Genomic DNA, 72,089 nt, shown 5'->3' with positions numbered 1-72,089 from the left:
TGAATTTGATTTAAACCATCTCAGAAAAATAGGTTTTATATATTATTCTTAAATGCGTTTTTCTTTCTCAAAATCTTCAAGAAATGCCTTGCAATTTTAATAATCTTTCCAATATCTAATCCCTAAATCCTCTTTCTGAATGTTAGAACTATTTATTTTAAGGGATATCAAGCATAGTCTACAGATGGCTATAGGATATCTCTTTTGTATACCAATAATGAACAATACAGCACAGAGTCCATGTTTTCCAGGATATCTTATCAAGCTAAAGAAGTTTCAGGGATGAAAGTTTGAGGTCACGTGCAGGAGATAATGTCTCAGAGGTCTATTAATCTTGACTTGTCAAAAAGTGACAGTAAAAGGAAGCTTGATTCTTACATCTAAGATCTACTTTTATTTACAGTAAAAGGAAACTATGATACCTGGTACAAGGTTTATATACTGGAAAGCTTAGATAATGTGCTACTGAGAAGTAAATCACCAATAAGGAAAAACAAAATGGAAAAAAAGAAAATAAAGAAAAATAGATTTAAATAAATAATCCAAACTCATTGCCCTGTAGCTTAATACGTTTACAATTTTGTTGCATGTTTAAAATGGTAGAAACTTTGATTCTTGGCTGATCGTTGATCTGTTAAGATTTATAAACATTTAGAGGGCATTTAGTCTCACATGTTAAAAATCTTGTGATCTTGGGAATCTCTTTGCTTCCCTTTCCTTGATATTGCCATTGCACTACTACTGAGGATAGAATCAGGCAGTGTAGCAGAGCTGAGAATGCTGGGTAAGAACTATAGATAATGCTTCTATCAAGTGGTATTAGTGTGACTCCATATGGGGTGGGGGGGATGATAGTCATATAAATGTGACTATTTTAACATTAACATCACCTTTCTCTCATTCTCTTCAGCACTGCTTAATTAAGCCGTATGTTACTTCATTTAATGACATAATTCAATAGAATCCTACACTGTCATAATACTTTCAATATTATTCCACTCTCATCCTTTTAAATCAATTTGAATCATCCTAGAACTGTATCACCACTGATTCTGTCCACTCTTGATGGATTCTTGACTTAACACCATCTACATGGATCCAAAACTCCTGCCACCAATTCTCCTCCTTTGAATGCATTTGGAGTTGATGTCCCCAATACAGTCTCAATCATCAGAATTTTTCACAAATTTTAATTTGCTTGCAACTTCGATTCATCAATTCCCTTATTTCTTTCAGCAGGAATCTCATATTCCACCTCCAATTCTATAAAACTGAGTCTCAAATCTCTCATTTGAATTAGCTCAATATTCCAGTCAGTCTACCTCCAAGAGAGGGGAACTGACATATCTTCCCTGCAATCTCCCAGTACACTATTGCTAAGTGTACTCTTTTTAAAAGTCCCACTTTTCACACACCATCTTCCTGCTACAAAATTAAAGTGTCTTCCATTATTAAAAATATAAAGTACAATTTGTGAAGGCATTTTGGGTTCTTATCAGAGAAACAAAACCAGAAAGATATGATAGATAGATAGATAGATAGATAGATAGATAGATAGATAGATAGATAGATAACAAGATGTATTATAGGGAATTGGTTTATGTGATTGTTGGGGCTGGCTAGGCATGTACAAGTTTATGGGATATACAGACAGGAAGGGCAGGCTGAAGGTCTCAGGCACAAACTAAAGCTGCAGTACACAAGTCAGAATTTCTTCAAAAAAAAGTCTCAATACAGCTCTTAAGACCTTTCAACAGATAGAATCATACTCATCTAGATTACCTAAAATAATCTTTCTTCTTTAAACTGATTATAGACTTTAATCCCCCCAACAAAATACTTTCAAAGCCACTCTAGATTAGTATTTGATTAAATAGCTGTGGACTATAGTCCAGTTGAAACATAAAACTGACCATCATGCATTCCAAATTCGATGAATGAATTAATGAACTAGGACTCGTTCATTTGCTAGCTAAACTACCTTTATAGTTAGAGATGATTAACCATATGATCTAGAGGAAGGGATTTGGGGAAGCCGAAAATGACCAACTTAGCCCAACACTAAGAACTCAAGTGTCTTCTCCAGAGGAAGCCCTTTGCTCCATCAAAATGATTAACTCATCATTTCCTTGACTCTATATAGATATTATATCTCCAGATCTTTACTCATTGTTATGTCTCCATTGGAATGCCCTCTTCTGCCCTGCAGTCTATATAACAGCCTTTCTAAGGCTCAACTTAAGGACTACTTTTAGAGTAAAGCTTGCTTAGATGACAATTTGCTCTGAACTTTAGTAGCAGGTAAGGTTTATAGCACTAATTTGGCAATTGCATCCACATCTTAGATTGTTATTCATCTTTATAACTATCTCCCCAGATAGTCTATACGCCTAATGAGGGCATGTACCAATTTTGTAGTCCCTAGGTATATAATAGGTCAATTATGTACTTAGATGCATAGGTCAAAAATGATGATAACACTGGTCTTGTCAAACTAAAACAATGATTTCTTATACTGCTCTCCTTTTATGTCTACTATCCTGCTGGCAGAGTAAGCAGAAATAGGTGGACTGATCAGTACATTCTCTGCTGCCCAGCGGAAAAAATGCATCTTGGGGAAGCCGAGTCTGCTTTTGCTGTATCTGCCTTTCTTTCATCTCTTCTTTTGGTTGCTTTTTACTCTTCCTCCACTTCCCAGTGCACATGGCCACTCCTCCAAGGAGCCATACTAATACCCCTTGACAGATGCGCTGTCTGCAGTTCTTACCCAGCATCCTCAGCTTTGCAGCACTCCCCGACGCTATGCTTCAGCAAGACTCCTAACAGCACCTCACAGCTATGGTCCTGTCACATCAGATTGCCTAAGTACTTCTCCAGAGACATGCTTAATTCTTGCTGATGTTGCTAAGAGTTATTTACAAGCAGAGGACTGGGGAATCATTCCCTAGAGGCATTAAAATGACACTTGCCTTTTTTCTGTTTGGGGTGTGATTTTAATCAGTGCAGCTCACAATTTTAAGTATCATGGATTCTAGGATGCTAACAGCAGAGACAAGCTGCTTACATTGTTCTCACTATCTCTGCCCTAACATAATGAACACTGTGGTCTATTTCTTATAATAGCCAAGTCCCAAAATACAAATATCTTCCCACCAGGGAAGGCACTGGATAGCTATGGAGAGCTTTTTGTGGTTGTAAATGTAATCCCATGGATATTTATGTAAAGTATGGCCACAATAATATTTGCTGACTGAATGAATAACTGAATAAATGAGCAGATACCTTTTCCCTTATGTATCAAGACAGAAAAGTTAATTATTGCCTTGATTGGTATCAAGCAGCTAGAACTGCAGAATATTGGTTCACATTCCCTCATTGATCACTTTTGCTAAAATTAAATATAAAAAATAAAAATTCTAACCTCTCCTTGACATCGTGTGGATAAGCTCATTCAGAAATCAGGCAATTAAGATCAAGTGTCAGTATGAAGGGACCTGCCGATATTTCAATGGTTTGTTCAAATGAGGACTGGCATTATAAAGATTCTACCAAAAGAGTTGACCTTGTTTGTGCTTCCAAAGATCTCAAATCTCTTCCTGTTCCCTTTCAGAAGACCTGAGCAAAAAATGCAGAGCACTTAAAAATATACCCTCAGCTGAAGAGAGAAGACAGAAAAAACAAGAGAAAGCTTCCTTGCCTGCCATAGGGGAGGGAAATGCTTACTATTACCTTTAAAGCCCTGAGACTAATTACATTAAAGGCATATTCAGTAAAGTCATTTAATAATTTTTTTTCAGGATGCTTATGAATAAATTTATTATATACCTTTTAACCTATACCTCATGTTCCATTATACATTATTATTCTGCTCTCTTATTATACTCTTTGAATTATAATGATTAATCATAAACATTGTGTAATTAAATTGTGAAAAATGATCACTCATCACTGTATTATTGTTTAATTATATTACATATTTCATTTTAACTAGAAATTGCAAAGTGCTTTAACTCATGGGCCAACCACATTGTTATATGGATAATTAGCCTGGATTTTACTACAAATAAGGAAATTAAAGTTCAAGTTAAGAGACTTATCCAAGGTGAAACAATATTCCCTACACCAAGAAGTTTATAAGGCAGAACTTACAGCCATTTTCACAAAACCAAACTAAGCAAAAACAAAATCAAAATGGTTTTCTCTCTAATGAGTAATGTGATTGCTCTTAAAGAGTATGTGTTCTTCTCTGGAATTATAAAGTTTGTATAATTATATAGGTTTTAGAGAATATGGCCACAGAGTATGCAGGCTAACACCATCCTGATTAAATGCAGCTAGCACAATCCCAGCCTCCCAACCTATTCAGTTCCACAACATCCTACATATCAGCTAGATGTCTCATTTCATAAATGATCTTCAGGCAAATATTAACTCCAGATGGCAGGGTCAGAGACTTGTGATCCAGGACATGAGCAGGATATCTTTTCTCTTGCATTTCAATAGCCATCCATAATACCAAAATGGAGGGGGGACGAAATGAAGAACTCATGGGAATTATTTTAAACTACAAGGAAGGCTTTATTACTCCCTAAATGAAGAGTTAAAATCCTCTCCTGAGTAGACTGTATCTGGGTTAGTTAAGTCCATTGATGAGTCTTTTGATTATTATAAATATTAACCCTTAAGTCTTAAACTGAGAAAAGTGAAACAGGAGACACATGAATGAATATACCAACAGCACCAATAGAAATAGGAAAAAGGGCTTCTGTTTTCATCTCTTTTAAAAGGTAACGTTCATAATTTCTGAGGGAAAAAGTCTTATTGCTCAAGATTAGATCCTGTTATTTTCTACTCCAAGTTTAATTTGGGTCAAGGTCAGGCAGATGATGTAAGATATTTGGCTAACGGAGCTTGCTGGGACCACTCTGGTTTTTGTGGTTGTGGGCAGATCATTTATATTAATCTGACAACCAAAACTTCCCCAAACGGATGAAAACATATTCTGAATGTAGAGTGGAATGTTGTTGGAAGGGGAAACAGATGCTGAGCAGCAAAAATAAAATAAAATTAAATTAATTTATTTAAATTTTTAAAAAATGTCTACCACAGGTCGAATCTCCCTTCCAGGGACTTTTTTTTCCCAAAAAATTAATACTTCAAAAATTGTACACTTATATTTCTGTCTACGTGTATGTGTGTGTGTGTATCTCAAGATTTACAACTGGCAAGATATAGCTCAGTTATTCCTCAAAGTACCTCTTAATAGACATGGGGGAAATCTGGTTAATATATTTTCTTTGAAGAGAAACTAAAGAACCACAATCATATATAGGATATGCTAACTTGCTTGTAACTTTTTCTGGCAAGATCTTCAAATAATAAATCCTCTAAAAGGAATACATTTTAAAAATAAGATGAAAATCTTTATTATACATACTCTCCTTTTAGTTCTTGACTGTTTGTATACAACAGATCCAAAGAATACTCCTTCTGTTTGACGTTTCTGGATCTAGTGCCTAACTACAGATACCATGGTTACAATGCCAAGTGTTAGCCATTAAATTGCAGGCTTTAAAATGCAGCAAAATTGATATATTGGATTCTTAGGACGCTCAGCCACATGTGCACCAGATCACATATTTGTTTATGAAGAAACTGTAAGATAAGATGATGTAGACCATTTATTATAGATGGAAGCCAGGAGATAAGAAAAAAGATGATTATTTATATAACCCAGTTTCTTACCAGAATACTATATAATGCAAAAGCTAATAAAACTGTTCTAATAACTTTGAACTCAAGAGATAATTTACATTTTATTAGGTGGAAGAGATTTGAAATTGTTTGTTGCAGAAGATTAAAAAGAGGGGAAATAAAGAGAGCGAGAGAAACTGAAGCTTGAATCAGAAATGAGATTCATGATTTTTCTTTTGATCCACAGAATAGCAACTGTCTGAACTGCATTATAACTTCATATGATTTCCCATCAGGTTGTCTGAAAATTGACTCTTTAAATGTGATGATGCTGAAAAATGGTGTCTAAGAAAAGAAAGCTTTCTTTCTTTTTCTTTTTTAACTTTAGCTGTTTCCTACAGCATTTTACTAATGAGATAGACAATAAAATTATATCACTCATGCATTATTTAGCATCATACCCTCCAGATTTCCATCTCTTGATTTTAGATGACTCACATGCCTGAAACCAGAACAGCTCCAGGCGTTTTAGGTTTTGAATATAAATCACCTACATAGTTTAAGAATGTTATTTTATATAAATACCCAGTTCTCTGGCCTTAATTATGTGTGAAAGAGCATATGAATTTATGCATAATTATAACTTCATTTACACTTTGCAATATTTCATTTGTTCATTGCACAGATTTTTACTGAGCATCCACTGGTATAAGGTACCATGATAAGGATGTGTGAGATGGCTTAATTTTATTAAGAAATCATTTCTTCGTGTATATTCCACACCTCCCATACAGGCATTTGACAGAAACACTGATAACTTGCTGGCCTGAGTTAAAATATTTACCAGAGATACAATATACATTCCACATTCAGACTGACCCAGGACTTTAATATTTGCATTGCAGAGAGAAATGCACTTTTATATATCCAAACTATGTAATTTAATAGGCAGATTTATTCAGTGATGTGCTGGAGCTAGCTTGTGCTGTTAGCAGTGCTGTTAGCATCTCTTTTCAAATCTCTGTTCAGTGATGTCAAGTTGGTATCTTAAAATTGACTGAGATGGGAGTATTTGCATCATAGAAATGGGTAAATGCAGCAAATGTGTGGGGTTTTTTGTTTGTTTGTTTTGTTGTTTTCAGGGGCCATTTGATAAACATTTACCAGCATACTGCTAGATTTATACAGTATGGTTTACAAAAGATTTTTACTATCATAGTAATATGTGTATTAAAATAATATTCACAAATTATATGATATCTGATATTTTCTTTCATCCAGTCCTTCCCCCAAAATTAGTTGTTGGGAGAGTAGAGAAGAGATAAAATAGAATTGATAAAAAATTAATATTTTTAAAGCTGGGTGACTGGTATGTAGATTTATTTTGCATTTTTATATTTTCGAGTCTTTCCATAAAAAGTTTAAAAATAATTAGCATGTATATACTATATTATATGCACTTTTTATATGCATATATATTTAATTTTGCCCATTAACTATATATATTTATGGATAAGTATCATATTCTTAAAAGTAAGGAAAATCTTTACACACAGAACTTTTGCTGTATAGCCATTCTATTCATTTTCTACTATGTCTCCATCAGAAAGTTATGGTTTGTAGTTCCATTATGAAGAGAAAACATTTTATGGGTTGCAAATATTTCTTCAACTGTGATTCAAACTTCATCTGGTTCATGACAAAGAGTAAGAGACCAAATTCTCTCCTTAAGTAAATTTAAGACAAATAAAATTGCCAAAGATTATAGCTTGATAAACTTTTAGTGGAAGTGTTTAGGGTTTGTGCAATTCAAAATAGTGTAAGTTTGAAGATGTCCCAAGTTAACAGTTGAGTCCCAGCATTTTATTTGTAATTGAACAGCACTGAAGATCAAAGATGACAAAGACTTCTCCAAAATTAGTTAATCAAGTTCTTGCTACTCAAAATGTGAACCAGCATTAAAATCACCTAGTAACTTGTAGGAAATTCTGGATCACAGACCCTACTCTACTGAAACAGAATTCATCTTTGAACAAAATCCCCAGATGGTGTACATGAACAATAAAAAATTGAGAAGCACAAAACGAGGCACTAACAAATTTAAATTAAAAATCAGGCCTCTTGACACTTTATCTGGATTCTTCTCGCCTCATCACATCACACTGCCCAGCAAGCATACGAACATCCTTTTGATAATCCTAACAGGAAGATAGCCTTTTCTCACTGCATTTGCATTTACCTAGTCTGCGTTGTTTGTGCATACATCTGCAAATATTGCAGTGGCATCAAAAGACTTCTGCCAGATTTTGCCTCCGTCTCTCATTCTTGGATTGGTGGTTTTAAAAGGCCATGTTGATCTTCTAAAATTCTGTAAAAGTTGTCAGCCATAAGAAAAACCAGAAATATCTACAGGCAGTGATCTGTGATGATGATGATGGTAATAAAGAGAGTTGCATTCTATATTACAGAAAGGAAGTCACATTAATTGATGAAGATGAATATAGTAATGTGTTTGAAAAGAACTGAAGATGCTGTGCTAATGGTCATATACTGCCCTTAAATGAGTGTATAACCTTTTCTCTGACCTCAATAGCACTTTATTTGAAGGAAAAGTGCACGTGGAATGCATATGGTATAAAGGACAGCAGAGCTTCTTGGGCAGAAAACCTCTGTGGTAATGCAGATGGGAGTAAGCTGCTAGGGGTTAAACCAATTACCCTACACTAAACTTAATTGAGGAATAATTTATAGAAGGCAAGAAATGTTAATTGAACAATGAATCACTTAGACTGAAGGATAAAATAGATGTGGATTGATCACTAGAAAGCAAACAAAAGATTGAAAGAGCTTAGGAGATTTGGGTACCTTGAAAACTTAAAACTACTAAATAAGGAACTTCATGACAGTAGGGCCATCAAACACAGGAGCAAGAAACTGCAAGAGGTTGTCAAATCCCAGTGCATGTCATAAATAGCAACAGGATATGACCGTTGGTGTTTATGACCCGTTCTTGCAGGGAAGCAGGGCTTTGGAGTAGGAGGATGCTAACATTTTTTTTAATGTTCTTTATATACTGTTATTTCCCTTAGGCATGCTGCCCAAAGACTTAAAGCAGATGTCATCTCAATATTTAGAACATACTGGTGTGGTAGGCATTTGTTCATTTCCTGCAAGGCACAAGAAGCCATTGAGGCTACATTTGAGGGGATGGTTGATGAGAGATGGGAGTCATGCTGGTCATCAAACCCACAGAATTTGGACCAGTGCGGAGTTAAACCCAAATCTTAGTGCAATGCCAGAAGGGAGTTCAGGTCAAATAGCATTAGTGCAAGTGCAGCAAAGTAGAGTGACACCATAAGAAGGAGACTGAGTAACAAAACACTCAGTTGAGTTAGGCTCTGCCATTGCCATGATACCTGTATATCAATGGAATTTTGATTTAATTTATCAAAGAGATTTTTACTAGTTTTAAAGCAGAGGACTACTTTGATGTTTTGTTCATTTCTGAGATGACGTGGTATGGTATGACTCAACCATTATTTTCTGCAAGTTCTATGGTTTCTAATCTGAGAGTCTTATTTCAGTCCTTAGTTGACATTAGAATAGAAGATTTCTGGAACCTTTTTTTATTTCCCCTGGGAGACAGCATAGAGTGGTAGAAAGAGTCGGGCAGTCAGACAAAATTCTGGCTCTGCCACTTCTTAGCACTAATGACAAATAATAACTACCTCTAATCTTCAGTTTCCTCATGCTCTCTGCCTTTTTGATGATTTGTCATCAGTTTGCTCTCTGCCTCTTTGATTATTTGTCATCAGCTTGCTGTGGAAATCAGGAGAGGTAATAAAAACAGACCGTTTTGCACAGTGCCTGGCACATGAAAGGAGAAAAACACTGAGAGTTCTCTTCCCCCTTCTGTCCATCTGTGATAAAAGGTTTCTCCAAACATGAATCACCCAGGACTGGCTAAGCTAGGTAACTTATGAAAAACAAAAACAATAACTTGAATTCCTCATTTTGAAATAATTGACTATGAAATTTTGAGTTTTTGTCAGTCTTGCCACCTAACTATTCCAAAAGGGGGGCCGGCGGGACAGGCAGGGAGTGGGAATAGGGAACAAAATGATGTACGCCAGTAAAAAAAATAGGTATATATTAATAATGTCAGAAAGGGAAGGAAATCCAGGTAAAACAATATTTTTAAAAAGCAAAAGCCAAAATCATAGTAAAGGTTGTTTTTAACTATGTGATTTTCTCAAATGTTCAGAGTATGGTCCCCCCCGCCACCGCCACCGCCACACACAAGCACACTGTATTTGTCAGTAAAGTTGGCTTCAGTTTAGAGACTGCTCTTATTTTGAAATGTGATGACCTTATTTTTCATGGAAAATTGCTTTGAATTTTCTTAAGGTAATAGCCATTCTAGCGTAAGCATACACTGTAATTTGTTTTGGGGCTTTATTTTGCTAGGAGAGGTGGTGCATGCTTTCAGAAACGCATCTTCCCATTCCACTGCTTGTTTTCCTAAGAGATCAGGCTGGCAGTCATTTTATGGATTACTTTATGCTTTGTGATTTTTCTGTGATTGACTTCTTGCACTTAAGCTAAAAGGATTTGCTGATGTTAACTGAGGTTGTTTCGGCCCTATGAAAGCTAAGGCTTTAGCAAGGCAAACCTCAGAGTGATAGAGGTGCTTCATACTCTTCATCGGGATCTTCACAGGATTTTATAGCAAGGGGTTTGGAAATAGGTTGGAAAAAGTTAATTATAATAAATATACATTTTTAATATCTGTCCTCAGTTCATTGCCCATGTCCAGAGTTTGTTGAACCCTAAGCATTAGAATGAATTCACTTTTGTTCTTTTTGCCACAGTTTCCTCACTTATAACATGAAAGATTTGAAATAGTTGAGAAAGTGACTTAATTTGTGTGAAAACTTTTGGAAAGTATAAAGTGTTTATAAATACACGTGAGCAAGCCTCTGAGAAGGCCCCACTTTTCCCACCTTGTGGTGTTCCCAGCCTGTATGCGTCCCTCCATAATGAACAGGGCTGACCTGTTCAACCTATAAGGCATGTGTAAGTGAAAGCGTGAGACTTCAGGGCTAGATCATGACAGACATTTCAGCTTCTATCTTGATCTCTTTGGCAGCATTTGCTCTAGGGGAAACTAGCTTCCATGACATAAGCACACTCAAGAGGTTCTAAGGAGAGATCAGACATCTTGACATAACGTCAAAGTCTGTAAGCCAGAGCCCTCAGCCAAGCCAATTCCAAATTCATGACCCACAGAATTTGGGGTAATTTGTTTTGTGGAAATAGATAAATAGAACGTGATGGTTCGTTCATTCATTCATTTACCAAATGTTTGTGGAGTGTCTTGTAGCAGGCACTGTGCTAAAAAGTTGGATACAAAGATAAAGAAACTCAATTCACTGAGAAAGAATAAATGTAAAAATAAAACTGAAAGATGTTTTTCTTGGTGTACTGTATGATAATGACTTTGAATGAGAAAGCCCTCTTGCTGTAATTCTTTAATCTATGATTAAGTAGCGTTTATGAAATCCTTGGGCAAATACAAAGTAGAAGGAAAGAAATTTCCCTCAGCAATCTAGATAAATGTAGTGTGATTACTATAACCTTCATTTCCTTTGAAGATGTGTCAAGGCTAACTAACTAATTAATTTAATCAAAAACATATCTTATGAGCCAGAGTCAATTGTCCACTTCTTGACCAGAGGGTTTTCTATTCCACAGCCAGAACAAAAGCTCCTTACCTCAGCTTCCCTGTTCACCAGAGAGACCAGCCCATAGAAGATTTCACAATTAGTTAGCAGGAAGAGGAAAGCTAAATGCAAACCAAACAAAACGCAAAGAGTAAACAATCTTTTTTCATGTGTAGGATGCACAAACTTACTAAATGTTGAAACCATCCACAGCAAGTTAAAATAGTTATATAAGCATATCTGAGTTTCAAGAATTATAGAGGGTTGTGTTCAAAGAATCATGTAGACCATTGGTCTAAAGGAAACATTTTATAGATAAAGAAAACAAAAGTCACAGGCTTACCCTCACTCACACAATGAGTTAATTCAAGAAGCATGCATATAACACAGAATTTCAAGCAGATTATTTTCTAAATTGCCTAAGTGGCATCTTTGGCAGTTTTAATAATTCCAACTAACAGAAATGTGATTGAACTCACTGTTCTGTAAATTCTAATTTGTGTTGAAACTATAGACCTCCTGTTGTCACATTCGTAGGAATACCAAAATGTCTGTTTGGCACATAAGATAACAAAAAGTAAATTAATTTTCTCTTTAACCCAGAGGAAGAGAGAATTCTGTGTATTTCATAATATCAATTCATAAAGTTGTATAATATTCCTTCAAAACTACACTTCAGAGAACAGGATCTTGCCACCAGCAATAAAACCCTGAACCACAACTTTTCCAAGAACAATAGTCCTCATATTTAGAGTCACAAAACAAGATCTGTAACGTTCCTAAAAATGAGGTGCTGGCATGAATATGCTTTGATATTCAAAAAACTTTTTCACAGGAAGAAACTGACAGAGCCTGACGACAGCATCTATCACTGTTTTTCACTATTTGATATTGCTGGGAAGGTAGAAACTAAAGGCCTAGAACAGCCAAGCTTCAAAAACTTGTTTCATAATAAAACTTTAGGCCAAACACAGTATCAAAATGAAATTCATGTTATTCATTGTGGTTTTGTTCTTAAAGAATACTATTTATAGTTTCTTAGATTTAAAATTAATATTCAGCATGTTAAAGTTAAAAAACTGGAAACATTTTCCTTTCAATTTCAATATATGTAAATGGTTATTCGATTTATTAACTAATAAAAAAGACAAGGATCTTCATTTTTTTTCTTTAGTGTTTGATTAACTCAAAATAGACTAAGCTTTCTTAAGAAAACAGTTTTATTACCACCCAATTGTGTTATTATGCTACTTTCTATTTATGCCTTTCAAATGCATGACTCAAAGCAAAACCTTCCCAAGGACTCAAAAACAACTTTTAAAAATCTAGTAAATTAAACTTATGGATACAATTACTCAAATTATTTTTCTTATCACAATATAGTTCATATTTTGGCCAAATTTCTTTACATTTTTCATCTTGAAATCACAAGTCCAAAATCAATTACGCATTTTAAAAGTGTAAATTTAAATCTACAAAATTATCCCAGATATTCTAATTTGTCAGATTATCTTAAATATTACAAACACATAAAATGCCAATTACAGGAAGTAGATGTAGCTCAGTGGTTGAGTGCCTGCTTCACATGTAAGAGGTCCCAGGTTCAACCCCCCGAACCTCCTGAAAAAAGAAAAAAAAACAATTATATATATTATTCCTAAGCCTAACAGCCAAGTGTGAATATTTTAGGTTTAATTCATTCTTCATCTCTATTTTACATTCTAACCCGTTCAAATATTGGAAGGATACTTACCCAATAAGGGAACAATTTGATCATCTCAGATATGTTGATTGGCATTTCAAGAAGCTGGGGTTAATTATCAACCAAAGAGAAGTAGTCAGGATGAGGAAAGGAAAAGGATTGGTCTGCATATATCTACAGTGAGGAATAGTCTGAACACTTCTTATACTCACTTTGCCAACCAGTGAGGAATAGTCTGAACACTTCTTATATTCACTTTGCCAAACAATGATTCAAAGTACTTACTCTTCAGATTGGATGGATTCCCCCCAATCGGAGTTCACTTTCACAATTTTCTATCTGATTTCACTCAATGAATATCTGTATACCCCTAAACTTACACAACAGTCTTCACTGCCTTTCTGAATTTCTCATTTTCTTCTATTTCTTCATTTTTTTATATTCACAATTCTTTAATGCTTTCTTAATAACATTCAATTGTATTTCCCATGTGTATCACAACTTTGGTGCTGCACAATCTCATCAAATGAAATGTGGAAGAGAATAATCAGGATAGAAGGCAGAGAACAATTATGTAATACAATGGTACAACTTGAAATAGATTAAATACTACCATTTGACCTAACCTCATAGAATGATTGGGATGAATTGACTATCCACAGTTGCTTTTAAGACATTTTGCCATATTAGATCATCCAGAATAATGACATGTTGCTTGATGCATTTTTCAAAAAGATATAGGATAGAATATATTTTCTTATTTAAAATTCTTATGTAATTATTAAAAACCAAGGTATTACTAAAGTTTGTGAATTTAACCTTAAGCTTTTTTTTTTAGGAAGTACTGGGATTGAACCCAGGACCTCATACATGGGAAGCAGGCACTCAACCATCCAGCTACATCTGCTCCCCAATAAGAGATGGTTTTTTTGTTTGTTAGTTTTGTTTTGTGTGGGAAACAAAGGCATGTTGTTTCCATGGAAGCAAGTTACTTTCTGACCACTGGGTCATGCTGTCCCTAGAGATATATGTGCAGGTGGCTAATCTCTCTGGGAAATTTAACATTCAAGCAGAACCCAGACTTGATATCTCAAGTAACCTGGGCAACAAGATTAATGAGTATATTTGTTTCAATAATATAATAGAGCATTATGAGCTTTAGTAACTATCTTTTCCACTGTGCACTGTGTTATTTAGAATGAGGTAATGGGAATAGTTAGCTAGAATAGTGGCTGGTTCTCACAATTGCTTGGGGTATATAAAGAAACCCCTGAGACTAATAAACTTGTCTGATGATCTTGAGGCTTCAATGCTCGCAGATCCCCTGAACCCAATCTTTCTTTGTCTTTTATTCCCGATACCCTCGGGTTCGTCGACTCCGACAGTTTTGTTTTGTTTTTAGGAGGTACTGAGGATCAGCCCTGGAACCTCATACATGGGAAGCAGGCACACAACCACTTGAGCTACATCCACTCCCCAAATATTATCTTAATGGAGTCAAATACTGCCTAAGTGGTCAGAAGAGGGAAATCCAAATTAAATGATGTACAATGGAAAGGTTATATTTCCTCTTCCATTTCAGTGGACAAGGGACAATTTTTTAAAAAGTGCTGGTCCTGGAGAGTGTGTTGTCCTGGAAAATAAGCTATATTAACTGCCAACAGAGTACTCAGCAGAGCTACGTGTTTCTCTCTCTAGAGCTGAGTAAGAGCAGAAGGACCTCGGAGCTTTTTGAGACTTAATGGAAGCCAGTGACAAGTCATCACTACTTTGGGAGTGGAATGGCTTGAGACCTAAGGGTCTTTCCTGGAGGTCAAAGTCCTAATGTGGGATTATTGCAGATGCAATAACAAGTCACTAACTTGGACATGAGGGAATATTTAAGAAAGCAGTTATCCAAAATATTTTTTATTTTCCAAAAACAAAGAAAAGATTTTCAGGAACTTTAAGATTCTAGAAAGAGTTTGAGATAGGAAATTTTGCTGAAGATAACCTTGTTACCTCCAGTTCTCATCTCAGTTCCAAAACAGCATATCAGCCTTGAGAGAAAGAAGTTTGTCTACCCTTTTTCTTATGTATTTCAGAAGGTGGTAATGTGGTCACACCAAAAAAAAAAAAAAAAACAAAAAAAAACTATAATTACTTACCACTTGATGTAATAGAATCATATTATCAAATAATAGAAATTAAACTAAAATTCTTTAGATTTCCAGAGGAGAATATGGCTTCATAATTATAAGCATCATACTTTGGCAGAAGATGAGTTCTGTCTTTATGTTTTTCTCTTATTTTTATTCTTTGATCCATTTTGTCCCTCTAAATCAAGAAAACTGAGACATAATGCATTTGATCTAACAGTCTAGCAACCAATTCCACCTTGAATTAACTAGCAGAGTTTCCTGTTCTACCCATTGTCTTTCAAACACATTTCCTGCTTTATTATCATTCCTTAAATCAAAATCTTTAACTCATTGCATTGCAATACTGTTTCTCTATCATGTCTACAAGAGATAATTTATTTCGTTACTCATGAGAGAAACAGAGTAACATAAAAATAGCTGCACAATAGACCTCCTTCCCAGAAGTAAAATCCCCAGTATCCATTGTATTAGGAGAACAGTCTTAAAAACTAACCTGGGGATTTATGCTTCCCCTCAAGGTGTCTCAGCTTCTCACCTAATTATTCTGGCAATGCCTTAGTAAGTGCGATATCCACTCTAACGCAGTCATCTATACAAAGCAGGTGGTATGAGAGACTCTAACACGTGTCCAAGCAGTCACAGTGGAGCTCTATTAGGAAGCAGGTAGTCTTCTCAATAACTGAATAGTCCTGACAGTAGTCAAGACAATTCAGAAAATAGTCTTCTCAATAATTGAAAACCTAATCACAGCCATCTCAATTTCATTTCAGCCTCTTGTTAACTATTGTGATGCAACTGGGTGTGGCTTAGCTGATACTTGCTTTTATTTTGGTTGGTTTTCCAGTCTTTGGTTTGGATAGCTACGTTCTCAAACCTCAGCTAATATTTTAGTTGTGTAAGCATATTTATTACAGCTTTAGCTCTTTTGCCTCTTCCCAACCAGTCTGGATCTCTGGGAAAGGTCAAGGGCTTGTTCCACTGGTGCTGTAAATCCTTCAGACGATGGCTCCCACAATTCTGGATTTGGGACTGGTGCTCTGCTGCCCCCTACTGTTCTAGGCCATACTCCACACTGAAGAATAATCTTGGCAAAAGCCAAGCCCTTCTTAAAAAATTGTTCTTTAAGGAATCCAATCAAATATTTATAAAGTTGACTAATAAAAAGAAAAGATCTAAAATGTATTGAGGAATTAATTTTCCAGGCACTATGTTCAATTTTTTGTACATATTCATGATTCAATCTTCCTAACTTCTTTGTGAGACAATTGTTATTAATGACATCCAATATGATTTATTTTAAGGGAGAGTTGGAGAGATTAAATAATGCATCTAAGAAATTAAGCATTTGTCATGCCTTGATTTTTGCTGTTTTGTAACTATTTGTACATGCTTTGCTCTGATTCAGAGGACAGTTTCACTAATTCCCTTGTTTCAGACTACATTCTCAAATTACCCAAAGTATGGTTTTGCCATTTTCAGTAATATGGATTAAATTCAGAACCTATGGTCTGTGCTACAGATCAAATTATGTATTCAATACTCATCTGGATACAGAGAATTGCTACAATAAGAAAATATACATTTGATTCAAATTTTTTAAAAAAACACCAAAAAAAAACGCCTGGGTATGAATCTCAGGGCCACTCCAACACTATGTTACCTTGGGCACTTAGCCATCCAGAGTCACACTTTTCTCAAATGAAAAAGGAAAACGCTGCTCACTTCAGTAACACGTTATGCATGACAGTGTAGATGACACATGTGAAAGCACTGTGAATTTAGGGTATGCTCTACAGAAGTACCTTGACCTCTTGAATATCTCATTCCTCAGTGAACAAAATACAGTGACTTTAATAGGATCACAGATTATACAAGGGAGAAAGAGTACCAGTATTCTGCACTAAATAATAATATCTTTATATTACAAAAATTCAAACAATACCGATATTAGATTGATCAGTATTCAAGGGCAGATATAAACAGTAGAAAGGAAAAATTTCCCTATGCAAGAAATTACGCAAATGAACAGGTATGAACCTGTAATCTCCTTAATTTTAATATTTCAATTCAAAACATTCCTACCAAACAATTTGTAATATTACAACGACTGTGAATATTGCCACTTTTACTGCTACTGTTTTTATTAAAAGGTGAAAGGGGATTATTCTATTGTTCATTTTACCTCTATTTATGTCACCATCACATAAGATGTTTGCAAACCTCCTACAAAAATAGATAGCCATTGTCATAATGGTTATGTAATAAGTGGTCAGCTTTCTTCCTGAGAATCAGAAATTACCAGCCAGTGGTGTCAACTTTCTTCTCTCATTTATGCTATTCCCATTAGAATTAGTTCCCCTGTGGTTAGTTTTATTTCTTCTCAATCAAGTGTTAAAATAGAAAATAAGTAAGAAAAATAAGTAATATTGTATCAAAAAGAAGGTTAATAGTAATATTGTATTATTTTTGCAGTAATGGCAAAAAAGATACATCAATTCTAAAGGACAACAATAGGGAAGTATAAGGACATATGGGATTTTTCCTTTTGGAGAAAAGAAAATGTTCTAAAATTGAGGTGATGACAGCACAGCTCTGTGATGAAAATGAGAGCCACTGAGTATACACTTTGAATGGACTGTACAAACCATGGGACAGTAAAACATAGTGAGTCCTGCGGTGGAATATGGGCTGTGGCTACAGAACAAATATGAGAATGTTCTCTCATGAACCATAACAAATATATAATACTAATACAAGGTGTTAATAATTGGATGGGTTGGGGGGAAATACACCTAATGTAAGATATGCGTTATGGTTGGTAGTAATATTTCGACAATGCTCTTTCATAGTTTGTAACAAATGTTTCACAACAATGCAAGTATTGGTGGTGGGATGATGTACAGGAGCCCTGTATGATGATTTGCATATTTGTTTTGTATGATCATAACTTTTACTATACACTTATTTTTTATGTATTTTCATGTATGAATGACACACTTCAGTAAATTTTTTATGAAGAAAAGAATAGATGGTCCTGCAAATTAATCTTTATGACAAGAGCTTCATCTATATTATTATCTAGTGCTATTTTCCATAATTTCTTAACTTGTTTTCTGCTTCCCATCTTTACATGCTATCTGTGTCTCCCAGAGAGACCTATGCAAAACTAAATCTGACGCAATCCCTCCCTCTCTTAAGTACTTTTAATTTGTATCGATCACTTACAAAATCAAGTCAAATCTCATTGGAAGGGCATGCAAATGTCTTCTTGTTAAAGTTCCTGCTTATGTCTCTACTCCTCCTTCTTCCATTCCCCACCTTATACTTTACAATTCAGGCAGATAAAACTGCTGACCTTTCCAGATTACCGCAGCACTTCCATTCATCTTTGCCAATTTCTGGCCCTTCTCTATTCCAGGACTTCGCTACAGTCCTCTACTTTCTTTGGATTGTTTTTCAGCTTTCTAGAGCAAGAATTATCTCTGCAAAAGAGCTTTACAGGAAGTCATCCCTAACCCTCTTCAACAATCATGGCTTCACCAGTCACAACGATGAGTTATTTTGGTTAACAATATAATTCTAGCTCTGGGCTAAGCATGCTAGATGCATTAATTATGTAATTCAGACAACAACCTTATGAAGTAGCTATTATTATTATCCTTTTATGCATAATGAAATAGAAATACAGAAAGGTTAATTGACTTGCCAAAGGCCACACAGCTCATCAGTTGCCAACCTGCAAATTCAAATTCAGTTAGTCTGGCTCCAGAGACCATTAGGTTTAACATCTCTTCAGATGCTACTTCTCAATATGCTACCGTATTGAAATAATCTCTTTCTACATTTGACTCCTCACTAAGATTTACCAAAGAGAAAAATTAGGTCATTCATATTTCCATTACAACGTATTAGATGTCTTTAGTGCATGTGTTCAATGCATGTTTGTTAAACCGAATCATGCTATTTTTCAAATTATGTTCTTTTTAAATTAAGTACGTTTTTTCAAGGAAAAAGTGTATGCCTATGGTAGTAAAGAATATATAATATGAATTGCCCTTCTGAGAATAATATGTAGTAAGTCACCCCAATGCTCAGAGAGGGTGGAACATATACCTCAGGGATTGCAAAAAGCCTGGCTGCCATCCCATACTCGGGAGGGTGGAACCCTAACCTGGAAGGGTGGGGCCCTAACCCCAGTATTTGGGGAGAGCATAGCCCCTTTGCAAGTCCTTGGGAGGGAGGGGCTGTCGCTTCCTCAAGTCTTATTTTCTTCCTTTTTTTTTTTTTGCAAATTGCCTTTTTATTTCATTATTTCACAGGATGAATAAACAAGCAGATTTTGACAGAGTGGCTGGGATTTCTTCTTCATTCTGGCACTTTTTACCCTACACGGCTTTAGCGATAAAAGCCGCGTGCCGTGACACCCCCCCCCCCCCCCCCACCGTCCTGCACCGCTGGCCTGAGTGCGCCGTCTCCGCTGAGCCGAGCCGCCTGTGCTGCTTGGCCAGCCTCCTGCAGCAGGCGCTGTAGGCCTCCTCCACCATGGCTTTCCAGGGGAAGGAACTTCAGCCTGGAGCACCTGAGGAAAGAGCCCCCCACCTTCCGGTGCAGGGGTGGTCTCCTCGGGCAGAGGGGGAGGCGGTGCTTCAGCATGACGGGGACCAGGCGGATCTTCTCAGTGGTGCTTTGGGGTTCCATAGATGACTCTCAGACCTTGAAATCTAATGGAGTATGCTGGGTTTCAAAATTGTTTGTGATCCATGACCCCTGTTCTTCTTCCAATTTCTCCCTTCTGGAATGGAAATGTTTACCCTACGCCTGTCCCTCCACTGTATATCCAAATCAGATTACTTGTTCTCTAGGTTTCAGAGGTCCACAGATGAGGGGAATTATGCCCCAGTTCAGACCCCACCCACAACTGATTTTAATGAGAATTTGTACTAAGCATTGTTTCTGAAATGCCTTAAAGCTTTTGAGATATTGTGATGGAATGAATGGATTTTGCAGTTAGGAAGAACATGTCTTCTTGGGGTCCGGAGGACGGAGTGTGATGGCCTAAAGCTGTACATACCCCAGAAAACGGTTCTAAACCTAAGCCACTCATGTGGGTGTGAACCATTGTAAGGAAGACCTTTTGATGAGGTTATTTCACTTAAGGTGTGGCCCACCTTGGTCACGATGGGTCTTAATCCTAATATTGGAGTTGCTTATAAGCAAAGTTCAGAGAGAAGCCACAGGAAGCAAGAAGCTTAACTGGAACCCAGAAGGAAAGGAAGAACAGGAGATGCCCCATGTGCCTTGCCAAGTGACGGCAGAGCCAAGGATCACTGGCAGTCAGCCCCAGATCGCCAGGCTCCAGGAAGAAAGCTTCACCTTGATTTGGGCATTTTCCTGGCCTTAAAACCATGGGCAAACCAATTTGCATTATTTAACCCAGCCCATTTCATGGTATTTGACTTCAGCAGCCTAGGAAATGAAAACACCCTGCTATATTTTAATGAATATAAAAATGCTGTGCACAGAGGCTCTGATGTACCTTCATAGGGGAGGCTTGTTTTTCCTTGACATTTTAGAATCGATGATGCAGAACAAGCCAATATATCAACCTCTAAAATTAATGATTGAACTTTAAATCTAACTCTGAACTTTCAGCAACAAAAACAAAAGTAGGAAATATGATATGCATGAGTTTCCTTCTAATTAGACTTTAATTAAAATCTTAACATTTTAATAACTGATATTTATATTGATTTAAAAGTATATACTAATATATTTCCAAATTATTTGGAAAGGGAATGGTAATATTTCCATATATATATAATATGTATATATTCTTCTCCAAGTAATATGACATAAGAGATTATATAATATTTAAGATTGTATGTAATATATAATTTTATAGATAAGTAGCTAGTTATCTTCTAATTATATATAAATAAATAATACATAATATATTTTCCAACCTATCTGTATACTATGTTACAGATTTATATCATGTATTTTCTTGCTTTGTATGCTTGAGGGAGATATGTCAAGAGAGCCTAATATTAAACTGTGAATATCAGATTAACAAGGACCTTGGATCTAGTCCTTATGTTGGCTGTTTTAGCATGTATCCAAATTATTTAGAGATGCCAAACAGAATGTTGATGTCTAACAAATAATTTGCATAGAAATAGTTTATAAGTAACCTCTACCATTAATGATATATTTTTCCACATTGTTTACATATTGAGTTACAGAAATCTATCAAGATTTTGATTGTTTTTAAATATACAAACCAGCCATGTCCATACACTACATTCTTAATATGCAATCCTGAACACCAGAAAAAAATAAAATTTTCTTGAATATAATTCTTTTATTGGAATTGGACATTCACCTTTCCTCTCTAGATTGGGCTACAGAGAAGGAATAGTTTACTGTGGCTTGCACGTATCTGCTACTATAAGACAAAGAAAAGAGGTCACTATGGAGACAGGTAACCTGGACCCTAGATTGAGTTTTTTATAAATTGGCCATATAAGTGAGAGACCATATAGTTAGAAGAGTGCATTATTTTTAAATTATTCTATGTTGTGGTTTTGATAAGATTAAAATTTTGTTATTAAAATTTCAGGCTTTAAGAATTTTATCATTTGGTCTTTTAGATGATAGGAATACGTTTATGGGGACATTTTTTACCTCTTTTTTTCATTCAAACTGACTATAATTCTATTTTCTATTTTTATCCACAGGTCTTAAGTATAGTCATCATTTCCCTGGAATTTAATATGTTCATCATTATGTATAGATGAGAACAGGAGTTTACATTTCTCCTTTTCTCACACTACTCAACCGAATTAAAAATAGCAAAGGAACTTAAATTGCATACAAATTAATTTATAAAAGGACAGTTTGGCTATCCTTTTATGAAAAAGAAAGAGATTTAAATATATCCCTGAAGGTAAAGTAGAGAATGACTGTTTGAGTTAAATAAAAGTCACTGCATGCCCATGTGTGCACACATTGTTAGAGGGGAGAACAGTTGGAAATCCTTGGAACCTAGTCATGTTGAAAACGAGGTAACAGTCAACAAGGAGAAGATTATCCAGCAAAGAAGTCTGATAGAAAACATGTCATTGTTAACTGTGGTACTGTGAGCAAGATCACTGAAGAATCAAGACTGTAGTTAATAAAGAAACTGAATTTCAGGAAAGCATTCACTCACAAAGAGTAGGGTCTGAAAGGGTAAATGAGTTCTGACACGACAAAACCAAAGCTGTACATCAGCTGAACAGGAGGATCCTCTAGTCCTGCTACCTAGAGTATCCTGAAGCTTGGAATAGAATAGATTCAGGAACCAGGATTAGCAGGATTCTGAGAGAGCATCAGAGATGTGGGAGGAAGGCCCAGGAAGGACAGGAAAATCCATCAAACACAACGGAACCTACCGTGCTATTAGTTATATGCTCCTCCTCTCCTTTGGTCAATTCTGACTTCAATGTTAATTCTAAGCTTATCCAAGTAGGAACCTTTCTTATTTTGGGAAAGTGATCAATAAAAAGGGTTGTGATAACATGAGAATCAAGTACTTAAAGCTGAGTCATTATTTTTAACCACACTTATTTCTCCCAGTGTATTTTGCAACAAGCAGCATTATTGTTAATAGATAAGTAGGATTAAGCCATGGAATCAACAACTTCATGAGTAGATGACATAATGAAATTGCATGCTATTTAGCATGTAACTGGCATTAATTTGAATTTATTAGTGCTATGAATCAGCAGCCCATTTTTATCCAATTCCTTTATTCACATGCCCAGATAAATTTCCTTGAAAGTCATATATGAATATCTCTGTGGCCGCAATGAACACGATGAACATAACAGTGCTCTCTACCCCTGAATAAAATTCATTTCATTTAAGCACATGATCCTTTAGGAAAAGGAAAATCTTAAAAATGTGCTTAGAAATTTCCCTGCAGTTTTTGTATTTTGCCTGCACAGCCACCAGTTCAAATTTTCTATCTAAAGGGTCATAATCTTTTTCTTTTGTCACAAAGAAAGCAAAGAAAAGGGTAAGACTAAGCAGTATATTACCACTTCCCTGAGTTAGATAGGGTCAATCAGTGTCAAAAGTGACAAGACAAGACACCAAGGCAGTATAGCTTATCAGAGCTTATCTTTGGGACCAACAAATGAGAAAGTCTCGTGAGAGCAATGAAAGCGAGAGTGAGAGACAGAGTGACAACAAGGTGAGGAAAATACAGTATTGATTTGGATTTTTTTTAAGTGAATAATGTATCTTTGATTAAGAGGCTTAGTAGAAACAGAGGTTCAATTAGTCCAACTTTTCAGCATTATTCTTTCTTAAGAATCTGAATATTTAATTTACATTTCCTTTACCCCATGAGAGCATTCAATGACACAACTGTGTCCTTATCCATTAACAAACTAACGTTGAATTGCTCTTTCTTATTAGTATTTAAGGGTTTAAATATAATACAAAGTACAATACCAAGAAGGGGGATATGGAAAGAAATATGTAACCTTATATATCTATCTATGAAGCAAAAGTAAAAGTTCAGAAACATCTTGCAATACTTAAAAATTCTGCAAAAATGAAGCATTTTCTATTACAAAAGGATAGATTATTAAATAATATTCAATTATTTGACTATTTCAATGCCCACCTCATACTAACACAAAACATAAATTGCAGATCAATTAAAATATTAATGAAAAATTGAAAACATTAAAAATATATATAAAAAAATAAAAATTGAAAACAAAAAAAATAAAAACAAAAAAATATATAACATTAAAAATATGATTGATGAGAATTTTCTTAGCAAGGAGAATTGCTTTCTAAAAAGAGAAATAACATTGTTTCATATAGATATATGTTTGTGTATATGTATATATATTTTTCCTAGATTATTAAATAGCTTGCATAAAATAAAAGACAAGTAAACAGATAACTTGCTGGAGAAAACTGCATGAAATAAAATGGATGAAAAGTCAATATATTTATGAATAAAGACCTTATATAAATCTCAAAGAAATAGATGAACAGATGAACACCCAGGTAGAAAACTATGTAAAGCTAAATAGAGGGTATTAGACAATTAGCATTATTATCACTGCTAAAATACAACTTTGGGAAGGCTTTGTAGAAAAGGACAGTTTCATTTATTGCTGTTGACAGCACAAATTGCTTTAAGTGAGGGCAATTTGGAAATATATATCAACTAATGTATTTGACAATAGGTATCAAAAAGGTTAAAAAGTTTTGCTTTTGTGATCTACATTTCACAACTAGGAATTAACACTAGGGAAAAAATGATGTAGTCAAAAGTTTAACTACCAGAAAGTACTGACAATAGTAAAGAGTTAAAACAGTTGTTCAAAAATAAATGTAGGAATTTATAAATAAACTACAATATATTCACACAATGGAATAATATGTGGTTACAAAAACAAAATTGTAGAAAACAAATGTATCCTCTCACACACTTTATATGCATAAAATAGAATTATATATATCTAATGTTAATAGGGATTAATTTGCTTGCTTTTATTAGGCACTACCTATATTCTTGAGAGACACTTGCCTCTATTTGAGAACATAGCAGGACTCCCCAGGATGGGAGTTAAACATTTTCTTGTTTATTGTGAGGGTCTCCATCCACTGATATAGCACACCATGATAAGATGAACACTTACATATTCCATAGAAGCCGGCCCCAGGAGTGCGCTGTCCTGTATGCCCCCCACATCCAACACCCTACACCAGTATCCCTTCCCTGCCATATTGGCCAAAAGAACATTCCCAACATTGTAGTTTTTAACATCACACCTGAAAATTCCGAGTTCACCTACTACTTCCCCCGACCCTCCCCCTAGTTCCGAAGATAGTATTGTACTAATTAAATGGTCTGAAACCTTCAAAAAACTAATTACACCTTATCATAATAGCTTTCTAAGAACATGGCCTCACAATTTAAAATTGCACTTTAGCTTTCATTATGTCTGATGATTGATTCCTGCAGAATTGTGATTGTCATTGCTGGTATTGTTTCTGATCTATGAATTTTAACTCTCTACAAGTAACTGTTATTTGCAAATCATGAGAGTGAAATGATTCCTCCTTAAAACAAAATGTTTAATAAAGAAAAATGTGTGTTTTTAAATGCAAAATGCAGGAATTTACTTCTTGGTGGAATGCCTGATTTTCTTTCACTCATAGGTATGTGTGTGCTTATTGCACATTTTCTTTATTAACAAATAACATTGGTAAAGGAGAAAAATATCTATAGTATTTTTACATATCAAGAGATGAATAAAAATCATTTATCTGATCATTTATCTAATAAATCCATGATATATAAGGAGATCATACAACTCAACAATAAAAAGACAAAGTAGCTGATTAAAAAATGGGCAAAAGACTTGCAAAGATGACTGTCCAAAAAATAAATAAAATGGTGAAGAAACACATGAAAAAATGTTCAACATCACTAGCAGTTATGGAAATTCAAATCAAAACTACAATAAGATATCATTTCACACCTATTAAACTGCCCACTTTTATTAATAAAAAGTCAGAAAACTGTAAAGGTTGGAGAGGATGTGGAGAGAAAGAAATGCTCATTCACTTTTAGAATGGTACAACCACTGTGGATGACTGTTTGGCAGTTCCTAAGGAAGTTGAATATAGACTTGCCATGTGCCCCTTCAATACTATTGCTAGGAATATACCTAGAAGAACTGAGAGCAGTGACATGAATAGATATCTACACACCAATGTTCTTAGCAGCATTATTCATGTTTACCAGAAGTTGGAAACAACCCAGGTGTCCATCAACTGTTGAATGGATAAACAAATTGTGGAGTATACACACAATGGAATATTATGCAGCAATAGGAAGAAATGAAGTCGTGGAGCAAATGACAACACGGATGAACCTGGAGAACATTATGCTGAGGGAAGCAAGCCAGACACAAAAGGACAAATATTGTATTATTGCCCTGTTATGAACTAAATACATTATGTGAAATATGAATATGGATAGAATTGCATATATAAGACCATTTTTCTTTGAAGCTGAACAAATGTAAGTTAATACTACAAAATGTTAAAATCGGACAAAAAACACATTATACTAAGCAAACGAGACCAGACACAGAGTACTACATATTGTGTGATTCCATTTATATGAAATGTAAATATAAATCAATTGGTAAAGATGAAATAGATTAGTGGTTATGTAGATTTGAGGAAGGAATCCTAAGGATTGTGGAGTCTCTCCTCTTGGTGTATTGAAATTGTTTTAAAATTTTTGAGATTATGAATGTACAGTATTTTGATATTACTAAAGCCATCGATTATACACTTTAGATCGAATAGCCAGAAACACCAGCTACGTACAGTGGGGGAAGAATAGAGAGATTGAGAGATGAGGAATTTTCTTGTTTGTTTGTTCATTTGTTTTTTATTACTATTATTGAAATAATGAAAATGATCTAAAAATGATAGAAGTGATGAAGGCAAGACTTTGTGATTATATCAAATACCATTGATTATACACATTGGATGAACTGAATGCTTTATTAATATGTATCAATAAAATTGGTTCTAAAAAAATCATAGTCATAAATTTTCTAGCATATCTAGGGGAATAATATAGCATACGCATGGACGTGAATATTTACTAATATAACGCTAAAATCTGCTTTAAAGGATAGGGTTCTTCCTCTCCAATACTGAAATATTTCAGCAACTTCTCAGCAAGCTACAGGTTTAATTTTCTTGAATTCCAAAGAAGGAAGATAAATGTTGACAGATTAATGAATATGTGCTAAGCCTGAAATTTGCCAATACATTAAGAATTTAAGGTCACTCAGTTTCCTTAAAAAGGAAAGAATATATATTGAGCTAGTCTTGAGCACTGGCATACTGTCATGATCCAAATACCAAAGGATACTAGAAGGGTCTTATGATATTAAATCATAAAAATGTATAATTTCCAAAGAAAATTAATTATTCATGGCAGTAATATTTTCTTCTAATAGTAATTTCCATTAAACCTATACAACTGGGAATATAATAATTCTGGCATTTTAATCTAAATAGTTCCTATTTTCCTATAAGGAAACTAGAATATTTTAATTATTTACATGTGTGAGTTAAAGGACATTTTGCCAGTCAAACTATTTAGAGTGACAATTTTGGAACTACAAATTATTAAATAATATTTTCAAAAGCATAAGTACATTAAGAATTTTAGCTAAAATAAATTTTTCAAGATTTGAATATTCTTCCTATTAAAATATGAAAATTTGGCATTCTTTTACCTTATTTTTCTTTGCTGAAATGAAATGGAGAATGCCAATGTCATTAACTGCCAGGGCAAGTTGGAAGATTAGCTTGGTGTTGTCCTCCTAGAAAAGAAAACATTTTTATTTTGCTAATGATTTGCAAATAATAGTTATCAAAATCTATTGTTCAAGACCAAGAGAGGAATATATATCTATTATTTTTATTATTTTAAGGAGTAAAATGTATGTAAAGTGGGTCAGAAATCCTACAGAGGAGGAAGAGCAAGCTATAAAGATTACCAGTCACTACACAGACTCCTTAGGCTAAGACAGGGAAAGCCATCTGAGGACAAAGAATGCCTGGAAGAGCCCAATGAGCATATCTTATGACAGGAAATAAGCAGATTTAAAATTCAAAGGAGACCGAAATTCTCTACCTCCAATCCTTTCTCTAGATTTCATTGGAGTACTACTGTTAGTTTTTGTCTAGATTGTCCATATAATCAACCGTACAATACCTCAAATATTATCATGTAATGGATAGTGAAAGTAGACTTTTAAACAAAGTATAACCCACATCATAAATAGCATAGTTTTATGAATAAGGTGCATTGAAAACTTCAGAGATTTCTGCTGTTGTTGCATATGTGAAAACCTGAAAATATGTGAAGATGTGGGAGGAATTATTTAATGTTTCTTAGCAATATGTCTTAGAGAATGTACAAAAACAAATGGTAAAATTTCAAAAGAAGATGAAGAAGAAAAATGAAAAGGAAAGAGAAAGAAAAGAAAAATTGTCAAGAAAATCTGAGTTCTCTGAGTTCTAATTTTTCGGAACATTATGATTTTGTAGTAATTTTTGTGTGTGTGTCTTGCTTTTACAATTTATTCAAAAACAGTCTATTTTATTGACCTGTATTGAAAGCAATGTAGTCCTGTACTAAAATGGTACTAAGTGAATACTAAGTGGATTTTTAGAACTTTCTGAAATTGTCCAACACTAATCAAAACATATATGTTACATTACCTTTACAGAGTACTCTGCTTTGGAGTAATTTTTATTCTTTTCTGCCAGTTTTCAGCAGTATTATAGAGTTCTTAGTCTCATGGTATTTAACATAGTTATACCAATGACAGTTACCAAATAATGTACAATATAAGAACACAACCTGAATACTTAACTCATTAAAATCTATTATAAAATATTCTTTAATAGTTAAGATAAAACACGGACTCCCAATGCTTTATCTTTATTCCTCTCCCATCTTTTACATTATTCTCGTCAAGTATTTTGATTCTACATATACTTTTAAATCCCCCAGATAATATTTTTATGGTTTATATGTTAATATTCACTTACTTGCATCTATCAATTTTTTTTTCTGTTCCTCTTCATTTTTGCCTTAATTCTTTTTGTTTTCACTTGGGATCATTTCCTTCTTTCTGTAAACTATTTAGTGTTTCATGTAGTGCATGGCTATTGGTTATTAAAACTGTTTTTCTTTGTCTAAGATGTTTTTGTTTCATCTTCATTTTTAAAGAATATTTTCAGCTTGGTATGACATTGTAGGCTGGCAATCAATTCCTTTCAATACATTAAAGTTGCCATGTTCTCTCCATGCTTCAGTGAAGCGATCTTCTACTTTCTTTTTATGGTCCTGTGTCCTTTTTTCAATTATGTCGAATCTACATTTAAATTTATATGTTGTGTTCTTAATGTCAGTGATTGAATTTTTTATTGGGCTATTTTTTCAGAGATTTCAGTCCTTTGAAAACATTTTCTGCTGTGTCAAATATTTTCTTGAACATATTAATCACAGATATTTTCAAGTCTGAGTATGATACTGAAATAGCTAGGGATAGGTCTGTGTTTATTATCTATTTTTCCCTTATTGGTCATTTAGTCATAGATCCTAGCATGCTTAGTAATTCTCGATTACATTTCAGACACTGTGAAATAAAAAATTACAAAAACTCTGCTCTGATGATTTTATCTTCTTTCAGAGAAATTTTACATTTTTAACTGGCAATGATAATAATCATTTTGATTTAAGCAGTTACGTAACATGATAGGAAACTGGGTGTTGGTCTCTGTGAGGTATAGTCTGTTTCTGACTTATCTTTATTCTTTGGGTATAACTTTTAAATGTGCTCCATATAATACCAGGAAATTTACCTGTGCCCTTCCTTCTTGATGGACCCTAAACTAATGTTGTTTTCCCAGCATCTTAATCCAACAAAACATCAGCTTACATGTTTAGCTTCTTAGATTCAGCTTTCTTCTTGACTTCTTGGTCTCTCATTACACAGCTTAGAAATTGGCAACGATTTTACAATTGAAATGCAGTCCAAATTTTACCCTCACTTCTGTGTTTCTGTTTCTTGGGGTTATTGGCCCTTCCAATTGTGACTGGGTTGGTAGCCTAGAGGTTATAATTTTTGTCTTTTTAGCACTCTAAGACTGCCAAGAGTCCTGAGCTCTTGCTTTCTGCTATACCTCTATGCCGTAGCCAATTAGCAATTGTCAAATACCACAAGGGGGAATTTTGTAGGATGTTGGGTAACCTTCTATTCTTTCATCAGAATCTTTTCCTACCAATTGCTGGCTGCCCTAGTTGCTCCCCAATCCCTCCAAAATTTCTTTCTTTTGGTTTATGTTTTTTTCTAGGTTTTATAGTTGGTCTTGGTGAAAAAGTTATTTTGATACAAGTTATACCTGCCTAACTGTGTGGAGAATTCTAATACTCTTCTTTCAATTTGATTTTCAGAAGAATACCACTATTAGGAAATTGTAAAAATAGATCATCAATTTCCAAGCATATAACCAATAATTTAGTAATATTATTTTAAAGGCATATTTCTTTTTTTTTTCTTTATTTTTTAAGAAGTTTTAGATTACATAAAAGTTATATAAAAAATATAGGGGATTCCTATAGACCCCATCCCCTTCCCATCTCACATTTTCTCCTAACATCTTTTTTTAGTGTAATACATTTGTTACAATTGATGAACAATATTGAAGCATTGCTACTAACCATGGTCTGTAGATTACATTATGGTTTACACTTTGCACTGTACAATTTTATAGGTTTTGACAAAATGTATATTGGCCTGTAGTCCTCATTGCAATATCATGCAGAGCAATTCCAATGTCCCAGAAATGCCCCTTGTTACATCTACTCCTCTTTCTCCTTCTCCTTGTAAACTCTGGTGACCACTGTCTTTATATTAATGTTACAAGTTATTCCATTACTAGAATTATAATAAGCTTACTTTAGTCCATAGTTGTATTCCTGCCTTATGTTTATTCATTCCTCAATCTTGAGGAGTTGGGGATGGTGATGTCCAATCTGCTTCCAACTGGGAAGGGACTTGATCCCATGGTGCAGACAGATGGAACTGTCTTGCCTGCAGTTGTAAATACCATCTGTTTTGGGGGATGGGTATTGCCCATCATCATGCTTTTGTTAGTTGTTCCGGGCGGGTTGGATAAACTGGAGAGTAGGTGTTGGTTGCAACTCTGTTGAGATTAAGGGCTCAACTGACATATGAACAAATAGAAGATTTAAGTCTCTGGGACATATATTTAATAGATATAGTACTAATTATAGGTTAAATTATAGAAGAACCATGTGTAGAAAAATTATGAATGAGTCTAATTCTCTTACAGTGGGGACATAGGTTATCATATAGTTCAAGTAAGGCCTATAATGGGGTGCCAATTTCCTGTATTTTTCTGCCATGTAAAGTTACTTTTTAGATGCCAAAGATTCATGAAAGGATTTCTTGAAGATGACAGTCACTGTATCTTGAATGGAAAAAACAATATCTATATATTTCTATTACCATTTTCCAGGCCCAAATATTTAATGATCTCTATGAATTTTTTATCATAGTTCATCAAGAGTGGAAGACTGAAAATAATAGCGCAAGACAATAAGACAAATACAAAAATAAAAAACAAAAATTTAATTAGAAGAAGCTATAAACAAAAAAGTAAAGACAAAATCAAAATAGAACTCAAAGTAATCAATCATCCCAATAAAAAAAAGATTTTCCAATGTTGAAGTCAATTATTACCTAAGAATGACACTTGAAATAATAAGTATTATTTCTCTGTTGTACTCAAAATATGATTTGGAATTTACAATTAAAGTTCTCATACTACTGAGTTTAATTCTTAGGCCAGAAAAGTCTAGGAAGAGTCATCTAGTGCAGGCCAAGTTGTAACAATATAATAACAATTAGAAGAAGATCATTATTATTATTTTATTTGACAGTTTGAGCGCTGAGGGAGACTTGTACAATTTTGGATGGTGTAAAGTTGCTGAACTCAATTGGAGAAGGTTAAGAGACCTTAATTTATCTCCACCCTTAAAATAAGTGGATGAAATGTAACTGTTGGATGATATGACTGGCCCTATGTGCATTTATCTATCTTTAAACAGAGCCTCTTCCTTTGGCAATGTCATTTGAGCTTAATTATTAATTTCAAATTTCTGCTGGCCAAGTATTCAAAATTTACAAAAGCAGTAAAATTAAGATTTGTTCTCAGTCAGAATTCCCCACTCCCCCCAAACTAGTCAATGAGTGAAGATCAGAGATGCATGTAATAGTAATAGGTGCTCATTCTACTTCCATTGAAGATAGTGTTGAGCTCTTGATTTTTTTATGGATTAAATACTAGACTTTATATATAGGATATATGGTCCATGGCTAAATTTTATCATCTCATTTGAAAGTCCATCTATCTACTTTGAGCTTATTTTGTGCAAGGCAAAAGATTAAATAAGTGTAGCTATAATAAAGCATTTGTTACTATCTTCTCCTATGATGGTCTTCATTGACTTTACATCTCAATATATTAGCACTGTGAAGTCTCATTAGACTGACTGAAATGTATTTTAGTTGTCTTTGTGTTGGTTGGAGTCCCGACTGGAGCCATCGTTGTGTCATGCTCTTTGTGCATTCATGTTAATGGCTATAAGTGACCATTCCTTTGATCTAGTCTACATAGAGACCCTTGTCACAGAGTCTGTGTTTTAGTGTGTAGAAGGTTCTAGGTAAAATTTTCTTGAAAAGAGCAATAAAAGTATACATCAAAATATTAATAGTCATAATATTTTATGTGATATTTTGAAAGGACAATTATTACTTCAATGAGAAGTCAACATACTCTTTATAGGTTTTGTGCTATGATATAGATAGAAACCATCTTTGAAGAGAAAATCAAATTTTAAGCGTTTTCTCTCCTAGTCTCTGATTATAATATTTCTTAGTATAAATTCAACTAACCAACATCTACTAAGTATTCCAACCCATATTTATGAGATTATGTGCTAATTTGATGTATTTGGCAATTTTTTCCCAAGAACGGATATTTTCTGTAACAAGGAAGATCAAGGTGAAACACTGGCACTGCAGGAAGGATATCTGGAGATAATAAAACAGGAAGAATTACAAAAATAAGAACATATTAGGGTAACAGGAAATTGTTAACTTAATTCTTGGGTATATCTTCTATGTCCACCATACAATATTAATATTGTATTTTGCTTACATTTTTTTCTCTATTTTTTTTTAATGTTACATTTAAAAATATATGAGGTCCTCATATACCCCCCAGCCCCCTCAACCCATTCCTCCCACATCAACAACTCTTTCATCATTGTGGGACATTCATTGCATTTGGTGGATACATTTTGGAGTACTGCTGTACCACATTTATAATGGTTTACACCGCAGTTTACACTCTCCCCCAGTACACCCTGTGGGCCATGGCAGAACATACAATGTCCAGCATCTGTCCCTGCAGTACCATCCAGGACAACTCCAAGTCCTGAAAATGCCCCCACATCATATCTCTTCTTCCCTCTCTCTACCATCAGCAGCAACCTTGGCCTCTTTCTCCACATCAATGCTACAATTTCTTCCATTACTAATCACAATAGTTCCACAGTAGAATATCAGTAAGTCCACTCTAATCCATACTCTATTCCTCCATTCTGTGGACCCTGGGATGGTTATGTCCACTCCACTTCTATATCAAGAGGGGGCTTAGATTTCACATGGATGATGGATGCAATTCTCCTAGTTCAGTTGTAGGCACTCTAACACAAATACGTAAAAGGAAAGTGTAACTGCTCATGTTTCTGCCTCCTGTGCAAACTAGAAAAACACCCCACCTGGCATACAAAGATGAATCATACATAGAGTAGTATTTAAGAGTTCAGACAGAACCAGCTTTGAATTTAGGCACTACCATTTATTTGACATTTTGCACCTTGCCTTTCTAGCTCAGTTTCTTTTTTTTTTTTTTTTTTTTTTTTTTTTAAGATTTATTTATTTATTTAATTTCCCCCCCTCCCCTGGTTGTCTGTTCTTGGTGTCTATTTGCTGCGTCTTGTTTCTTTGTCCGCTTCTGTTGTCGTCGTCAGCGGCACGGGAAGTGTGGACGGCGCCATTCCTGGGCAGGCTGCTCTTTCTTTTCACGCTGGGCGGCTTTCCTCACGGGCGCACTCCTTGCGCGTGGGGCTGCCCCACGCGGGGGACACCCTTGCGTGGCAGGGCACTCCTTGCGCGCATCAGCACTGCGCATGGCCAGCTCCACACGGGTCAAGGAGGCCCGGGGTTTGAACCGCGGACCTCCCATATGGTAGACGGACGCCCTAACCACTGGGCCAAAGTCCGTTTCCCAGCTCAGTTTCTTTAACTGTGAAATAATCTATGGCTGTTTTGAAAATTAAAGAGTGGGAAAAAATCCTACTGCAGTCTCTGTACTTAGTAAGCATATTAGCTGTTATTTTTATAACTATAATTATAGCTGATTTTATTAATAGGAATGATGAAATTTTTATGTGATTCAGTGGAAAAATAACTCACATTTTATGGCAGGGCTAGAGCACCTTTATAGCTCTACAGTCCCTTATATAGTTAGCTCTCAAACTCAGCACACTAAACTGGTCCAATATAAGTGACCCCGAGCAGCATTTCTACTTACGATTTTCCACTTAAAATTTTCTGAAGTATATTAACATTTATGAACACTTATGGGAATTTTTATTTTTTATGTTGGATAAAAAATAGAATCATATTACAGATATTGCACAACATGCCTCTTTCAGTTATCAAGGACATCTTTCTAGTTCATTACCTATTTGTTACTACTGTTGACTACACCATCAGCTATGTGATCACCAAAACTAGAAAACTGAAAAAATTATATTTGATCTGTCTCTTTTCTTCACCTTCCATATTTGATTCAATCACCAAATTTTATCTCCTAAATATTTATCAGATCAAAATCCTCTATGTCCTTACTATAACCACTTTACTTCACTTCCTCACAATAAATTTTCATGGCCATAGTTTCATCTAAATGTATTATTGGCCTTCAACTCAACATGGTTGGCTCATGTCAACCAAATAAAAACTCTCAACCACATTCTTATTAAACTGTATCTCTCAATCTATTACCCTTGCCTAAATTCTTTCCAACCTTCTTCCACCAAAGAAGATAAATTCTTTTTTTTTAAGATATATTTATTTATTTATTTCTCTCCCCTTCTCCCCCACCCCGGTTGTCTGTTTTCTGTGTCTACTTGCCGCATTTTCTTTGTCCGCTTCTGTTGTTCTCAGCAGCACGGGAATCTGTGTTTCTTTTTGTTGCGTCATCTTGTGTCAGCTCTCCGTGTGTGCAGTGCCATTCCTAGGCCGGCTGCACTTTCTTTCCCGCTGGATGGCTCTCTTCACCGGGCTCACTCCTTGTGCATGGAGCTCCCCTACGCAGGTACACCCCTGCGTGGCACGGAACTCCTTGCGCGCATCAGCACTGAGCATGGGCCAGCTCCACACGGGTCAAGGAGGCCCGGGGTTTAAACCACGGACCTCCCATGTGGTAGACGGACGCCCTAACCACTGGGCCAAGTCCGCTTCCCTAAAAAGATAAATTCTGAATTCTTTCTGTATCATTCAACCTTTCATTATGAGATTACTACTTCTTTCTCTGACTTACCTATTACATTTCCTATCTTATATTGCACACTCAGGTATTACTAAACTGCATATATATTTCCTGCACATATTCTGCTTGTATTTTCAGGCTGTCATCTTTACCATGAATTTTCATTCCCTAAATCCATTATTGGCTAATTCATTTGAGGCATGTCCAGAAACCCTTCCCATACCTGCCCCTCTCTGTATGGAATAGACATTATTGTTACGAGCCCTGTGACATTCTATACATACACATTTACATATCACATTAAATTATTTTATATTACAATAATAGGTGGTAACCAGTTTTTTAAAGACGAATGAATTGGAGAGGTGGAATTAGCTGAACCTAGTTATCTGTTAGATCTTAGGAATGAGAGAAAGAGAAGGAGACCAAAAAAGTTCAATGTTTCTAGGTTTTTGAAAACCAAAGTATGATATTACCATATTCTGAGAAGAGGAATATAGAAGGAAGATCAAATGTGGCTAATGGTATGATGAACTCAGTTTTATGTAATAAAAAACAAGGTATACTATAAGACATTCAAATAGAGATATGTGCTAATAATAATGAGGGAATTCTATAAGCCTAAACATCAAATCAAAAAGGAGCAGATGTAGATCTAAGAGTTTTCACTATAAAAGTTGGGGTTAGATGCCTCTTAGAAAGATTTTATAGGGTGAGCTTTTCCCTAATGCAATTCCCGTCTGTTTTAAGAGATGGGTAGAGGATGATAAGTTTGTATAAAAATTTAAGGGAAGCAACCCTAGGGTAGGATTAAATTTTTCAATCAGGAGTCACAAAATAATTTGCCAAAAGAAGTCAATTTATAAATGAGGAAACAGGGCCTTCTGTTAAGAATTCTGGGAATCTTTTGTCATAATATTCCATTTGTAGTTCAGCAGCTGACACTGTAACAGCGTCCGGAAGGTACAATGGATTGCACTACTAAAAACGGTGCCCTTATTCAAACAGACAGCCACTCTTTGGCATTATTTGCTGAATTCCACATGGAGACATACAGTCATTTTTGTCCAGCCATCCTACGTTTTTTTTTTCTCTTTTATGGTATATATTATTATGATATTTTGTTTTTTCCCTTTATTTGATTACTATAGGGTGTATTTTTTTAATCTTTATTCATTTTTTTAATATTACATTTAAAAAATATGAGGTCCCCATATACCCCCCAACCCCCTCACCCCACTACTCCCCCAATAGCAATATTCTCCTCTATCATCATGAGACATTCATTGCATTTGGTGAATACATCTCTGCACCTCATGGTCAATGGTCCACACCATAGCCCACACTCTCCCACGTTCCATCCAGTGGGCCATGGGAGGACCTACAATGTCCAGTAATTGTCCCTGCAGCACCACCCAGGACAACTCCGAGTCCCGAAAACGCCTCCACATCTCATCTCTTCCTCCCATTCCTCACACCCAGCAGCCACCATGGCCACTTTCTCCACACCAATGCCACATTTTCTTCGATTACTAATCACAATAGTTCATGAATAGAATATCAGTTAGTCCACTCTAATCCATATTCTATTCCTCCATCCTGTGGACCTTGCCATCCAACTTTTTAAGAGAACCTAGAAATCCTGATTTTTATGAAACTCCATTTTTAAATTTTTGTTAATTCATTTTTAAGCAATGCATGGGACAAACAAGAGATCTCTCTGAGGTACGTTCAGTCTGCTGACCACAATTATGGGACCTCTGAAGTACTTGGACAAAGTGTGGTATAAAAGTAATTTGGGTTTTAAGTAAATTAACTTCCAAATACAGACAATAATCTTCTTAATATGCTTGTGGAACATTGAAATTTGTGCAATAGTAATGTAGCTGAAAGAATGCTAGACTGGGAATCAGAACACTTGTATTTACATCCTGATTCTATTAGTTAAAAAAATATGAATCTCAGTTACTCATCATGAATTTAATGAGAATAAGTTGAGAAAAAGTAAATACTTGATTAGCTATAAGATACTAAAAATAATTCATGGCATTATAATTAGTAGTAATGATGACTTTAAGTCAATAACTTCAATAAGAAATTTTGGAATTCATGTCAATGTGCATATATAAATGTACATAGGCTATATAGAAGTAGACAGTAAAAATTCATCTCCTTCTCCCTTCTGAACTAGTCAGCATCCCCAACTCTATGTCACCACTTAATGAGGGGTGAGTTGTGGGGAAGTGGGTATTACATCTTTACATGTAACATGGGTAAGTTCTCTACAAGATACAGTGATTTTACATTAATACAATTTATTCTGTTCACAAGTCACATATACTAATAATCAGTTTCAGAAATGAAGATAACTCACATTTGATAATTTCTGATAGACATTTAGCAGTTTGATTCATCCCTTGAACTATAGTTAGTCACCAAATAACAAAAACCCCCAATAGGATAATGATTCCTGTATGACTTCAATGTCATGTTTAGTAAGCTAGAACTAGAGGGGGAATATGCTCAAGCTTCAGAAGAATAAAAAAACTTCAAAGAGAAAATGTAATCATCTGAAAAAGTGTGATAAAGTATGCTCATTGGAATTGAAATGGTCCCTGGTTAAAAAGTTTAAGAAAGTAAATTAAAATGCCAAGCACAAGGGATAACTTTGGCAATAAGAATATGCCTCACTCTCACACTGTAAAAGGAAAAGAGTTCAGTACAATTAAATATTCATGAAACAAAAGATCAAGGCTTTAAGTGTTAGATCAAGTTCAAGACTGGGCATGAACTAATGATCCAATAGTTTATATGAATATTAAATAGTTAGTGGAGGAATAATTCAGAACTAGACTTTGGAGTGAATTCTATTTTAATTTAATTGATTGATAGTTTTACCAATTCAGGAAAGAAACTGACTGATACAAATAATTATACCCAAGCCCACATATTGATGATTAGTCAAATGATGAGCTACCCCAAGCTTTAGAAATTAATATAACTAGTTAATAGATTCACTGTGTAATTTTTTACTATGTCGTAGCATTGTTTCTTGTTCTTTCCCAAAAAACATTTTAATGTCTCATAATATGAATATTAAAGATGATCTGATAGGCAAAGATATATATGCAAATTTAGTTACTTTACTTTCCCCCAAACTTGCTGCAAACTTAGCACAAAGTCATTTTTCTATGTATTATTTTTAGCTTTGTTGTCAGTTAAGAAGACACTGCTTATTTTAATCATTTGAAATTAATTTCCTCCTGAGACCTGCTTGGAAATAGGTGAAAACTATTTCTTTTCAAAAGATTGATGGCATAGAAATACGACCAAAGAAGCTTTGACCAATTTGATATCTTCTTTTTAAAGACAGAAAAAGTGGGGTTAATTCAGTCACAGGAAGAACACCTCCTCTTAGTGTGTATAAACCAGTGAAATGTCTGAGAAGCAGCTGAGGTCCAGAAAACAAACATTCACTTTCCACGGCAAGAGGCAACAAGCACTGCAGGTAAGAGAAAGTTCCAGACTCTAAATCCATCCTCAGTGCAGCAGGCCTGTGGCCATACTTCCCTGGAGAAGTTGCCTTGTACATCATTACAATCAGTTCAACCAAAGCATTTTATTCATTCATTTATTTTCAAGTTGTCAGCGACATTTTAGAAAGAAAAAGGCAGACAAAGCTGCTTCTGCAAATCCTAAAAGATATGTCATTCCTTTTGCACAAAATGACCTGCAGACATTTTTGCAAAACTACTAATAAAAATGCTCTGTGTTCCATTATGTCAGCTGAACCAAAATAAAGCTTTTCAAGTACATGTCACAATTAAATGATGATATATGGTGAAATTCAGAAATGAGGAACTAATGAAAGTAGAGAGTCTAGATATAGTATAATGTATATATATTACTAGATGAACTCACTCTAATTTGGCCATAAATAATAGGGATTAAAAAATTAAATAGGCATTCTCATTTTATTTTGTAGCAATAAGATTAATGATATATGTTACATCCTAAATGCCAAAAGATACATGGAAGTTTTGTAACTATAAATATGATATATAAAGAATTCATTTTCATTTCGATATCATAAGTCCAATTGGAAAATATTTTACAAGGTATTGGTTCTTTTTATTATGGACTTATTGAGGCAATAATATGGGTCTATAAAATAATAATAGTCATATATTTCTAATTACTTGAATATTTTATCTCTAGTAATGATTTCTGTTTTAAATCTACTTGCTTCATAGTAACATAACTGTACTAGATAACATTCAACTATTTTTCCATCCTTTTACTTTCAATTTTCTGATTCCTAACATTTTAGATATCATATCAAAACTTATTAAATAGTGTATAATTGGATTTTGTATTTTCATGAAATCTGATATTATTTTAACTTTTATACAGAATATTTATTCCATTTACATTTAATTTATTTGGGTTTATATCTACCATATTTCATCACACTTTCAGTTTATTTCTCCTGTTTTCTTTTTCCTTTTCTAATTCTTGCCTTTTTCATTGTTGTTATTTGTTTAAATGAGTATTTTTCCCTCAGATTCTATGTTTTTTCCTCTACCATATTGAAAGATAAACTCTTTATTCTAATCTCCTATGGAGAGTCCAGAAATTACAACACATCTACATAATTTGTAAAGATCAAAATTAATCAATACCTTTATTCTTTTCTTTGCCAGTATAAAGATCTTGGAACAATTTAACTCAATCACCATTCCTCATCACTTACATATTTTTATTTTCATTTTACTTGTGCGTATCACCTTATACAACTTTTGTTTTTAAAAAGTTAAAAAATATTTAGATTCACAACACATTTACCACTTCTTTTAATGTTCATTTCTTCTAGCATCTCCAATGTTTTGCTTAGAATCACTTTCCTTTTGCCAGAAGTACATCCTTTAGATTTTCCTTTAATAAAGATTTGCTGGTGGAAACACTATCTTCTGACTTTTGTTTGTTTTAAAATGTCTTTGTTTTATCCTAACTCTAGTCATTTATGCTTAGCTGGCATCACATTCTAGTCTGGTAATCACTCTTGTTCAGCACATGGAGGGTGTTATTTCACTATCCTCTGACCTCCGTTGTTGTCCTTACTGGCACTGAGAAATAAGTTTTCAATCTAACTGTCACTCCAAGAATCTTCGGACTGGCATCTTTCATCTATTCCAGAAAATTCCCACACATTATTTATTCCAATACAGTTCCTGTCCCTTTCTGTCTTTTCTCTCCTTCTGGAAATAAAATTACATATGTGTTGCATTTCTTGGTTAATTTTCATGGATTTTTTTCTCTCTTTTATGATTTCCTTTTCTTTCTACCCCCATTTCCATTTTGTATTCCAGATAACTTTCCTCTGTTCAACCTGGTAGTTCACTAATTTTCTCATTTCTCTATCTAACTAGTGAATAAATATATCCATTAGGTTTTATTTTTAATTTACTTTATCTTTTACTTCTCTGATATTCTTGTTGGTTAGTTTTCAGATTTATAGTTTCCTGAACCCTGACAATTTCCTCAAGCTTATCTTCTTTTAAACTATATAATTATTATAGCAATAATACGTATCTGATAACTCCAATATCTGAAATGTTTGCTGTTCATTTACATTCATAATATTTTGTCTCATTTTGCTGTTTTTTGTTTTTTTGAGGTACTGGGGGTGTTTTTCAACCTGGGACCTCATAAGTGGGAAGCTGGCACTCAACCACTGAGCCACATCGGCTCCCCCGAGTTTGTTCACTTACTGTTTGTTTGGTTTTTAGGAGGCATCAGGCACCGAACCTGGACCGCCAATGTAGGAAGCAGGCTCTCAACCGCCTGACCCACATCCGCTCCCTCATTTTGCTTTTTGAGTCTTACTACTTGGCAGTTGCTGTTTCCCTTGTTCAGTTATTTGTGGGAATTCTTTGAGGCCTAGGATCAGGGTGTATTGACATTTGCTTCTTCAAGTCACTGGGGGACACTCCCATTTTCAACTAAATTTATATGCCAAAGTATTTTGGGTAGAAGAGGTGATGTGATTTATCTTATATCATCAATGACAAACTTGTTTGTCATTACATTGTTTCATAGGGTTTTTCCCTTTTTTCTGCTTGGTCCAAGGGCAACTTTCCTTGTAGCACTTCTGATTCATACATCTTAGAAGTTATAGCTCTTCTAGCTTTAGGGTTACTGCCAAAAAAGTCCCTCATCTAGCAGTTCTGTACCAACTTCTCCTCCTCACTCTCTCCTCTTCCCCATCAATTGGCTAAAAAGTTAAACTCTGATTCTCCAGATTTGGCAGAAGCCCTTAAGGTGAATTAATTTCTTTGCTTTTTGCAACACACTAGGTTCCCACTTTCATTTAGATTTTGGACTAAGAATGCCTTGCTGTCTTGTGGCGTTTTTGATGTTTTTAAAACATTAAGATAGTTTTCTAACATTTGACTGTTTTCAGCAGGAAGGTATCAAGCGGTTAAGCAGTTCGTCAGCAGCAACCATGGCAGCTGTGAGATCAGCTTGCCGCACCTCCATTGAATTGGCTTGCAAGGAGACAAGCAGCCAAAATGGACTTAGACAATTTATAATTCATAGCACAGAAGGCAGCATTAGCCTCATAGCCACATCGGTTACCCTTGCTCTACCAAGTCCCATGGAGTAATATAGAGGCAGGCCCAAATGAACACTGCACACACACACCTAGGGATCCTTGTCACTGCTGAGGAACCCCTGAATTAAGAAACTTTCAATTTCTTAAAGAGCTAGCAAATCTGCCCAAACTTCGTCCAACAGGGCAACATTATCTTTATTATCCTGGTCAGAAAAAAGAGGGCATCCTCCTTCAAATTCAGTAACAATCATTTTAGCCATGCATAAACTCAAAAATCATTGGTCAAATTCCTATAATGTGCTAGATTCTCGTGATAAAACCATGAGAAAAGAACGTGTTATCAAATGATTAAATAAACATACAAATAGGTATTTAACTACAATGAAGAGAAGGTAAATGGTTCTTTGAAAATACATTTAAAAAGTGAGCTAGACTAGATGTGGGGCTGGAGGTGTCAGTGAAGACTATCTGGGAAAGTGATGCTCCTGTTGAGATCTGGGGACTAAATAGGAAATAAAAGGCTTTGATTCTTCACTTTCTTCACTTACTTTTTCCGAAAATGTATAGCTTTTCATAACTTCTTCTTCTTTTTTTTTTTTTTTTTTTTTTTTGTGGTACTGAGGGATTGAACCCTGGACCTCATATGTGGGAAGCCAGCACGCAACCACTGAGTCGCATCAGCTTCCCTTCATAATATTTTAAAATGAAAGTTTTGCATTGGGCATTTTGACAGCTTGATTAACATACACTGATACTTTGGAAGTCAATATTTTGATAAGTTAGAATATTGTCCATTGACATTATTGATGATAGGCTGTACATGTGCAATAGTTTTTCTAATTGTTATTCTTAGATTATTCATACACATGCAGTGACTTCAAGTTGTCTCTTCCAATCAATGGGAGAGTATCCGTAGGTAATGTTTGACCTAATGATCTATCCTATAAGGCTAATCCCCACTTCATTTATTCTAATTTAATTAACTATTTTATAATAAAATGAATCAATGAATTGTGCTAATTTAATGGATAAAATGACTACTGTGTGATTTACATTTAAAAATACAAGTGAAGCAATAATCAGACGCTGAAGATAAATGCAGTGCATGTTTCTAAGAGGGAAAAATACAAATGTCCAGAATTTGAAACCTCTTCAGGCATGCCTTGAAAGAAAGTCTGTGTGTGTGTGTTTGTGTGTGTGTTGCAAAACAAACAAAATGTTCTTTAAGGGTATATTTTTTTGGTCTGTTTTTTAAACCTAGTTGACTAACTCAAATTTATGTTAAAGCATAGAATGACTTCAAAATCTTAATAAAAATACATAGTTCAAATAATTTAAAGATTTGTTTCACAGAGAAAAACAATAGAAGGATCTTTAGCATACTTAAAAATAATTCACCCTTATTTATTGAAATAATAGAAAACAGTTGTTTAATTTTTTTGTTTTAATGGTTATTACTCTAAACTATTATTATGGATATCTGTATTACTCTGAAATACTGATTCTGGTTCTCTTTGTGGAGAGTTTCGGTCTAAAAGTCTAGGGCAGTCATTTTGATTTGTCATATTGGAGTGATAGCTCTGCCCACGCTATTGCATTTTCTGCTACCCAATAAAATAGGGGTGCATTACGGAATTTTTGGTGTCTTAAGGACTGTGGCATGTCATCAGTCATTAAACAGGCTTGATAAATTCTATGAGCATCACCCTGCAACTCTTCTCCAGACTACACTTTCTCCTTCATATTCCAAAGGGGAAAAGAGAATCAGGGAGCAGCACCACACAATTGTTCTTGTTAACCTAATGCCAAAACAAGTATGCAGCTAAATGATTACCATGCAGAGTTTAAGAATGCAACTCTGTCTCATAATTTAGTACCACATAAAAAGGGCATCCTGATGTTTGTCTCATTGAACACAATTCAAACAGTTCATTTATTTCTATTCACTTTTTATACTTTATTATGTACCTGCAAGGCTCAGAGTGGCTTTCAAAGACATAAGTAGTACACAATATAGAATGAATTTAAGATAATTGAAAATGTGAGGCAAACAAAGTATCCTGTGAAGTAGGAATGAAAAATTATTTACTATGAGGTTTTGGAAAGAGGACTCTGTATTATATAATAAACACCAACAAACAACTCAAAGTAAGTACCAAATGACCTTTACATAAAAGTTTCTTATTATATCCATCAGCCTAAGATGATGACAGGTCACCAAAGAACAATTCAGGAACAAGCAGTTGAGTGGGAGCCAATGTGATCAAAGTACACACAATTCTCAGAAGCTCTTGACATGTACTTAGAGTATTTAGAGAAATGGTAGTTCAGCTACACCTAAGCAAATAAATTTACTTTGAACTTGATTTTTATAGCTATTGAGCAGCACTCAGGTACAGATTTTACTCTTTGATAAGTATGTGAAATACAAACTTTATTTTCTCTTATGTACATTGTCATAACAATCTGGGAGGATAGATATTTTCTTGGGGAAAGCGAGTTTAAAAAGGGTACACCACCTTCCCAGAAAATTCCAGAATACACTCAAGATATATTTTTTCCAGTATAGCACCTACAAAAACAACTGCCGATAATTTTATTTGTAAAACCCAAGTTTTGAGTTCCACTGAGAGTTCTAAAGCTCTATATAACAGTGAAGATGACACATGAAGCTTCTTAGCCAAATTATTTTCAGTAAAGTATAGACCTAGAATTCTGCTGGATATAAAAGTAAAGTAAGGGAAGCGGACTTGGCCCAGTGGTTAGGGCGTCCATCTACCACATGCGAGGTACGCGGTTCAAACCGGGGGCCTCCTGACCCGTGTGGAGCTGCCCCATGTGCAGTGCTGATGCGCGCAAGGAGTGCCCTGCCACGCAGGGGTGTCCCCCACGTAGGGGAGCCCCATGCGCAAGGAGTGCACCCCGTAAGGAGAGCTGCCCAGCATGAAAGAAAGTTCAGCCTGCCCAGGAATGGCGCCGCACACATGGAGAGCTGACACAACAAGATGACACAACAAAAAGAAACATAGATTCTCATGCCGCTGACAACAGCAGAAGTGGGCAAAGAAGATGCGGCAAATAGACATAGAAAACAGACACAGAGAACAGACAACTGGGGTGGGGGGGAGGGGAGAGAAATAAATAAATCTTTAAAAATAAATAAATAAATAAAAATAAAAGTAAAGTAAGTGTTCGGTATTTTAAATTGTGTGCTTCTGTAAAAAAAGATCTGTAATGTATGTAGATAAATGTAATTAACAAATAAAGTAAGTATAAATTATTAGGACTCATAATTTCTGGATGGTCTCTTGCTTTGGTAAATTTCTAAATGTACAAACTATAAATGAAGACACAAAATGACTTGGGTTGCCTTTCCCATTAAACATTAAGTAGCAAAAAAGAAGGATATCCATAATGTACTAGATTAGGGAAATATTTTTTTTTAAAGGAAAGTAGTAAAAAAAACCAACTGGGTAAAAGGAAGATAATACATGGTATTGTAGGAAATCATAATAAATCTTGATTTACCTCCTTAACTAAAAGTAATTCCACATGAATTAAAATAGGAAAGGTAAATAAAGAAAAACTGCCAGAATAAAGCATGGCAATTTTTAAATAATCAAGGTAAATGGGGGATGAGGCTAAGTAAATAATGAAAAAAGAAGCCATAAAAACAAACAATGATGCACTTAAATATGAAAGAACTAAAATTTTCTGCACAGAAAAAAAAACATTATGAACTTAATTAAAAGAAATTTTGATAGAAGAGTTGTAAACTATTTGAAGAAATATCCAAAATTATTCAATATATAAAGAATTCTTCAACTCAATTGAAATAGAATAACACTCGAAGGGAAAAAATAAGCAAATGACAGCAACAAGCAGTTCACAGAAGAAATGTAAATGACTTATAAACATAAATATATGCTCAACTTCATTCATAATTTTAAAAAGTGAAATGAAAAATGAATGAAATGCCAATTAGCTTTCAGATTGGTAAGGAACAAAAAGTTTTGCTGGTTTTCTAGGAAACAAGCATTGTCAGACAGGGTTAATGAGAATCCAAGTTGGATCAATCCTTTAGGAGGACAATTTGATTATATATTGTAAATTATAAGTGAAAATATCCACAGCCCCAGGAACTAAGCTCTAGGAAAATGTCCTTCAGATAAGCATGCCTTTTATAAGTACTGGCAGAAAGAAAGAAAAAATACTCTGTAACCATCCATTCCAGAACTCAGGTTACTTGAAATAGCAATCATTTCCTCTCACTGCCTCTGTGGTTGGCTGAGGGAAGGCTGGTCTTGCTCAGCTTATCTGGGCAGCTCTGTTGATCTCTCCTCTGCTTATTCAGGCATCTGAGGATCTGCTTGTCTAATAGAGGCTGGGTTTGACTGGGGAGGTTTGCTCTGCTGCACATGGCTATCATCCTTTCCTGGGAGTCAGTGTACTACTACAGACATGTTCCCGTCATGCTGAAGGGAGAAATACGCAAGATTCCTTAGGTCCTAGCCTTATAATTGACACGCAGTCATTTCTGATCATTCTATTGGCCAAAACAAGTCATGTGGCAGAACCCAAAAATCACAGAAGAAACATGTTTTACCCATGAAGATGGGAGGAAGAGAGTAAATATTATTGTTAAATGTACAAACACATTGTAGTATTTTCTTTAACAGCATATGCTAAAGATGTGCATCAACAGTGCACACGTTGAATAAAACAGAATGTTTTCAGATAAACAGAATTTATTCAGATAAATTTCTACTTCTGTATGTTTGACAAGAAACACTTTAAAGAACACTATATAGCTTAAACAGAATAAAAGGAAAGTGTGAACAGTATTTCAAAATAAAAGTTACAGCAGCAAATGTTCAATCCACTTATACACTTTACCTGGAGGAGGGATTGTGATGAGGCCCACTTCCACAAAAGAAAAAGAGCAAGTGGCCTAGGGTAATCTCCTTCGATAATAAACATGCACATATTCTCTTTACTAGCAGTAGACTGCTTTTCTGGGGAATGTTTTCCAAGAGCGGATGTGGCTCAAGCGGTTGAGCACCTGCTTCCCACATGGGGGGTCCCGGTTCCGTCCCCAGTGACCCGTGAAACAAACAAACTAAAATCAAACAACGAGCAAACAAATACAAAACGCAACTCAAGGGAGTCGATGTGGTTCACTGTTTGAGCGCCGGCTGCTTCCCACATACGAGGTCCCTGGTTCAATCCCTTGCCCCAGTATCTAAAAAGAAAAAGAATGTTTGCAGCAGGACATACTTGGCTTTCAAGGTTTACTTATGGTAAACAAACCAGGAATCTATGAATTTATCAGGAATGCCTCCTCAAAAAGTGTAATATAAACTGTGTCATAGTCTGAATATAAAGTGAAGATTTTTCCTAATTTAAAATATTTCTCCTTTCTAAGGGAGATACCTGTATTCCTCATCTGTTACCTTGAGTCACAGCACACCCCGTATAAGAGAAGAATTGCGTGTGGAGTCCCACTGTTTCACCTGTGCCTCTTTACTATTGAATAATTATTAGTGAAACTTAATTCTGAGTAAGAGCTCTGATTCCCGTACATCTGACCTAACAGTCTGATCCTTTGTTTTATTGCCAGTGTTTAGTGGTTTAGCAATTATACTTTTCAGAGATGGATGGGAACATAAAATACTTCTATCTGCTCACATATTTAAGAAATATTCAAATCTATCAGTTCGTATTCTACCGTCAAAATTCCTTTCAATAAATAATTGTACATAAGGGGTCTATAAGAATTACGATTATTAATTTTAACTTGGCAAAATGGAATAATAACAATATATAATGATTAGCACACTGAAAATTTTTAAATTAAAGAAATAAAAATTAGATTAGTTATAGAGAAAACAAGAAAAAGGAAGTAAATTAAATGAGAAAGAAGGAGTCAGAATGGTAATAATAATCTCTCTTTTTAAATTAGACTGTACAATGAACAGCATGATGTAAGCCAAAATAATGTCAGGGTTTGAAGTGTGTTTGTTATATTTATTCTCATTGACTGTGATATATGGCAAGTTCTAGTATTAAAACCAAGTGTTAATAAATCATAATTCTCACTGTGAGATGCATTTCTTATCATGCATGCTAATTTCAAAGAAAAACATAGAAAATGTAAAATCTTTTAAAATCTGTAATACAGAACTTCTAATTAAAAGTACTGCTATATGTCCCACGGCTTGGAGGTCTCCACAAATCTCTATGCATAGGTTAGAAGAATGCAAATTCTTTGTGGAAAATTCTGGGCCTTCCCACAGAGAGTGTTGATACAAGTCAACAGGTCAAACAGAGAAGAGAGGCTTGACTTTTAAACTGTCAAAACAGAACAACATGGAACAGAACTTCGTTCCTTTTTACATTCTGATACTTGTGACAATGTGGATGAACTTTGCAGGCATCATGTTGAGGGAAATAAGCTAGACAAAACAGTACAAATATTTTATGATCTCATTGATGTGAAATAATTGGAATAAGTAACTCATAGAGTTAGAAACTAAAAAATAGGTTACCAGGGGCTAGGCTGGGGTTAGGGAATGGGGAGTTCATGCTTAAATTACACACAGGTTCTATTTGGAGTGATGCAAAACTTTTGGTAATGGTGATGATAGCACAGTATTGTGAATGTAATTAACAGCACTGAATTATATATTTCAATGTGGTGGAAAGGGAAATGTTGGGTTATATATACGTTACTAGAATAAAAAATTTAAAAAACCAAAACCATGGAGCTGAACAATACTAACAGGGAGCCCCAATATAAACAATGGATAATAGTTAAAAGAACAATTATAATATTATTCTTTAATCAATTTTAACAAATGTACCACATTAATGTAAGGTGTTACATTAGTACATTGATGTACATTAATGTAAGGTGTTACATTGGGGGGGCTGTATCTTATACATTATTTTTCTGTAAACTCATAACTTCTCTAATTAAAAAAATAGAATGACAGCTTCTCACCTTTCCTTACTTACCATTATTATAGAATGATAACTTAAACACTGTTGCTACTGAGTTAAACAAGGATTTTTCTCTACAATTTAAGTATTCATTGAGAACTCCTTCCTGGGTTTGTAATCCAGCCCCTGCCAAAGCCTCATGGGTCACATTAGCATACAGTAATTATCCTTTCTCCATTATACTCTAAGGCTCTATGAAAGAGAGAACACAACAATAAAGTATATTTCCTTCAGCATCCCATGGAAAGAATCCTCTTATATTTTCAAAACTATTAATATTTATCAAATCTTCATCTCTATTACTCAAAATACATAACATAAAGCCCATGTGATTAATTCCTTGACTTGAGATTTCTCCTCCCCCATGGCTTCTCCCATCTGCATTCTTTGTTATTTGAACATAAACTTTTTAAATCAAAAGATAAGTCAACCAAAAATGCATAACTTTTTCTGCCTTAGATCCAAACCTTTAATTAATTGGGCAATTAATTAGCTCATTTGTAGGCATATTAAGTGATCCAGAGATCAATGCTATTTATTTTTACAAAGGTTGCATAAATGCTACTTCAAATCTTTTTCTTAAATGAGTAGAAAATCAAGGTGTAAGCATAATCTTGCTTTGTTTTACTTTGGCTTCAAAATATAATTTTCTCGGATACACAAGAATATTATTTGGCTTGATGTATACAACTCAGAACTGCAACATGCTCTGTGATTACCAGAGGAAACAATGTCGGGGAAGGTTTTATAGCCCATATTCAAGTCTCCATTACTTCCCCCAAATCCAACTTTTCTGTAATGTAAAACTTCTTTAAAAGATTATTATATGAAAAAAAAAAAAAAAGAATGGGTTAGTATGCAAATGTATCTTTAAATCACACTAAATAATTATACAACCAAATTTCAAGAGTATTTGCTATGCCCAATTAATATTAAGAAGCAGCTCCTGTCCCAGACCCTAAGCTCTTCGTATGTAGAAATTCTGAACATTCCAATGAAGAGTGGCTCCAGTAGTACTTCTCTCCGTAACCTTGGGGAACTAATTTGATATTTTTCAATTTCAAGAGCCCTTCAATTTAAAGGGCCAATAAAGCATCTTTTTTCTAAATGAAAAATATTGCTAGTTTGTTGAAATTGTAAGAGTTTACTTGTTTAAAATTGTAAATCACTTGATTACATGATAAATTGTCAATGAAAGTAAATCCATATTTTAATGTTAATTTGTGGAATCTGGTATCACTGCCACTGAAGCACTTAGAAGCAAATATATTCTAAGGTATGGAAAGATCTGGAAGCCAGAGACTGCAAAACAGAAAGGAAAATTAACATCATTTTCAACTTTACTTTTATATTTCATGTAAAGATTTATTAGTTGTGAATTGTCAATAAAGGGATGTGTTTGAACAAGTTGTTTGGGAATCCCTTCCCCCTTTATTTTGATGCCCCTATGTCTTCCAGGCTGGGTAATGAAGAATTTTTTAGTAACAGATCAGAAAGGAAAGGAAAGGCAGCAAGAATAAGGAGTAGAGTGATTTGAATGCAGTACAATACCCAAGGCACTGAAGTGTCTTTTGGATTTAAGGAAGGGAAGTACTGGTTCCTATACTTGAAGGCAATTAATTTCTTAAATGAGTAAAACATTTTTTTAAGAAGAGATACTTTTATTTTGGTAATTTCATTTAGCTTTACCTATTTTCCAAAATTCTAATAAAACATCAAACCAATTGAAAGAAAAACCAATCATATGTCAGTATTACACCTAGATGTAAGACAAATATTTCTTATCTGTGTATTCCTGATCAATAAGACTTGGTTTTGAGTAATGATATCTGAGAGTCATTAAATTAAAAATATATATCTAATTTGAAAATAGAAAATGAAATTTTTACAACTCAGAAATCTTACTGGGAAAAGATCTTTAAAGGATCATTTGCAAGCCTCAGAATATACTAAATCAAAAAGCTTCTATACCCAAAAACGGAATACTCAAATTCCAGTTGAAATAAAACTGTTAATATCATAAAATGCCTTCTACTACTTCCGAGCAGATAAAAATTCAGAAAATCCAGTAGAGTCATCAATCGATTTCTTTTTTTTGCATGTAGCATCTGGAAAAATCTCATCAAAATCATTTTTCTAAGTTTGTTATTTCAACAAGAAGAAATGTTTCCACAAAGCCTTTGTTATTAAAGGATGTGCTTGTAGTATGATAATTTATGTCTAGTTCATTAAGCAGGTGTTCTGGGCAAGATAATATAGGGGAAATGGCAAATATGACACACTGTTTTCCATTAACCCCTTTGGCACTGACGGTCTGAAGCTCCCCTTCTGAAGGCTGACCCATTTTGCTTAATGCTTAGCATTTTCAGATCCTAGCTCTACGTGCCAGAGAGGTGTTAGCCTTAAAATACAAGAAAACCGGGTGGCAACTTTGAGGATCTAGTTATCCCTTATGAAAAGCAATTGATAAAAGCCAAAGCATCAAAAGCAGAAAGGCTGTGTAGTCAGTACACCCCAAACCAGAAAGCTTTATTTTCTGTCATTGGAGCAGATGCTATATACTCCTTTTATTAAATTGAAGGAAAGCTCTCTCTCTCTTTCTTTTTATTTATTATTACTGCTATTGCCACCCATTAGAATGTTCCCTGAACCTCATTTTCGTTCATTTCAAAGACTGTTATTTATGAAAGGTAGAATTATAAAAAGAGGAAAAATAATAAACATAATGACTCACAACACCTAAACCAAGGTCATAGTCACCAACTTCCTCCTCTCCCTTGTCAAATACAGCTCACAGGCTGCTTTATTGGTGTGATTTAAACGGATTTGCACATTACAAGTGAGCTCTAGTTGGCCTCAGTTTCCATCAGTCCTACTTTAATGATTCCTAATCTGCTTTACTTATTTATTTGATCTACTTGATCCCCACAAGCATTTTGTAAATCCCATCTAAACATTTATCTCCCCAATTAGGGTCCCCTAAACTTTCTTATTCCAGTTTAAATTTTTTTCTAGACTTTAATATGCAGAATTAATTGTTCATGGTTAAGAACACTCTGCTCTTAGATGACCTAAACTCAAATTGATCTAACCACCAGTGCCAGCTTCATGGACAAGCAATTGCACAGGCCCCACACTCAAGATGGCTCTGTGCTTGGTTAGATGCTCTATTGCCTCTGACTTGAAATTCCTCAAAAATCTTGATCAAGGCGCCCAGCATTTTCATTTTGCACTAGGTGCCACAAATTGTGTGGTCCTGCTAATCACAGAGATACAACTATTAACCAGTCAATTATAGATCTTTTCCCATATTACATCTTAAATTATATCAATATAATGCCAATATAAATTGACTTACAATGGCATGTCAAGACCCACATCCCATTTGACTTTTTAAAATTGTTGTCATTTTCTCAGCTATATACTGGCATATATATTTATTGAGTCCAAATTATTGGCACTGTTATTCCACTACATTTGGGAAGATTTAACAGACTACCTAGGTCTCCCAGGTTTAGCAAATATAAATACGTGATTCCAAGTTATATATGAATTTCAGATAAACAATATATATTTTTAGTATAAGCATGTCCCATGCAATATTTGAGAAATAATTATTCTAAAAATGCCAAAATCCATCAAAATATTTTAAAAATCTATACATCATTCCATTTTATCAGTAATGTCAGAAAAAGTCTGATTTCTTCAGAATTCAAAGGAAAAGAAAACAGGGATGAAAATGATAAGTTGTGAGCATTTGTATGGAAGTCAGAGAAAATGGATAAAAACATATGAATATGAAATGGATGGCCTGTTCAATATGACCTAGAAAATATTCAATTAAATTATAAGGTAATGTGCTTTTAAAAATAGAGCATGTAATACTAGTGTCTGGGCCATACATAAGTGTTGGGCTACTATTGCCCAAAACTTTAAGCAGCAGAAATAGCAGGAGCTCTTAGACTGTGCTGTGTGCTGAAGGGTTTCACCCATGTTACATGGGCATCTCTCACTTACTCTGACCACCACTTTCTTGAGCATGTTCCCTAACCAGCTATTCTGCATTTCTCCTTGAGCAAGATCTATCTGTATTTGTTGTTTCTCTCTATTACTCCATTAAATGGGAAGCACTGTATGCTCTTATTTAAAAAAAAAAAAAACTGTTTTCAAATCACCAAGCCATTAGAGACCGAGGCATCAAGAATGTGACAGACATCAGAGGTCCATCGCTTGGTTTCACCTTATTTTGAGTGACTTTGATTCAGCAAAGCCTGCTGAAGACAGACAGAATAAAATGAGAAGTGTCCCATCTTTCAATCTTATCTCCAAGAGTAAAATGAAGTTGCCAATTGCTGCAATTACTAAAATTATTTAGGCAAATATCCAAAAATAAATGAATTTCTTCTTGAAAATATTTTCTTACACACACTGCTTACTAATCTTGCTAAAAATAATACTGCATTGCCTTAATTACTATAGATGTTACCCCAGTAATTCAGACATGAGATGGTTGTTGTTTTATCCTGGAATTAAAAGAAAGTTCTCTCAAGTTTGTCTTACAATTTGGTTGACTACTCTGTCATATGAGTTATCAAAACAACCTAATTTAGAATAAAGAATTAGAAAGCCATTTGGAAAATAGCATTGGTGTCAAAGTATTCCTTTTCTTTTTTATCCCAAAAATGTATGATGTGTAAAGGGTATGCTGATGGAGTTTTAATTAAATGTATCTGTTCTGAAAAATAAACATAAAATTTCATGCAAGGAAATGGCAGTAAGATTGGGAACCATTTTAAGCAGGTGGTCATTATAGTCTCATTGAGAAGTAAGGCCCTGAAAGAAGGGAGGGGTATAACCAGAAAAACAACTGGGGAAGAGAATTCAAGGTGGAGGGAACAATAAGGACAAAGCCATAAGACAGCGCTATGCTTGAATTTGCCAAGAATGGCAAGAAAGTCAGTGCAGTTAACATGAATTAAGGAAGAGGGTAGCAGTGGAAGAAGTTGAGAAGATGGGTCATGATAAAAGGAGAACAGGGTTAGGGGAGCTGAAAGGCAAGTAAAAGGTCTTAAGGTCTTAAAGGTCACAGAGGACTTTGGCTTTTTACTCTGAGTGAGTTGATCAGACTTTGGTGAGTTTAGAGAAGTGTTTCTGACCTAAGTTTTAAGATCACTCTGGTTGCTGTGTGGAGAATAGACTGGTTATGAGAAGCAAGAACAAGATGATTGTACCCCAACGATCTAAGTGAGAGGTGATAAATGCTTGGATCAGAACAGCAGTGACAAAGATGCTGGAAAGAAGTTTTATTTTGGATATATTTATGGTACCTGGCAGGATTTGATGAAGAATTAGATATAGAAATCAAGGCCAATAGTTTTAAGTTGAGGAACTAGAATAATGGAGTACTCATAAATTGAGAAGGGTAAATTGGAAGAGGAATAGGTTTTTGTGGAGAAGGAAAGGTGAAGTTTTTTGGGTATGTTAGGCTGACATTCAATGACATTCAAGTGATAAGTTACACATTCAACCCTAGAATTCAAGGAAGTGGTTCGGATCAAAGAAATAAATATAGTGTCATCAGCATATAGATGGAATTTAGCTAGGAAACTGAAGGAGATTACAAAGGGATGAAGGTAGATGGAAAGGGACAGAGTCCAAAGAGTGAGCTTTGGGGTACAGTGAGAAATTGTGAAAATGAGAAATAGCAAAGGAGACTGAGAATGAATGTTTACTTCAGTAAAAGGAAAATAATTTTCCTGAAGTCAGATGTGTAAGGTATTTCAAGGAAGAAAGGGTTATCAGGGTTGTCAAATGCTACTTACAGGTCAACAGGGTGAAGTCTGAGGACTGAGCAGTGTAGGTCATTGATGATCTATCTCACATGGTAATTAGAAAGTTTAAATAAAATATATGAAAGTACGTATGACCACTTATTTACAGAGTAATTCAATAAAATTTAGCAATTTTTATTCACAAGGCTTCATCTTTATTCTTGAACCATAGGTAGACTTTACAGCATGAAACAGAAACTGCTTGAAAATGAGAAGATTGTTTGCACTTGCCTAACCTATAGCCCGTGATTCAATGGTACACCTACACACAAGAAAACAGAGTAGATCTCTCAAAAACTGTTTTTATGATTATGAGAGAACATTATGTTGCTGGACTTCATTCTACCAAGCAAATCTAGCCTTCTGACCTCCCTAATAATTTTCATTAGCAACAATCTCTATGTAAAATCAAAATCCAGAAAAGCCCTAGCCGGCTATTAGAGGAAAACCCTGAATCGTCTAATACATATTGAATGGTTCATTCTACTAGGTGAATTGCCCAGCAGTTAAAAGCCTACCCTCCAGAGTTGGCCTGCTGAGTTGTAACACCCAGAGCCACCATTTGCCAGCTGTATGAAATTAGTTCCTCAGTTCCCTCTGTGGAAAATAAGAATTAATAGTAGTATAATATTGGTACTTATCTCAAAGGGTTGTGAGGATCAAATTGGTTAAAATGTCTAATGTGCTTAGGACAATGTCTGATAAATGGTAAATAAATTTAGTGGTTCATATAAGTGGTTGAGCTTGAAAATCATCTTCAAAGACCAGTAAAATTACATATGGCCAGGCCCCTTACAGACCTACTAAATTACAAACACCTTATTAAGGTCTGGAAATATATATTAGTAAAGACAAGCATGCTGATTGTCAGTCCCGTTTGGGAACTGCTTATGTATTCTCCATGTGAGACACATATGGCAGGTGCTTCATAACAGAACCCCTATAAGGGCGTTTGCTGCAATATTAGATTTTCATTTACTTCTTAAGACTGGATGGAGGGGGTATATGGACACCCAAAGGCAGTAGAATAGAGAAATATGTCTGAGAGGAATATTTGACCACTGTATCATTGGGCAGAGTGCAGAATCAGTCCCAGAAAAACAAATCAAAATGAAATAAAAATCCACAGTATAGATAAATATAACCTAATTCAATCTGAGTCAAAGAAATAAATGTAGCTTGGGAAGGAACGCGGGAAAACAAGAGTAAACAAAGAGTACACAATGAAATATGAAGAGACAGAAAGAGAAAGATTTTGAAAATGAAAAGTAATTTTAGGACTGGAAAATCCTTAAAAATAGTGCATGAAAATAGGTTAAATAAATTATTGTACGTTTAAGTAAAAGAACATTATATAAATGTCAAAAATGTTAGATGAGTATATTAATAAAAATGTAGAATAAAATTGTGCAAAATAATATTTCATATAAATTTATGTGATCTCATTATCACACATAAAATAGCTAATTTTTTTATTGACTTTGTAATAATATTACATTAAAAATATATATGTGAGGTCCCATTCAACCCCACCCCCCCACCCCACCTCTCCCCCACCCCAGCAACACTCATTCCCATCATCATGACACATCCATTGGATTTGGTAAGTACATCTTTGGGCACCTCTGCACCTCATAGTCAATGGTCCACATCATGGCCCATACTCTCCTCCATTCCATCCAGTGGGCCCTGTGAGGATTTACAATGTCCGGTGATTGCCTCTGAAGCACCATCCAGGGCAGCTCCATGTCCCAAAGACGCCTCCACCTCTCATCTCTTCCTGCCTTTCCCCATACCCATCAGCCACCATGTCCACTTTTCCCAATCCAATGCCACCTCTTCTATGTGGACATTGGATTGGTTGTGTCCATTGCACCTCTATGTCAAGAGGAGGCTCAGATTCCACATGGATGCTGGATGCAATCCTCCCACTTTCAGTTGTAATCACTCTAGGCTCCATGGTGTGGTGGTTGTCCTTCTTCAACTCCATCTTAGCTGAGTGTGGTAAGTCCAATAAATCAGATTGTTTTTATGGAAAAACTAGAATATAAAGATAAATATAAGTAAATAATCTGTTAAAATCACACCACTCAGACAGAAGTAATTGAAGTTATTTAAATTATTTATATATATATAATATATATAATATATATTTATAATATATAATATTAAATTATTATATATATTCATATATATGTTAACATATGTATGTGTGCCTGTATCTATATATGTAAACATGCATGTATGCATATTCTTACAATATCCTTTATACTAGTACAATGGCATCCTTACTGACGGCACCACTCTAGTCATTCTCACTGTATTTGATTAAGGTTCTCGGAAACTGAATAATTTTATCTTCCCTTCAGTCCTGGAGACATCATCCATTCTTCCTCCTAGATAAACCTTACTCATTCTTCAACTATAATATTTCGACCCAAACACTTCCCATATTAGGAACAATGGAAATAACTCTTCCAATACTTAGAATGAAGCAGCAAAATTTAAATTCCGATTTTTCTAGAAACCAAAAATAATTAATTTGGCAATATGGGAGATTAAAAGATAAATTAAACATAATCCCTACCCCAGAAAAAGAGGGTAAGAAAAAAGGGCAAAATATGTATAAGGTATTCCATATGCTCCACATACTTTACAGACAAAATAACTTGTAATTACCAAAAAAAAAAAACACAAAATATTTTATAAATGAGGAAACTAAGGATCAGAGAGATTACTAAATATTCCCAAAGTCAAACTGGATTCCAACCCAGAGCTGTCTGAATCCAAGACATGTACATTTTCCATTATCTCCACCATGTCAGAAAAACTGGGATTTACAGTCCATAAATAACTCTAAAGCAATGCAGGATGTGATTGGTGTGACAATAAAACAAATGTGAAGTGTCATGGGAGTGCTTTCAAAGCAACATCTTTCATGGTTGTTAAAAATCATGTTAGAGCATCATAAAAGAGGATTCAGGAAGCCTTCCCAGGGGAGGTGGTATTTGAGTGGATCTTATTTACCAAGATTTTGAAATGATTCAGAAAAGACTTAGAAATGAACCACAGTAGTAAAGCCAGAAAGGACAAATGTCATAAAAGGTGCCATTTTCTTGCTCTCTTATGGTTCACACATTCTACCCAGTCCTTCTATACAACATTTTCAACTGTAAAGGATGATTTGACAGAGACAGTAACTCTGATGACTACTTAGGAAAAGCAGTTAATCAAATTCTTACAGGCTAAAACATAAGGAGTTCCAAGTAGACCCCCTTGGGTGGGTATGCCAGAATCTAGACCTAGAGAAGTGCCTTGGGAATATATAGTGCAGATGCTCTGTCGACACTTCATATCTCCTAAGGACAGAGGGCACTTAAATGAGATAGTAGCAATGAGTGAGTATATAACAGGTTAGACCTTTCCATAAAACAATGGACTGCAACATGTTGAACAAGATTGCAATGAGAAGTTTAAAGAATATTCTCATTTGTTACTTTAAATTAAAATTTCACAAACCCTGATACCAAGAGTATACTAGATAGACATGATTTTTATAAATATGTTTAAAAATGGATCACCCTTAAAAGCACTTATTGCAAGATTCTAAAATTAATATGTGGGGAAACAAACAAATTTAAGTAGATCATGAGTATACAATGCATTGTACTCTGAGAAATATTTTTCAGTTAGGTCTTGAAGTAAAAGAGTTGTAAGTTCTGCTTTATAAAATTATAAGAAAAAGTCACATTTCTTTAGCTACTTATTAGAATGATAAATGCAAGTTTTATTTAACCTTTCTTTAACAGAAGTTATCTATAATTGTAGCAAAGATTTATTTGAAACAAACAGAACAGATTGAAATACTTCACATATGGCTCATTCTAAGAAATAAGACTTTCCCCATATTTTCAACATTTAAATAAAAATAAAGCAAACATTTCATTGCTTTATCATTATTAACTAGTTTATTTAACTAGATTGGACAAAAATGACTGTAAATATACACTTCCAATTAAATCTTCAAAATAAATATTACAAAAAGAGGCACAAGGCATCTTTTAGACTCTATAAGCAGAACAAGATGGCTTTTAATAAAGCTGCAATCTCATACAACCAGTATATCTTTCTAAAGGAGACCCACGGTTCTTGTTCTGTAAAACCTTTTATTTATATTTTACTAAATCAAAACTTAATTAACCCTGAGAGTGACTGAAATTTACACACATATCTTTCTATGAAGAGATTCTCTAAATAAATCAGTAATGCAATCTCATCTCTCTGCTCAGAGCATCTGCACTCCCTACTCTTCTGAAGAGAATGCTTTTTGCCCAACTGACCACGTGACTCACTCCCTTTCATCCTTTAGCCTTTGGTTCAAAGGTAACTTCCTCAGAGAAAACTTTCTTAAACACCTTATCTAAGAGCCACCCTCTTCAACGTGCACACACACGTGCACACACACATGCAGACACACACCTACTACTCTCTAAGGCATACTTTATTAATCAAGGATCTCAAAGAGTGGTCCAAGAACATCTGGGAAATTATCTAACCCTCTCAAAGGGACTGGAATTAAAAACTATTTTTGTAAAAATACAAAGGCATTATTAGCCTTTTTCATTCTCATTCTCTTGAGTGCACAAAATAAAAAAGTTCATTGATATGGTTTCAGATTCTATATCACAACTAACCTTAAGTTTTAAATATCGTTTTAAGTTATAAGAAACACTTGTATATATTCACAATATGATATGCACATACACTAAAAAAACTTTACACATTACATATAGTCATATATTTATGCGAGACACAATGTATATAGCTTAAAAGTTAGGTATATATGCATATATGTAACACATATGTATATAGATGTTATATATACATAACGTTTAAGCTTCTTCAGTGCATGTAGTTAGCATATTGTGAACATTAAATGAATCAAGATTAAAGTAAGTTGAGCCAGATGAAATGCTAACATTAGACTATATTCAACCTACAAAAATTGTAATTTTTATAATTCAGTAATAGTATGAAAGGAAAAAGATAAAAGGTAATATGAACAAAATGTTAATAGAAAAGTTCATCTTTTCAAATAGAACATAGCATTATAATGAAAATCACTGTTCAGGTCTATTTTCCCTCAAGAACATAACCTTGGAAAGGTAGTACAAACAAGCATCTGCCACAAGATCCTAAAAAGAATTTTGATGGCAAATCAGCATTCTTTTCAATCAACAAGAGACAGGTGTACCAAAAGAAGCAGGCTAGTTAGTTCCATCAGCTTAGGAAATGGATTGATCCCAAAGGCAATGAAAGGGAGACTTGACCATCTGCAGTTCTCAAGAAGATAAATAAATCAGAATCAGACGTCTGCTGCAACTCTGGATATGATAAGAATGCCCCTAATTCTTTATATCATGAAACAATGACATATACAACATTGTTGCCAACTGGCCCACACTACCCTACTGGGCAGCCAGTAAAGGGAAAGAAAGAAGGTGTTTTTTTTGTTTTTGTTTTTGTTTTGTTTTCTCCAAATGTCTTGGATCATGCTTTTATTTTTAGAAAAAACAAAAAACAAAACAGGAAAAAAATAAATGAATAAGGAAGTAGTATGTACTAATGATGGAATAAAAGCCACAATATAAATAGTAATGGGTAAAATGGTAAAGTGTTGTTTTTAAAATAGCATAGGCATTTTAAAAACATGTGTGGTGGTGTGGGAAGTGACCTATTTTAATATTTCATTCCATGGTGAAGGAATTCACTGGCTTCAACAACTCTGGCTTCTCTCAACTCCCTCCCTCACTTTTCAGTAGTTATGAATTTGAAACGTGAATTGCATATGAGTAGAACAGGGCTTTCCTCTGACCTTCTTAGAAGTAATCTGCCCTCAGGAAACTTGTGTCCCTGTCTGCTCCTCCATGCCACATGTTTTAAAGGAGCCTCCTGGAGTAGAGACAGAGAGACCTACTCCAGCCTTGCCCAGCTGGATGGCTAAAGCTGCCATTTCTCAGATTCAGTAGTAAGGAACATAATTGTCCATAAATACAAAACACATAATCCTGCCTATTCTTTAGCTTAATAAAAGTGATACTTTGTCTCCATAGATACAGAAAAAGCATTTAACAAAATTCAGTACCCTTTCTTGACAAAAAACACTCAAAAGGTAGGATAGAAAGAAACTTCAACAACATGATAAAGGATATATATGAAAAACCCACAGGTAATATATTCAATGGTGAAGTCCTAAAAGCTTTCCCTCTAAGATCTGAAACAAGACAAGGATGCCCATTGTCAGTGCTCTTATTTACCATTAGGTTAGAAATACTTGCTTGAGCACTTAGGCAAGAAAAATATATAAAAGGTATCAAAATTGGAAAGAAAGAGGTAAAATTTCACTATTTGCAAATGATATGATCCTATACTTCAAAAGCCCTAAGAAATCTACATCAAAGCTTCTAGAGCATATAAACAAGTTCAGTAAAATTGCAGGATATAAGATTAATGTGCAAAAATCAGTAGCATTTCTGTGCACCAATAATGAGCAATCAGAGGTGGAAATCAAGAATAAGTCCCATTTAAAATAGCAACTAAAAGAATGAAATACCTAGGAAGAAATTTAACTGAAGATGCAAATGACTTGTACACAAAAAAGTATACAATATTCTGAAAGGAAATCAAAGAAGATCTAATTAAATGGAAGAATATTCCCTGTTCATGTATAGGAAGACTAAACATTAAGATGTCTATTCTACACAAACTTATCTACAAATTTATGGAATCCCAATAAAAATCAACACAGCACTTTTTACTGAATTGGAAAACTTAACTATGACATTTATTTGGAAGGGCAAGAGGCCCCAAATAACCAAAGACTTAATGAAAAATAAAAATAAAATCAGAGTAATTGCACTACATCACTTTAAAATGTACACAAAGCTACAGTGGTCAAAACTGCATGGTATTGGCACAAGGGTAAAAATACTAATTAATGGAACTAAATTAAGAGCTCTAATATAGATCCTAGCATATACAGTCAGCTGATATTTGGCAAAGTAACCAAGCCCATTCAACTGGGAAAGTATGGCCTCTTCAATTAATGGTGCTTGGAGACATGGATATCCATATCCAAAATAATGAAAGAGGAACATGATCTCACAACTTATACAAAATTAACTCAAGATGGCTCAAAGATCTAAATATAACAGCCAAGACCATAAAGACCTTAGAAGGTAATGTAGGGAAGCATCTACAGGATCTTGTCCTAGGAAAGGGTTTCATGAACTTTATACCCAAAGCACAAGGAACAAAAGAAAAATAGGGACTTCTTCAAAATTAAAAACTTTTGCACCTCAAAAGGCTTTGTCAAGAAAGTGAAAAGGCAGCCTACTCAATGGGAGAAAATTTTTGGCAAACACAAATCTGATAGAGGCCTAATATCCATCATATATAAAGAAATCCTACACTTCAAAGATAAAAAGACAAACAACCCATTTTAAAAATGGGCAAGTGATTTGAATAGACACTTCTCCAAAGAAGAAATACAAATGGCTAAAAAGCACATGAAAAGATATTCAACATAACTAGCTATTAGGGAAATGTAAATCAAAATTACAGTGAGGTATCATCTTACACCCATTAGACTGGTGACTATTAAAAAAAAACCAAAGGACTACAAGTGTTGGAGAGGATGTGGAAGAATGGGAACCCTCATCCACAGCTGGTGGGAATGTAGAATGTAGAATGATGCAGTCATTGCAGAAGACAGTTAGGCGGTTCCTCAGAATGCTAACTATAGAATTGCCATATTCAGTAATATGCTCCCATATGATCCAGTAATTCCACCACTGGGTATATATCCAGAAGAATTGAAAGCAAGGACATAAACAGAAATATGCACACCAATGTTCATAGCAACATTATTCACTATTGCCAAAAGTTGGAATCAACCCAATGCCCATAAACAGATGAACAGATAAACAAATTGTGGTATATACATAAAATGGAATATTACTCAGCTGTAAGATTGAATGCAGTATTTTTTAAAAAGATTTACTCATTTACTTATCCCCCTTCCCCCCCACCCTGTTAATTTTGCTGTCTGTGTCCATCTGCCACGTGATCTTCTGTATCTGTCTCTCTTTATGTGTTCTCTTCTCATTTTTTCTCCTCTGGGATTCACTGGGATTTGATCCTGGGGACCTCTGATGTGGAGGGAGGCTCCCTATCAATTGCAACACCTCAGTTCCTGGTCTCTGCTGCACCCCACCCTTAGTCTCCCCTTCATCTCCCACTTGTTGCATCATCATCTTGTTGTGTGACTCACTTGCATGGGCAATGGCTCACCATGTGGGCCCTGGCTCACTGGGCAGGCACTGACTCAACACACAGGCATGCTTCCTCTTCCTCTTTTTCACCAGGAGGCCCCAGGGATCAAACCTGGGTCCTCCCATATGGTAGGTGGACATTCTATCATCCGAGCCACATCCACTTCTCAGAATGCAGTATTAACACATGGGATAACATGGATGAATCTTGAAGACCTTATGTTGAGTGAAGCAAGCCAGGCACTGAAGGACAAATATTACATGACCTCACAGATATGAATTAAGTTAACTGAGCAGACTCACAGAGCTAGAGTCTGGAAGATAGGTTTACAGGACATAGAAAGGGAGAAGAAGATTGTGAGTCAACGCCCATATGGGCAAAATCTATGATAAGGTAGAAGTGTTGTGCAGCAGAGGGGTATGACAGTGGTGCAGTCATACTTTTGGGTTGGGCAGTATTGATTTGTGAGGGAGTAGGGTGGGGAGAGTGGGTTGGACTAAGGGGAGGGGTGCAGGAGGGATCAGGTGAACACTGGGGATTGGTGGGCATGTGGTTAAAACTAAAATGTTGAGAATGTTCTTTTGGCAACATGACTGGGGAGGGTGACTGATTTAGGGTGTTGGATGGGGAGGGCTCATTCATGATAGGGTGCACCTAGAGTAGGCATCTAGGAAATGTGTGAGTGTTCATCTTGTCATAATGGGTTGTATCTGTGGGTAGAGACCCAAATAATGAACTGAAAGATGTTGGACTCCCATCCTGGGAGTCCTGCCACATTCTCAAATAGAGGAACAAGAATCTCTTGAGAGCATAGGAAGTGCCCAATAGGGGAGGACAGAACAATCTGTCAAGCTCTCATTGTTGTTCCAAGTAACTATGAATCTTTTTCTTCAAGAATGAAGTCTGTTGGTTGCCATGGGTCTTGAGGGGAGGAGGAGGGAGGAATAGAATAGATGGAACATGAGGCATCTTGGGGGCAATGAAAGTATTCTACATGGTCTTGAATTAATGAATACAGTCCATGTTAAATTTCATCAAAATTTATAAAAGTGTATGTTGAAAATGTAAACCATAATGTAAACCATTGACCATGGTTGGTAATTATGTTTCAATATTTGTACATCAATTTTAACAAATGTACCATCCACATATAAAATGTTATTAATAGGAGAAAGGGGAAAAGGGGAAGGATGTTAGGTATATGGGACTCCCCTATATTCTTTATGTGACTTTTCTATATCCTAAAACTTCTTCAAAGACAAAATGAAAAAAGTAAGACACTGGGGAAATAAATGGAAGAAAATGTCACTATACATACAAGACATCAGATTTTACAGTGATGAAAGACAATGTCAGAAAAAATTTTAAATATTTTTCACTATTTTTAATTTCAAATTTTTAAAATTTTTGGTATTTTATTTCTTATTTTTAAAACTATCATTATTTCATTTTTCTATTAATTGTATTTGACTATTTCATTGGCTTCATTTTTTAGCAAGTTTTGGATCACAGAAGGATTATAACTATGAGAGGGATGATCGTTTGTGAGGGGTGTCAGCAATGGGGGATACATGGGAGGAGGTTTTCCTGGCATACATATAAGGCAAAGAAATGTGTTCAATTGTTCATGGGACATTCTCACTGTGGGTGGAGATTCAAACAATAAGAAAAAGAATACCAAATTCCTATCCTAGGGAGCTCTTCCACATTCTCTAGTGGAACAGCAAGAATCTCCTGAGTACAGGGGCAATGACTAGTGAGGAGGATGGTCTATTGATAGGCCATTAATATTGATGACTTTACTTATGAACCTTTTCTCTTGAAATTGAAACTTAGTATTGTATTATAGGGTGCCTAAAAGTTACCTCCTGAGATCCTACTTGATGCTCAAATGTGGCCTCTCTCTAAGCCAAACTCAGCATATAAATGAATTACCTTCCACCCAGCATGGGACATGACTCATGGGTATAAGCCTCTCTGGCACTTAGGGATTCCTATCAAGCACCAACTGGCAATGCACCTGTAAAAAGACCTTGACCAAAAGGAGGAAAAGATAAAGACAAATGAGTTTATATGGCTAAGAGACTTCAAATTGAGTCAGGAGGTCGTTCCAGATATTATGCTTATACATGTCTCATCAGGATCTCATTGACTACCAAAGTAAATACTACCTCAAATAGTGGGGCTCATGAAGGCTCTGGAGACATCCAGACACTATAGTCAGGGCAGATAGATCAGGAATTTGATGCCTTGCCAGAGGGCCCTACTCTGGAATTATGCTCCCCCACATGTCAAAGATGGACTCAGTTGTGGTTCCCTAAACATGGTTCTTCTCCCCCTTCTATCTGAACTGACAATTAGTACTAAGGTTCGTAGGTTTATGTCCAAGAGAATAAATTCTTCAGGCTGTCCATGTGTCAACTGGGCCCTGAATCTCAATGGAGTTGCAGCACCTACTTTCCAGTTCATTGGACTCACCCAGGACAGCTAACAAGGAGATGATGAAGGACAACCACCATCTCAAGGAAACGAGAAAGTCTACAACTGCAAGCAAGAGAGTCCTGTCCATCTGCTCTATGGGATTGAAGACCCCTTTCAATTAGAGGTGGAGTGAGCAACTCCATCCCAGAATCCTCAGTATTGGAGAATGAATTATGGACTAAAGTTGACTTACTGGTATTCTACTATAGACTTATTGTGATTCTAGAAGTGAAAGAAATTATATCATTGATATGGAGGCATTGGTCCTGGAGGTTCTGAGGGCAGGGAGAGGGAAAAACAGGTGTAGTATGGGAGCATTTTCAGGACTTGGGAATTGTCCTGAATGACATTACAACTACAGATACAGAATATTATATATCTTGCCATAACCTACAAAATGTGCAGGAGAGAGTGTAAACTACAATGTAAACTGTAATCCATGCTGTGTGGCAATGCTCCAAAGTGTGTTTATCAATTGCAATGCTTGTATCACACTAATGAAGGATGTTGTTAATTTGGGAAAAAGTGGGAGGTGTAGGGAACAGGGCATATGGGAATCCCCTATATTTTTATGTAAAATTTATGTAATCTAAATATTAAAAATACCTTTTAAAAAATTGATACTTTGGCCTCCATGTGCTAACTTTGCCATTTTATTTCTCAGTTGGTTCAAGATCTCAATAAAGAAAAAGATAACTTTCTTTAGGGAAACTGAAATGCCTCAACATTTGGCATACTCAACTTTACAAAAAATAAATGCATATTAAGAAGTCAAGTTTTTGAATAGTATCTCCTCTTTCATCTCTACAGGTTGGGAACTAATGAGGTTGCTGGCTATTGCTCCACAGCCAGCCTGGGGAATAAAAGAGAACAGGGGAACCTGGCTTGGAGACTTAAGATAGAGACTGAAAAAAAAAAAAAAAAGATAGAGACTGGTTTCCTTTGCTCCTTTCTGATGGATAAACTCAAGAAAGGTCTCCTGCCTCTTGAGGCAAAAACATACAGCTATCCACATCAGGTGAACATACTAGGTGAATTCTGATGGATTAATACAAATGAAGTTTGGCAATACTTGTGTCTACATTCACTGGAAGCACCCAACCTTACAGTGAGATAATGAAGCACAGCTGGTAAAAACTGCAAGTGCGACTGTAGCTTCCAGAATACAAACCTTCCCTTTACTTCAATTTGCTATTGTGAGAATATGGTTATGGAAAGCAACTTTGTTCAAATTAAATAACACTCTATTTTACGTGAGATAAGTGATTATAATAGTTGATGCCATTCTTTAAGGGAAATGCTACTGGAAAAAATCACAGGGTGAAGCAGGCCTAAACAGCTGCATCTGTTGGACAGGATCTTTGCAGCTGCACAGAACCCGTGATAAATGACAAGCCATTCTTCTCACTCATCCTCCTATTACTTCTAAATTTTTGGAATCATATTTCATACTTCAAAGATTTTCTTTCCTTATTAAGTTGACAGAAATAAAAATAATTTTACTAACGTTAATAAATTAAGTGGAAAATCTCTTTGTCAGATGTGTGAATGAGGAAAAAATAAGGCATTTGATTTTAACTCATGATTAAAGTGTTTTCCAGTATTTTATTTGGGTCAGCATTTGACCTTCAGAAAGATTCAGAACAGGTGGTGGACTTGGCCCAGTGGTCAGGGTGTCCGTCTACCACATGGGAGGTCTGCGGTTCAAACCCTGGGCCTCCTTGACCCGTGTGGAGCTGGCCCATGTGCAGTGCTGATGCGCGCAAGGAGTGCCCTGCCACGCAGGGGTGTCCCCCACGTAGGGGAGCCCCATGCGCAAGGAGTGTGCCCCGTAAGGAGAGCCGCCCAACACAAAAGTAAGTGCAGCCTGCCCAGGAATGGTGCTGCACACATGGAGAGCTGACACAACAAGATAACACAACAAAAAGAAATACAGATTCCTGTGCCACTGACAACAACAGACGGGGATAAAGAAGATGCATCAAACAGACACAGAGAACAGACAACTGGGGTGGGGGGAGGAAGAGGAGGGAAATAAATAAATAAATAAAAGAGAGATTCAGAACAAAACCACAGTTTCATAAACAAGAAATGAATTGAGAGGTCACATTAATGCTGTCAAAGCAATAATGTCAACTTATGAAAATAGAACTGCTCATGATTTCCAAGAATTAAACAGTAAAATGACTATAGTCAGCTCACTCTGTCTAAAAGTCAGGAGACAACACTGCCACTACAACATAAACTCTTGGAGTTCAGGTATCATTATCTGTAAAACAAAGCTGTAAGAATTGTGAAATTTAAGAATTTCTTTTAACTATAACTATATTTTCTGCATCTGTTATCTATGTTTATATAAGAGAAAAACAAATGGGTTACAGGCACTTCTGAAGGAAATGTGAAAGAAAACAGAAAGTCAATAGTAATGACATCTAAACATTTTATGGAAGCAGGAAATCTAGTTATTCTGCTTTTTTATTCCATGCTACTTCTTTTAAGTAATTATATTATCAGCTCCTGATTCTAACACCTTCATTTTCATTGCTCTCATTTAAATTATGCCAATTAAAGAGAATGCAACTTTTAAAATTATATTTATTGTTTTTTCCTTAATAGAAAGATATTAGTCATTCTTTAAAATACAAAGACACAGAGAAGAAAATTAAAATTTCCTATAATCCTATAATCTAGACACACTATAGATAACATTTTCTATGTAGGATTACGTGTGTGAAATTTGAAATAAATATCCAGATGTTGGCTTAGCATTTCAAACTGAAGGGCTTTGAGAATGGGTGTCTATTTAGAAATGTTCAACTACATACTCTCAGTGGTAAAATTGAAATTGGTACTATGGGAATAAAGAAATAACTTCCAAACAAGTAATTATTGAGATCCAAGAATCCATACTGGGAAAACTGGTATGGAGAGGGAAGGAGAAAATAAACTCTTACACTACAATTTGCTGAACAGAATGGACTAAGTCATCGAGGCCCCAATTAAAATAGTTCCACTTATTCGTTACCCTGTTAAATGGCATGCCTGCTTAATTGGAATAATCAACAAGGCAGATACTTAGTTCAATGCATTTGAATGGCTCCTAATAATAGTTAATTGGCATGCCCATCTCTTTTAAAGGAACACCTGGTATTAACACTCAACCTTGTTCCCAGTAGTTGGTTCTATGATATTTACTCGCCTAAATGTCTATGAAGCAAGGCTGTCATTGTTTTTTCACTGCTATACCATGAAGGATTACTAAGAAACTTTTCCTTAGGATTTTAGTTTCCTTGATGACACCTTTATAAAGTAATTGCACATTTGATAGTGAAAGTTTAGAGAAGTAGACTAAGGTTAATAATATACTTAGAACTTTACTAATATGCTCTATATCCTTAAAGAGAGTACCTTCAATTTTGTGAAGTACCTATTTTGCAGCCTTACAATTATACATTTGGCATCACTTTCCACTAGTATGGCAAAATATCATTGATAAGAATGACAGGGAAAAGCAAAATGTCAACCTCAGATGAGTTTAGTTCAAATTATTCAATTAAATTTTCACTGCTAGGAAACAGATCCTCTACTAAACCAGCTTCTTTAGGCAAATAACCAGTACAACTACTCTCTGATGGGGATAAACAATGTAGAACTTTTATTCAATTCGAATCTTACAAGCTAAAATTAAAAAAAAAAAAGATCTAATCCCCAAACCTGAAATTTCTCATTATTTTCATAACTGAAGAGAGCAAACTTCATGATGTCCTACTATCATCTAATGACCTTTTAAAGATATGCAGCATTCTATCATTGTTTTAATATATCACAGATAGCTTCTTGGCAAAACAGCAAACTAGAGCATACTGTAGGCTCCTTCTCCCAAACCCAAACCCTGGGAAGTAATGGAACCAACCAGGGGATTGTTGGTTCTGAGAAACTAATATAAAACTTTTGAGGAATTTTGTGTTTATGTCCCTTTATTGGAGGAAAACAGCACTCCAGATGTGGAGAGAAAGACCAGACCAAAGGAGAGCTTTAAATTGTGTGTGTTTTTTTCCTCCTCCACAGTTTCCTGGGCTGCTCACTGATCTGTGTATTACACTAAGAGGGTGAAAAACCAGTAGCATTAGCTAAACACAGACAGGTGTAATAGTGTGTTAGGAGACTGGTACACATTGGGTTCTTCTGAGGCACAGGCCAAGAGAGAATTGTGGGGTGCAATATGTTTATTAGAGGTCAAAGGAGGAAAGGAGTCTTGGGCAGAGGAAGAAGTCCAACTGCAATGCAGACCTAACAAAGCTTTGGCCTACCCAGGAGAAAGTTTGGGAGCAAGGATTACTGCCGGAGGTTTCTTACATCAGGTTAAAATGGGTAGGTATTTATTTATTTATACCCTTGCCTCACCCAGTCAGCAGGAGTGGACTTCCCTGAAAAGGACATGATATTATCCAGGCAGCTCCCTGCTGCTGAAGCAAAACCTGAAGGAGCTGGCAGTTGGAGACCACCTGCTGGTGACATTCTCCATGGCTAGGCACGAAGGCCTTCCCTGAAGTGGGGTCTGGTGATACATTGCTGTGTCTACCACATGGCCAGCAAGGGTGGTCAGTGGATAGCAATATCCTTAGACCCACAAGCCCTTAGAATGTCTTATTCCATCCTTATTTTTATACTTATAGGATGAGATGATTACACTCAAGTAAGACAGACTAGGAAAGAGAAGTAATGTTAAGGCAGGGTTTCGCAAACTTGATACTATTAACATATCAGGGTAGGAAGCTCTTTGTTGCGAGGGGATGTTCTGTGCTGGTATATTTGACATTGTCTCTGGCCTCCCCCTCTAGATATGAGTAATACCTTGTGTGATGACATTCATAATGTGTGATGACATTCATAATATCACCAAACATTGACAAATATCTCCCGGGGATCAAACTTGCTGTGCTTGAGAACCACTCCACTAAAGATAGAGCTGCTTGCTATAGGGATGGCAACTGGGAAATTTATGAGCCTTGATGATAATACAAGAGGCGCTCTACCCTTAGGTACATTTGTTCCTCAGTACAGCACATATTCTACTACCCCATCACTGATTCTGCACACATACTATTCTATAAAAGCACCTACCCCTTTAAAACTCGTAGGCATGACCCCAGAGATGCATACAAAAACCTAAGTGGGGAAAAGTTTAAAACCATTAAAGAACATAGAGAAAAGCCTGAATTAAAGGAAAGCAGTTTGTCAAAAAGATGGTGTATCTGTTAACTATTGGTGTATAACAAATCACGCCAAAACACAGTGACTCAAAACAAGCAAGCACTGATAATTTCTCCTAAATCCACAAGTTAGCTGGGTGGTTCTGGCTTAGGCTAGCCACCATCAGCTCTGGCCTGCATAGACACCTCTGCTGATCTTGGCAGGCTTCTCACATATTTCAGGGTTAACTGGCTATAGACCACTCAAGTACTCAGCTAACACCAGTGTGCTCTCCTCCATGTGGTCTCTCCTCCTCCAACAGGCTATTAGCAGAATTATGAGAGAGAGAGCAGAACTATTCAAATCCACTTGAACCCTAGGCTCAAAATTAGCGATTGTCACTTAAGCCTAATTTTATTGATGAAAACAAGTCATAAAGCCAATTCAGATTTAGAATCAGGAAGTGGGAGACAGACTCTATCTCCTTTTTTCTTTTTAAGATTTTTAAAAATTTCTCTCTCTCCCCTTCCCCTCCCCGCCCCCCCCAGTTGTCTGCTCTCTGTGTCCATTTGCTGTGTGTTCTGTGTCTGCTTCCATTCTTGTCAGGCAGCACCGGGAATCTGCGTCTCTTTCTGTTGCGTCATCTTGCTGTGTCAGCTCTCCATGTGTGTGGCACCATTCTTGGGCAGGCCACACTTTCTTTCACGCTGGGCGGCTCTCCTTACGGGGTGCACTCCTTGTGCATGGGACTCCCCTATATGGGGGACACCCCTGTGTGGCACGGCACTCCTAGCGCACATCAGCCCTGTGCATGGGCCAGCTCCACACGGGTCAAGGAGGCCCGGGGTTTGAACCATGGACCTCCCAAGTGGTAGGCAGATGCCCGATCCATTGGGTCAAGTCCTCTTCCTTAGACTCTACCTTTTGATGAGAGTTGCCTCAAAGGGACATTGCATAGGGCATGGGTATAGGGACACAAAAAATTGGGACTGTCAGTGCAACCAAATTATTATCGATGACAATTGCACCAAAATCATAAAATCCATTTAATTCCAAGTAAAATTCCAGCAGAATTTTTGAAGAGTCCATTAAATTATAAAATTTACA

This window comes from Dasypus novemcinctus, chromosome 14 (genome assembly GCF_030445035.2).
Source record: "Dasypus novemcinctus isolate mDasNov1 chromosome 14, mDasNov1.1.hap2, whole genome shotgun sequence".
Lineage (NCBI taxonomy): Eukaryota > Metazoa > Chordata > Mammalia > Cingulata > Dasypodidae > Dasypus > Dasypus novemcinctus.
Note: the sequence above shows the minus strand (reverse complement) of the source record.